Here is a 72,089-nt window from a genome sequence, read left to right on the forward strand (position 1 = left end):
GGATCACACCTTACAGGATCACACCTTAAAGGTTAGCACCTTACAGGATAACAACTTACAGGATCACACCTTACAGGATCACACCTTACAGGATCACACCTTACAGGATCACACCTTACAGGATCACACCTTAAAGGTTAGCACCTTACAGGATAACAACTTACTAAACAAACACACCGTACAGGATCACACCTTACAGGATCACACCGTACAGGATCACACCTTACAGGATCACACCTTACAGGATAACACCTTACAGGATCACACCGTACAGGATCACACCGTACAGGATCACACCGTACAGGATCACACCGTACAGGATCACACCATACAGGATCACACCGTACAGGATCACACCGTACAGGATCACACCGTACAGGATAACACCTTACAGGATAACACCTTACAGGATCACACCGTACAGGATCACACCTTACAGGATCACACCTTACAGCACATATGTACAGATCACACCTTACAGGATAACACCATCAGGCCCGATCAAGAAGGATAACACCTTACTAAACAAACACCCTGGGATGATCTTGATTTACAGGATAACACCTTAGAACAGGATCACACCGCAGCACACCGGCAGATAACACCTAAACAGGATCTTTTACACCTTACGCACCACAGGATAACATTTCACACCACAATGCAAAGGTGACACCTTACAGGCAGTAGGATAACTTCATTTCAATATTTATTGGCACAGCAGGATCACATCACAGTCACAAAATTAACTTTCAGATACCCATCAAAAATGGCAAAACGGAAGGTGGATACTGAGAACCTTACAGGTTTCAAACAAGGTGGGAGTCGGATAACATATGTTCACGAAGGTAGCTGGAAAACCTGTGTGTCAGGATTCTGTGTGGATCAAAGTGTGGGATCACACTGAAAGACATAATCTGAGACAGGATAACATTATGAAACGAAACACACCTTACAGGACAAAAACAAGAATATGGACATGGAACAAAGGCTACAAAAGGCAGAGGAATTAAAACGAGGCCTCAAATCTCGACAGGCTCTGTTCAAAAAGCCAAATCACAAGGCCAGGCTGCTGTCAAGGCACAGTTTTATTTTGGCAGAAGAGATCGCTAAACAGCCAGGCCATTTACGGAGGGGATTTCATCAAAAACTGCATGATTAAAGTTTGATCACACTTAAGTTAACACCAGAAAAAAAGGCAACACTTTTTAAATGTGAGTCACAGCAGAAACACCATTGCCAGAGAGTAGACCAGTTGTCCATCAATCTAAAAGAGCAGCTTGTGAAAAAGGAAAAGATTTTATTGCATATTCCTTGGCTGTGGATGAGAGCACCGACATTTCTGACATTGCCCAGTTGTCAATTTTCATCCAGGATCACACCGGAGTGGACTCCAACCTACAAGCGTGACAGATCACAGTTTTTACAGGATTACACCTACCTTGCATGGCTTACAATAACACACGGGGCATGATTCACATGAAGAGGTGTCAAGATGTGTAAATGAGATGGAGCTGCCTTGGGAAAACTCAGGTGGGTTTGACAACCGACAGGATCACCTCACACCGTACAGGATCACACCTGTGGACACAGGAGCGGACTGGTGGCGAAGATACGGGAAAAGATGCAAGAGGAAAACGCGACAGGTGAGCTGACAGCTTATCATTGTATCATACACCAGGAAGCGTTGTGCAGGATAAAGCCTTGAAAATGGAGCATGTCAATGAGCATCATCACGCGCACAGTTAACTTTATCAGAGCCAAAGGTTTGAATCACCGCCAGTTCAAGGCATTTCTGACGGAGTTAGAAACGGAGATCACATGGTGATTTGCCTTATCACACAGAGGTGCGATGGCTAAGCCAGGGAAAGGATGCTTCAAAGATGTTTAACACCGAGCTTCAGTGAGGAGATTTGTCTGTTCTTGGACAGCAAAGGGAAACACACAGGATCACAACTCCGAGACGAAATGTTTCTGTGTGAAATGGCTTTTCTGTGTGACATTACAGGAGTCATCTGAATGCAATAAACTTGCAGCTGCAGGGTCAGGATCGTACAGGATCATCTCTGATATGTACAGTACAGTGAAGGCATTTAAAACCAAACTGACTCTGTGGGAGACGCAGATGCGGAAAGAAAATTTGAGCCACTTTCCCAGCTGCCAGACCATGAAAGAGAATCTCTACCAGTGCAGGATCACAGCACACAGTTGGCTGATAAAATAGGTATGCTTGCCGCTGACTTTCGACACCGATTTGATGACTTTGAAGCACAAAAGCAGGTTAAACTGCCAGGATCAACCCATTTGCTGATTGACGTGGAAAGATCACACCAAACCTCCAAATGGAGTTGATTGACCTCCAATGCAATGATGCACTGAGGGCAAAATATGCAGGCAGTGGGTGCTGCGGAGTTCAGGCCCGTTTCCTCCCGGCACAGGATGCCCCAGCACGCATCCAGGCTGCACAAACGTTGTCTATGTTTGGCAGCACATACCTGTGTGAACAACTGTTTTCTTTGATGAACCTGAACAAAACATCACACAGAAGTCACACCTTACTGCTGAACACCTCCACTCAATTCTGAGGATTTCTTCAGCTCAGAGCCTTACCTACAGGATAACATTGATGAACTTGTGGAAAAGATGGGACACCACAGGATATCACCCTCAACCTCAAACGTGAACCACAGGATAAAGTACAGGAACATTACTGTGCAATCACATATTTAGAGTTTTTACTCAGTTCAAGTTTAAAAGTTAAAATGTAATATTTGTTTTCACTGCATGTTACTTCTCCTTAAACAAAGTGTTGTTTTTGATTAATAGATTTTTGCACTTTATTTTTTGTATTTCAATCCAATTATATTTTAAAAATATTTCAGTTGAGTGGATGATAGAAAATTGCTATTATTGTTTTTTCTTTGAAGTAAATTTAGCCCACTTTTGCTAAAATAGAAAATATAGTCTACTGATGGTGCCTTGAATACCGGTTTCTTTCATTTAATGTTCATGTTATGGGGATATTTATATAAAGGAAATTTGTCTTTTGTGTCTGTTGAAAATTAAAGATTACTGACAGAGCCATAAGAAAATATTGCTTTATTTATCTGATCATATTGTAATATATTTGTTAGGTTTTCAGTAGGTTCAATTAGGTTCACTAGACTATATGCGTCATTTAAAAAATTTTCAATGAACATTCGAACAGTCCGGCCCTCGTCTTGTAGCTGATTTTTTTATTTGGCCCTCCGTCCATTTGACTTTGACACCCCTGCCTTACAGGATCACACCTTACAGGATCACACCTTAAAGGTTAGCACCTTACAGGATAACAACTTACTAAACAAACACACCGTACAGGATCACACCTTACAGGATCACACCTTACAGGATAACACCTTACAGGATCACACCGTACAGGATAACACCTTACAGGATCACACCTTACAGGATCACACCTTACAGGATCACACCGTACAGGATCACACCTTACAGGATAACACCTTACAGGATCACACCTTACAGGATAACACCTTACAGGATCACACCTTACAGGATAACACCTTACAGGATCACACCTTACAGGATCACACCGTACAGGATCACACCTTACAGGATCACACCTTACAGGATCACACCGTACAGGATCACACCTTACAGGATCACACCTTACAGGATCACACCGTACAGGATCACACCTTACAGGATCACACCGTACAGGATCACACCTTACAGGATCACACCGTACAGGATAACACCTTACAGGATCACACCGTACAGGATCACACCGTACAGGATCACACCGTACAGGATCACACCGTACAGGATAACACCTTACAGGATAACACCGTACAGGATAACACCTTACAGGATCACACCGTACAGGATAACACCTTACAGGATCACACCTTACAGGATCACACCGTACAGGATCACACCTTACAGGATCACACCGTACAGGATCACACCTTACAGGATCACACCTTACAGGATCACACCTTACAGGATAACACCTTACAGGATCACACCTTACAGGATAACACCTTACAGGATCACACCTTACAGGATCACACCTTACAGGATCACACCGTACAGGATAACACCTTACAGGATCACACCTTACAGGATCACACCGTACAGGATAACACCTTACAGGATCACACCGTACAGGATAACACCTTACAGGATCACACCGTACAGGATAACACCTTACAGGATCACACCTTACAGGATCACACCGATACAGGATAACACCTTACAGGATACAGGATCACACCTTACAGGATCACACCTTACAGGATCACACCGTACAGGATCACACCTTACAGGATAACACCGTACAGGATAACACCTTACAGGATCACACCTTACAGGATCACACCTTACAGGATAACACCTTACAGGATAACACCGTACAGGATCACACCGTACAGGATCACACCTTACAGGATCACACCGTACAGGATCACACCTTACAGGATCACACCTTACAGGATCACACCTTACAGGATAACACCTTACAGGATCACACCGTACAGGATAACACCTTACAGGATCACACCGTACAGGATAACACCGTACAGGATCACACCTTACAGGATCACACCTTACAGGATCACACCTTACAGGATCACACCTTACAGGATCACACCTTACAGGATCACACCGTACAGGATCACACTGTACAGGATCACACCTTACAGGATCACACCGTACAGGATCACACCGTACAGGATCACACCTTACAGGATCACACTGTACAGGATCACACCTTACAGGATCACACCTTACAGGATAACACCTTACAGGATCACACCTTACAGGATCACACCTTACAGGATAACACCTTACAGGATAACACCTTACAGGATCACACCTTACAGGATAACACCTTACAGGATCACACCTTACAGGATAACGTCTTCCTTAATAAACACACTTTACAAGATAAGACCTTAATAAAAATAAAAAAACTTACAAGATAACATCTTTGTAATGGCTATTGTCCTCTTCGTCTGAGGAGGAGTAAGGATCGGAGGCTCAGCACAGACGGGGAACTCTGGCGGCTCAGGGCAGACGGGAAACTCTGGCGGCTCAGGGCAGACGGGAAACTCTGGCGGCTCAGGGCAGACGGGAAACTCTGGCGGCTCAGGGCAGACGGGAAACTCTGGCGGCTCAGGGGCAGACAGACGGAAACTCTGGCGGCTCAGGGCAGACGGGAAACTCTGGCGGCTCAGGGCAGACGGGAAACTCTGGCGGCTCAGGGCAGACGGGAAACTCTGGCGGCTCAGGGCAGACGGGAAACTCTGGCGGCTCAGGGCAGACGGGAAACTCTGGCGGCTCAGGGCAGACGGGAACTCTGGCGGCTCAGGGCAGACGGGAAACTCTGGCGGCTCAGGGCAGACGGAAACTCTGGCGGCTCAGGGCAGACGGGAAACTCTGGCGGCTCAGGGCAGACGGGAAACTCTGGCGGCTCAGGGCAGACGGGAAACTCTGGCGGCTCAGGGCAGACGGGAAACTCTGGCGGCTCAGGGCAGATGGGAAACTCTGGCGGCTCAGGGCAGACGGGAAACTCTGGCGGCTCAGGGCAGACGGGAAACTCTGGCGGCTCAGGGCAGACGGAAACTCTGGCGGCTCAGGGCAGACGGGAAACTCTGGCGGCTCAGGGCAGACGGGAAACTCTGGCGGCTCAGGGCAGACGGGAAACTCTGGCGGCTCAGGGCAGACGGGAAACTCTGGCGGCTCAGGGCAGACGGGAGACTCTGGCGGCTCAGGGCAGACGGGAGACTCTGGCGGCTCAGGGCAGACGGGAGACTCTGGCGGCTCAGGGCAGACGGGAGACTCTGGCGGCTCAGGGCAGACGGGAGACGGCTCAGGGCAGACGGGAAACTCAGGGCAGACGGAAACTCTGGCGGCTCAGGGCAGACGGGAGAGGAGGAAGTCTCTGGCAGCGCTGGACAGGCGGGAGCAGCTGTAGGGAGAAGACGGAGAGACAGCCTGGTGCGGGCGGCTGCCACCGGAGGGCTGGTGCGTGGAGATGGCACCAGATAGACCGGACCGTGAAGGCGCACTGGAGGTCTCGAGCACCGAGCCTGCCCGACCTTACCTGGTTGAATGCTCCCCGTAGCCAGGCCAGTTCGGCGAGGTGGAATAGACCGCACTGGGCTGTGCAGGCGAACCGGGGACACCATGCGTAAAGCTGGTGCCATGTACGCCGGCCCGAGGAGACGCACTGGAGACCAGATGCATAGAGCCGGCTTCATGGCACCTGACACGATGCCCACTCTAGCCCGGCCGATACGAGGAGCTGGAATGTACCGCACCGGGCTATGCACACGCTCCGGGGACAACGTGCTCCTCACGGCATAACACGATGCCTGCACGGTCACTCTCGCTCTCCGGTAAGCACGGGAAGTTGGCGCAGGTCTCCTACCTGCCTTCGCCACACTCCCCGTGTGCCTCCCCCAAGAAATGTTTGGGGCTGCCTCTCGGGGTTCCAGCCGTGCTGCCTTGCTGCCTCCTCATACCACCACCTCTCAGCTTTTGCTGCCTCCAGCTCAGCCTTGGGGCGGCGATATTCTCCAGCCTGTGCCCAGGGTCCCTTGCCGTCCAGAATCTCCTCCCAAGTCCAGGAGTCCTGCAATCGCTGCTGCTGCCCGTTACCACGCTGCTTGGTCCTTTGGTGGTGGGTGTTTCTGTAACGGCTATCGTCCTCTTCGTCTGAGGAGGAGTAAGGCTCGGACCAAAACGCAGCGTGGTAAGTGTCCATATTGATTTATTCAAAAGCACAACTGAACACTGGAACAAAATAATAAACGTGAAATATACAAAACAGAAACAGTACCGTGTGGCCCAAACACTCACACGGAAACAAACACCCCCAAACCAAAAGTGAAACCCAGGCTACCTAAGTATGATTCTCAATCAGAGACAACTAACGACACCTGCCTCTGATTCAAATCAAATCCAATCTAATTTTATTTGTCACACATTGTTAGCAGATGTTAATGTGAGTGTAGCGAAATGCTTGAGAACCATACTAGGCTGAACACAAAAACGAACATAGAAAAACAAACATAGACTGCCCACCCCAACTCACGCCCTGACCATACTAAAACAAAGAATAAAATAACAGAACTATGGTCAGGGTACAGAGTTCAACAAAGACAAAGAGAGATGGAGAAAGACAGGGCAGCCACCGGGGGCTACTCTGGCTGCCTTCCTTCCTACTCACACAGGTGACTTTGAAATAAAATTACACCTCTTATGAAAATCATCTGAAATTTTGGAAATGTGGACAGTTTTATTTCTTCTTCCATGTACACCAAGACCAACTAAGCAACTTACAGGTGTAGGATCTTAATTTGACCAGTTTTTCACAGCAGGAAAATGACCCTGCAGTGACAGGAAACGTGAATCATCGTGTAGATTATAATTAATGGACATTTTTGTAGGGGTTGATAAATGTTTCGTTAGGGCAAATCAAGTCTGACATTTTAAAGTGGAAATAAACTTTAGAAGCCTTTTAAAACCTCAAATACACTGATCAAATTAAGCTCCTATGTTTGTAGTTAGCAGGATTGCTCAATTCGACTTCACATATCACCTCAGAATCTGAGAGAAAATACACCAGCTGTTATTCACACCTGAATAGATGTATTTGGCAGGTGTATAGCTGCTTACTGTATTTAACAACCTTCTACTTACAGTTTGTCAGTGGCTGTGGTTTGTCAGTGGCTGTGGTTTGTCAGTGGTTGTGGTTTGTCAGTGGTTGTGGTGTCAGTGGTTGTGGTTTGTCAGTGGTTGTGGTGTCAGTGGTTGTGGTTTGTCAGTGGTTGTGGCTTGTCAGTAGCTGTGGCTGTGGTTTGTCAGTGGTTGTGGTGTCAGTGGTTGTGGTTTGTCTGTAGCTGTGGTTGTGGTTTGTCAGTGACTGTGGTTTGTCAGTGGTTGTGGTGTCTGTGGTTGTGGTTTGTCAGTGACTGTGGTGTCAGTGGTTGTGGTTTGTCTGTAGCTGTGGTTGTGGTTTGTCAGTGGTTGTGGTTTGTCAGTGGCTGTGGTTTGTCAGTGGTTGTGGTTTGTCAGTGGCTGTGGTTTGTCAGTAGCTGTGGTTTGTCAGTGGTTGTGGTTTGTCAGAAGATGTGGTTTGTCAGTAGCTGTGGTTGTGGTTTGTCTGTAGCTGTGGTTGTGGTTTGTCAGTGACTGTGGTTTGTCAGTGGCTGTGGTTGTGGTTTGTCTGTAGCTGTGGTTGTGGTTTGTCAGTAGCTGTGGTTGTGGTTTGTCAGTATCTGTGGTTGTGGTTTGTCAGTAGCTGTGGTTGTGGTTTGTCAGTGGTGTGGTTTGTCAGTGGCTGTGGTTTGTCAGTAGCTGTGGTTGTGGTTTGTCAGTGGTTGTGGTTTGTCAGTGGCTGTGGTTGTGGTTTGTCAGTAGCTGTGGTTGTGGTTTGTCAGTGGTTGTGGTTTGTCAGTAGCTGTGATTGTGGTTTGTCAGTGGTTGTGGTTTGTCAGTAGCTGTGGTTGTGGTTTGTCAGTGGCTGTGGTTTGTCAGTAGCTGTGGTTGTGGTTTGTCAGTAGCTGTGGTTGTGGTTTGTCAGTGGTTGTGGTTTGTCAGTAGCTGTGGTTGTGGTTTGTCAGTGGTTGTGGTTTGTCAGTAGCTGTGGTTTGTCAGTGGTTGTGGTGTCAGTAGCTGTGGTTTGTCAGTGGTTGTGGTGTCAGTAGCTGTGGTTTGTCAGTAGCTGTGGTTGTGGTGTCAGTGGTTGTGGTGTCAGTGGTTGTGGTTTGTCAGTGGCTGTGGTTTGTCAGTGGTTGTGGTTTGTCAGTGGTTGTGGTTTGTCAGTGGCTGTGGTTTGTCAGTGGTTGTGGTTTGTCAGTGGTTGTGGTTTGTCTGTGGTTGTGGTTTGTCAGTGGTTGTGGTTTGTCAGTGGTTGTGGTGTCAGTAGCTGTGGTTTGTCTGTAGCTGTGGTTGTGGTTTGTCAGTGGCTGTGGTTTGTCAGTAGCTGTGGCTGTGGTTTGTCAGTGGCTGTGGTTTGTCAGTGGCTGTGGTTTGTCAGTGGCTGTGGTTTGTCAGTGGCTGTGGTTTGTCAGTAGCTGTGGTTGTGGTTTGTCAGTGGTTGTGTTGTCAGTGGTTGTGGTGTCAGTGGTTGTGGTTTGTCAGTGGTTGTGGTGTCAGTAGCTGTGGTTTGTCAGTAGCTGTGGTTGTGGTGTCAGTGGTTGTGGTGTCAGTGGTTGTGGTTTGTCAGTGGCTGTGGTTTGTCAGTGGTTGTGGTTTGTCAGTGGCTGTGGTTTGTCAGTGGCTGTGGTTTGTCAGTGGTTGTGGTTTGTCAGTGGTTGTGGTTTGTCAGTGGTTGTGGTTTGTCAGTGGTTGTGGTGTCAGTAGCTGTGGTTTGTCTGTAGCTGTGGTTTGTCTGTAGCTGTGGTTGTGGTTTGTCAGTGGCTGTGGTTTGTCAGTAGCTGTGGCTGTGGTTTGTCAGTGGCTGTGGTTTGTCAGTGGCTGTGGTTTGTCAGTGGTTGTGGTTTGTCAGTGGCTGTGGTTTGTCAGTGGCTGTGGTTTGTCAGTAGCTGTGGTTGTGGTTTGTCAGTGGTTGTGGTGTCAGTGGTTGTGGTGTCAGTGGTTGTGGTTTGTCAGTGGCTGTGGTTTGTCAGTGGCTGTGGTTTGTCAGTAGCTGTGGTTGTGGTTTGTCAGTGGCTGTGGTTTGTCAGTGGCTGTGGTTTGTCAGTGGCTGTGGTTTGTCAGTGGCTGTGGTTTGTCAGTAGCTGTGGTTTGTCAGTGGCTGTGGTTTGTCAGTAGCTGTGGTTGTGGTTTGTCTGTAGCTGTGGTTTGTCAGTGGCTGTGGTTTGTCAGTGGCTGTGGTTTGTCAGTAGCTGTGGTTTGTCAGTAGCTGTGGTTGTGGTTTGTCAGTAGCTGTGGTTTGTCAGTAGCTGTGGTTGTGGTTTGTCAGTGGTTGTGGTTTGTCAGTAGCTGTGGTTGTGGTTTGTCAGTAGCTGTGGTTTGTCAGTAGCTGTGGTTTGTCAGTGGCTGTGGTTTGTCAGTAGCTGTGGTTTGTCAGTGGTTGTGGTTTGTCAGTGGTTGTGGTTTGTCAGTGGTTGTGGTTTGTCAGTAGCTGTGGTTTGTCAGTGGTTGTGGTTTGTCAGTGGTTGTGGTTTGTCAGTGGTTGTGGTTTGTCAGTGGCTGTGGTTTGTCAGTGGTTGTGGTTTGTCAGTGGTTGTGGTTTGTCAGTGGTTGTGGTTTGTCAGTAGCTGTGGCTGTGGTTTGTCAGTGGCTGTGGTTTGTCAGTGGTTGTGGTGTCAGTAGCTGTGGTTTGTCTGTAGCTGTGGTTGTGGTTTGTCAGTGGCTGTGGTTTGTCAGTAGCTGTGGCTGTGGTTTGTCAGTGGCTGTGGTTTGTCAGTGGCTGTGGTTTGTCAGTGGTTGTGGTTTGTCAGTGGTTGTGGTGTCAGTGGCTGTGGTTTGTCAGTGGTTGTGGTGTCAGTGGCTGTGGTTTGTCAGTGGTTGTGGTGTCAGTGGCTGTGGTTTGTCAGTGGCTGTGGTTTGTGTGTTCTTACTTCCTGAAAAACACACCAAGAGATTGAGCTTTAACAGCCAATGCCTTCTGCTATAAAACAACCATTCCTCAAGCCTCCTGCATGCTAGAGGTGTTGAATATCAATTATCAGTTTTTATCACTAAAAAGCATCTCACTGTTAAGAATGGAAATTAGATGAGATGATTAAATTCATGTTTTGTTTAACCTTGATTTAACCAGGTAAGTACATGAAGAATGTGTCCTTATTTATTCATAATGTCCCCCTGGTATAAGGAGGAAGTGCAGAGCAATACACTACTATAAAAGTCACAAATATATAATGTACCGGTCCTGTTTGGCTCAGATGGTAAAAGTGTAGTGCTGGAAACACTACGGTCATGGGTTCAGTTCCCACAGGGATCATATATGCATCCACTCTACATTAAACGCTGTTCATTTTTCATCTGTTCATATTTTCATATATGTCTATAACTGTTTTGCAATGTAGTCCAGTTGCATTAGACAATAAAAAGCACCCCGTCAGAGAAAACAACCAAAGCAGCATTCATTATCTGGCAGGAGGCAGGCGGGATCACAGCCAGGGTCAGTCATGTTGCTCCAGACCTGCTTAGGTTGAAATGAGTATGTCTGTATTCCATCAGCATAGCATAGCATGGCAAACTAGCATAGAATAGCATGGCAAATAGCATAGCATGGCAAACTCCTATCGCTGAGACTGAGGTGTGTCCCCCTAAATGACACCCTATTCCCTATATACAGTATAGTGCACTACTTTTAACCAGGGCCCTGGGCAAAAGTCTTGCACTATATATAGGGAATAGGGTGCCATTTGGGACTAACATCTCTCCACTCCTCTGTCCATTCTCCTGCCTTCAGCTAGAGCAGCCAGCCTCTTGGAACATTTATAGAGGTTTTGAGTGTAGGGTCGTGCAATGTATGACCTCCCTGTAGTGGAAAAGAGTGCGTCATCATTATGCATTCTTACAGAGACACCTCATCAGAGGTCACATCACTCTTCCTGTTTTATTTTTATTTCACCCTTATTTAACCAGGTAGGCCAGTTGAGAACAAGTTCTCATTTACAACTGCGACCTGGCCAAGATAAAGCATAGTAGTGCAACAAAAAACAACAACACAGAGTTACACATGGGATAAACAAACGTACAATCAAAAACACAATAGAAAAATATATGTACAGTGTGTGCAAATGTAGTAAGGAGATAAATAGGCCAATAGTGGCGAAGTAATTACAATTTAGAAATTAACACTGGAGTGATAGATGAGCAGATGAGGATGTGCAGGTAGAAATACTGGTGTGCAAAAGAGCAGAAAAACAAATATGGGATGAGGTCGGTAGATAGTTGGATGGGCTATTTACAGATGGGCTATTTAAAGATGTGCTATTTACAGCTGCAGCGATCTGTAGGATGCTCTGACAGTTGATGCTTAAAGTTAGTGAGGGAGATATAAGTCTTCAGTGATTTTTGCAATTCGGTCCAGTCATTGGAAAGGAAAGGCGGCCAAAGGAGGTGTTGGCTTTGGGCATGACCAGTAAAATATAGCTGCTGGAGCGAGTGCTACGGGTGGGTGTTGCTATGGTGACCAGTAAGCTGAGATAAGGCAGAACTTTACCTAGCAAAGACTTATAGATGACCTGGAGCCAGTGGGTTTGGAGACGAATATGTAGCGAGGACCAGCCAACGAGAGCATACAGGTTGCAGTGGTGGGTGGTATATGAGGCTTTGGAGTAGAGTGTTGGAGGCTATTTTGTAAATGACATCACCAAAGTCGAGGATCGGTAGGATAGTCAGTTTTACGAGGGTATGTTTGGCAGCATGAGTGAAGGATGCTTGGTTGCAAAATAGGAAGCCGATTCTAGATTTAATTAGGGATTGGAGATACTTACTATGAGTCTGGGTTTACAATCTAGCCAGACACCTAGGTATTTATAGTTGTCCACATATTCTAAGTCAGAACCCTCCAGAGTAGTGATGCTAGTCTGGAGGGTGGGGGCAGCGATCTGTTGAAGAGCATGCATTACGTTTTACTTGCATTTAAGAGCAGTTGGAGGCCACGGGAAAAGTGTTGTGTGGCATTGAAGCTCGTTTGGAGGTTTGTTAACACAGTGTCCAAAGAAGGGCCATACAGAATGGTGTCATCTGCGTAGAAGTGGATCAAAGAATCACCCGCAGAAAGAGCAACATCATTGATACAGAGAAAAGAGTCGGCCCGAGAATTGAACCCTGTGGCACCCCTATAGACTGCCAGAGGTCCGGACAATAGGTCCTCCGATTTGACACACTGAACTTTATCTATGAAGTAGTTTGTGAACCAGACGAGGCAATCATTAGAGAAACCAAGGCTGTTGAGTCTGCTGATAAGAATACGGTGGTTGACAGAGTCAAAAGCCTGGGCCAGGTCGATGAAGACGGCTGCACAATACTGTCTTTTATCGATGGCGGTTATGATATTGTTTAGGACCTTGAGCGTGGCTGAGGTGCACCCATGACCAGCTCGGAAATCGGATTGCATAGTGGAGAAGGTACGGTGGGATTCGAAATGGTCGGTGATCTGTTTGTTCAATTGGCTTTTGAAGACTTTAGAAAGGCAGGGTGATATAGGTCTGTAACAGTTTGGGTCTAGAGTGTCTCCCCCTTTGAAGAGGGGGATGATCGCGGCCGCTTTCCAATCTTTAGGAATCTCAGACGATACGAAAGAGGGGTTGAACAGGCTAGCATTAGGGGTTGCAACAATGGCGGCGGATTGTTGAAGAGAGCATTCAGATTTTGCAGCTCTATCGGAGCATCAGCTGTCTGGATTTGGGTGAAGGAGAAGCGGGGGGGGGGGGCTTGCTGCGAGGGGTGCCGGGCAGTTGACCGTGGTAGGGGTAGCCAGCATGGCCAGCCGTAGAGAAATGCTTATTGAAATTCTCGATTATCGTGGATTTATTGGTGGTGACAGTATTTCCTAGCCTCAGTGCAGTGGGCAGCTGGGAGGAGGTGTTCTTATTCTCCATGGACTTTACAGTGTCCCAAAGCGTTTTGGAATTAGTACTGCAGGATGCAAATTTCTGTTTGAAAAAGCTAGCCTTTGCTTTCCTAACTGTCTGTGTATATTGGTTCCTGACTTCCTTGAAAAGTTGCATATCGCGGGGACTATACGATGCTAGTGCAGTACGCCACTGAATCAGAAATGAAAATCATGTATATATGGTGGATAGTGCACTCTGATTCTTTTCTTGAACACAGAGAGACCACTGCTTTAGGAGAACACCTCCTGAACACAGAGAGACCACTGCTTTAGGAGAACACCTCCAGAACACAGAGAGACCACTGCTTTAGGAGAACACCTCCTGAACACAGAGAGACCACTGCTTTAGGAGAACACCTCCTGAACACAGAGAGACCACTGCTGTCAGATCAGACAAGATGGCACTGAAAAACATGGCTGACGTTTCTCCCAACCAATTGTGCTGTTTTGTTAGCTTTTTTTTGTGTTCGGTGTAACTTATTTTTTTACGTATTGTGTACATAATGTTGCTGCTATCGTCTCTTTTGATAAAAACTTCTGGACATCAGAACAGTGACAACTCACGAGGACTGGAAAAAGCGTTTTCTTTTAACGAGTCCGAAGAGAAGGATATCCTGCTTTCACTGGAACAGGCCCAGATCCACACCTTTCACTGGAACAGGCCCAGATCCACACCCTTCACTGGAACAGGCCCAGATCCACACCTTTCACTGGAACAGGCCCAGATCCACACCTTTCACTGGAACAGGCCCAGATCCACACCTTTCACTGGAACAGGCCCAGATCCACACCTTTCACTGGAACAGGCCCAGATGCACACCCTTCACTGGAACAGGCCCAGATGCACACCCTTCACTGGAACAGGCCCAGATCCACACCTTTCACTGGAACAGGCCCAGATCCACACCCTTCACTGGAACAGGCCCAGATCCACACCCTTCACTGGAACAGGCCCAGATTTCACTGGAACAGGCCCAGATCCACACCTTTCACTGGAACAGGCCCAGATCCACACCTTTCACTGGAACAGGCCCAGATCCACACCCTTCACTGGAACAGGCCCAGATCCACACCCTTCACTGGAACAGGCCCAGATCCACACCTTTCACTGGAACAGGCCCAGATCCACACCTTTTCAGTGAAGAAAAGAAGCAGGAAAAAAGGCTGCAGATCGGACATCCTTCTGAAGATCCGTAGGCGAACAAGTAAACTCCCACTGCCATCTGTTCTTCTTGCTAACGTGCAATCATTGGATGATAAAATTTATGACCTACGAGTAAGATTATCCTACCAACGGGACAATAAAAACTGTAACATCTTATATTTCACCGAGACGTTACTGAGCAAAGATACAGACAATATAGAGCTGGAGGGATGTTCCCTGCACCGGCAGAACAGAGATGCTACCTCTGGTACGACGAGGGGTGGGGGTGTGTGTCTATTTGTCAATAACTGCTGGTGCACGATGTCTAATATTAAAGAATTCTTGAGGTATTGCTTGCCTGAGGTAGAGGACCTTATGATAAGCTGTAGACCTCACTATGACATTTACATTTACATTTAAGTCATTTAGCAGATGCTCTTATCCAGAGCGACTTACGACTTATCTACCAAGAGAGTTCTCATCTATATTATTCTTAGCTGTCTATTTACCATCACAGAATGAAGCTGGTAGTAAGACTGCTCTCAACCAGCTCTATAAGGCGATAAGCAAACAAGACAATGCTCATCCAGAAGCAACGCTCCTAGTGGCCGGGGACTTTAATGCAGGCAAACATAAATCAGTTTTACCAAATTTTAGCAGCATGTCACATGTGCAACCAGAGAAAAAAAAAACTCTAGACCACCTATACTCCACACACAGAGATGCATGCAAAGCTCTCCCTCGCCCTCCATTTGGGAAATCTGACCATAATTCTATCCTCCGGATTCCAGTTTACAAGCAAAAACTAAAGCAGAAAGTACCAGTGAACCGCTCAATATGGAAGTGGTCAGATGACGCAGATGCTAAGCTACAGGATTGGGCAAGACGGATTACCAGGACGTGTACTCAAAGCATGCGCTGACCAACTGGCAAGTGTCTTCACTGACATTTTCAACCTCTCCCTGACCGAGACTGTAATAACTACATGTTTAAAGCAGACCACCATAGTCCCTGTGCCCAAGGAAGCGAAGGTAACCTGCCTAAATGATTACCGCCCGGTGGCACTCACGTCGGTGGCCATGTAGTGCTTTGAAAGGCTGGTCATGGCTCACATCAACAGCATCCTCCCAGACACCCTAGACCCACTCCAATTCACATGCCGCCCAAACAGATCCACAGGTGAGGCAATCTCAATCGCACTCCACACCACTTTCTCACCTGGACAAAAGGAACACCTATGTGAGAATGCTGTTCATTGACTATAGCTCAGCGTTCAACACCATAATGCCCACGAAGCTCATCACTAAGCTAAGGACTCTGGGACTAAACACCTCCCTCTGCAACTGGATCCTGGACTTCCTGACGGGCCGCACCCAGGTGGTAAGAGTAGGCAACAACACATCTGCCACACTGATCCTCCACACTGGGGCCCCTCAGGGGTGTGTACTTAGTCCCCTCCTGTATTCCCTGTTCACCCACGACTGCGTGGCCAAAAACGACTCCAACACCATCACTAAGTTTGCTGACGACACAACAGTGGTAGGCCTGATCACGACAACGATGAGGGGCCTATAGGGAGGAGGTCAGAGAACTGTCAGTGTGGTGCCAGGACAACAACCTCTCCCTCAATATGAGCAAGACTAAGGAGCTGATCGTGGACTACAGGAAAAGGCGGCCCGAACAGGCCCCTATTATTATCGACAGGGCTGTAGTGAGGAAGGTCAAGAGTTTCAAGTTCCTTGGTGTTCACATCACCAACAAACTATCATGGTCCAAACACACCAAGACAGTTGTGAAGAGGGCACGACAACACCTTTTCCCCATCAGGAGACTGAAAATATTTGGCATGGATCCCCAGATCCTCAAAAAGTTAAACAGCTGCACCATTGAGAGCATCCTGACCGGTTGCATCACCGCCTGGTATGGAAACTGCTCTGCATCTGACCGTAAGGCGCTACAGAGGGTAGTGCAAACAGCCCAGTACATCACTGGGGCCAAGCTTCCTGCCATCCAGGACCTATATAATAGGCGGTGTCAGAGGAAAGTCTAAAATTGTCAGAGACTCCAGTCACCCAAGTTGTAGACTGTTTTCTCTGCTACCGCACGGCAAGCGGTACCGGAGCGCCAAGTCTAGGACCAAGAGGCTCCTCAACAGCTTCTACCCCCAAGCCATATGACTGCTGAACAATTAATAAAATCGCAAACGGACAATTTACATGGACCCCCTCCCTTTTTGTACACTGCTGCTACTCGCTGTTTATTTATGTATAGTCACTTCACGCCCCCTACAGTACATGTAAAAATGACCTCAACTAACCTGTACCCCAGCACACTGACTCGGTACCGGTGCCCTCTGTAAATAACCTCATTATTGTTATTGTTACTTTTCATTAAAGTCAACATGGTAAATATTTTCTTAAATCTTCTCGATCTGCGCTGTTGGTTAACGGCCTTCTTAGGGAAGTGGGACACCAGCAAACAACATCCGGTGAAATTGGAGGGCGCACAATTCAAATAAATAATCGGAATATTAAACATTCATGAACACACAAGTATCTTGTACACAAGTAAAGCTTAAATTCTTGTTAATCTAACTGAGTTGTCCGATTTCAAATCAAATGTTATTTGTCACATACACATGGATAGCAGATGTTAATGCCAGTGTAGCTAAATGCTTGTGCTTCTAGTTCCGACAGTGCAGTAATATCTAACAGGTAATCTAACCTAACAATTTCACAACAACTACCTTATACACGTGTGTAAAGGAATGAATAAGAATATGTACATAAAAATACATGAATGAGTGATGGCTGAACGGCATAGGCAAGATGCAGTAGATGGTATAGAGTACAGTATATACATATGAGAAATGTAGGGTATGTAAACATTATATAAAGTGGCATTGTTTAAACTGGCTAGTGATACATTTTTCATTATTAAAGTGGCTGGAGTTGAGTCAGTGTGTTGGCAGCAGCCACTCAATGTTAGTGGTGATGGCCTTGAGATAGAAGCTGTTTTTCAGTCTCTCTGTCCCTGCTTTGATGCACCTGTACTGACCTCGCCTTCTGGATGATAGCGGGGTGAACAGAAAGTGGCTCGGGTGGTTGTTGTCCTTGATGATCTTTATGGCCTTCCTGTGACATCGGGTGGTGTAGGTGTCCTGGAGGGCAGGTAGTTTGCCCCCGGTGATGCGTTGTGCAGACCTCACTACCCTCTGGAGAGCCTTACGGTTGTGGGTGGAGCAGTTGCCGTACCAGGCAGTGATACAGCCCGACAATTGTGCATCTGTAAAAGTTTGAGTGTTTTTGGTGACAAGCTGAATTTCTTCAGCCTCCGGAGGTTGAAGAGGCACCGCTGCGCAATCTTCACCACGCTGTCTGTGTGGGTGGACCAATTAATTTTGTCCGTGATGCGTTTTGCCGAGGAACTTAAAACTTTCCACCTTCTCCACTACTGTTCCATCAATGTGGATAGGGGGCTGCTCCCTCTGCTGTTTCCTGAAGTCCACGATCGTCTCCTTTGTTTTGTTGACGTTGAGTGTGAGGTTATTTTCCTGACACCACACTCCGAGGATCCTCACTTCCTCCCTGTAGGCCATGTCATCCTTGTTGGTAATCAAGCCTACCACTGTAGTGTCGTCTGAAAACTTGATGATTGAGTTGGAGGCGTGCATGGCCACACAGTCATGGGTGAACAGGGAGTACCGGAGAGGGCGGAGAACGCACCCTTGTGGGGCCCCGGTGTTGAGGCTCAGCGGGGTGGAGATGTTGTTACCTACCCTCACCACCTGGGGGCGGCCCGTCAGGAAGTCCAGGACCCAGTTACACAGGGTGGGGTCGAGATGACGAGTTTGGAGGGTACTATGGTGTTAAATGCTGAGCTGTAGTCGATGAACAGCATTCTTACAGGTATTTCTCTTGTCCAGATGGGATAGGGCAGTGTGCAGTGTGATTGCGATTGCGTCGTCTGTGGACCTATTGGGGCGGTAAACAAATTGGAGTGGGTCTAGGTTGTCAGGTAGGGTGGAGGTGATATGGTCCTTGACTTGTCTCTCAAGGCACTTCATGATGACGGATGTGAGTGCTACGGGGCGATAGTCATTTAGCTCAGTTACCTTCACTTTCTTGGGAACAGGAACAATGGTGGCCCTCTTGAAGATTGTGGGAACAGCAGACTGGGGATAAGGATGCTGGGGATGTCGTCTGGACTGGCAGCCTTTCGAGGGTTAACACGTTTAAATGTTTTACTCATGTTGGCTGCAGTGAAGGGTAGCCCACAGGTTTTGGTAGCGGGCCGTGTCAGTGGCACTGTGTTGTCCTCAAAGAGAGCAAAGAAGTTGTTTAGTTTGTCTGGGAGCAAGACATGGTGGTCCACGAAGGGGCTGGTTTTCCTTTTGTATTCTTTGATTGACTGTAGACCCTGCCACATACCTCTCGTGTCTGAGACGTTGAATTGCGACTCTACTTTGTCTCTATACTGACGCTTAGCTTGTTTGATTGCCTTGCGGAGGGAATAGCTACACTGTATTTGGTCATGTTTCCGGTCACCTTTCCCTGATTAAAAGCAGTGGTTTGCGCTTTCAGTTTTGCGCGAATGATGCCATCAATCCATGGTTTATGGTTGGGGAATGTTTTAATAGAGGCTGTGGGTCCAACATCACCTTGCTAATAAACTCGCTCACCGAATCAGCGAATTCATCAATGTTATTGTCCAACGCTATGCGGAACATATCCCAGTCCAAGTGATCAAAGCAATCTTGAAGCGTGGAATCCGATTGTTCGGACCAGCGTTGAACAGACCTGAGCACAGGCAGTTCCTGTTTTAGTTTCTGTCTATAGGCTGGGAGCAACAAAATAGAGTCGTGGTCAGATTTTCCGAAAGAAGGGCGGGGGAGGGCTTTATATATCACAGAAGTTGATCCAGGGTTTTGCCAGCCCGGGTCGCGCATTTGATATGCTGATAATATTTAGTAAGCCTTGTTTTCAGATTAGCCTTGTTAAAATCCCCAGCAACAATAAATGCAGCCTCAGGATATTTACATAGAGTCAAATTAAGTTCTTTCAGGGCCGTCGATGTGTCTGATTGGGGTGTACATGACTGTAATTATGATCGAAGATAATTATCTTGGTAGATAATGCGGTCGGCATTTGATTGTAAGGAATTCTAGGTGAGGTGAACAAAAGGACTTGAGTTCCTGTATGTTCTTATGATCACACCATGTCTTGTTAATTTACAATAGGCTTTACGCCGAAAGCATACCATGCGATTATCTGAGGACAGCGCCTGTCACGAACCGGCTCAAAGCCCGTAACAAAGGGAGACAACGTGGAGATAAGGAGTAGCAAAACATATATTTATTAACTAAATAACTAAGTATAATATACAATGGTGTGTGTAATCAGTAATCAGTAGTGTAAGTGAGTGTTTTGCATGCATGAATGTGATAAAGCAGGGTGTTGAAAGGTGCCAAAGCAAACAAACAAAAGGCCACCAAGAACCACAACACAATCTACAAAGGTGTCTGCATGGAGAGAGTCCCCTCCATGAATGTGGAAGAGGTCTATTTATCCTGGGAGACACCTGGCCCAGGTGTTTCCCATGTAGCTGACGACCCTCCCAACTCCGCCCACCGGCATCCTAATAAGGGAACAAGAACAAAGACAGAATACGGCAGACAGAGTGGGAGGGTCGTCACATTCCCCCATAAAACCGGGACCAGCAAGGACCCCGGAACAACATACCAGCCTCCCGCGTCCCAAATTGACACAGGCCTCCCCCCAAATTGACACAGGCCTCCCGCGTCCCAAATTGACACAGGCCTCCCGCGTCCCAAATTGACGAGGGGTTATGTGTTCACATCTCCACCTGCACCAACCAACCTCCTCCTCCCCAGACCTCAGCAACCTTTGTGCATAGGAAGCAATATTTTAAGAGGAAAGAAGAACACAAGACCAGGAGGGAACAGACAGGAAAGATAGAACATGACAACCCGAAACAATGGTCAGTCACGTAAACATTCAGGAACATGGCACAAAAGACCAACAGCTACAAACTCCAACGAAAAGAACATCAGGGTCCTTCTTAATTTTTACAACTCCCAACGATTCATAGTCACTTCCAACGATTCATAGTCACTTCCAACGATTCATAGATTTCACGTGCCCTACTCGTCAGTGGCACCTGCCAATAGCCTTTTAACAGGTCAAATTTGCTCACAAACTTAGCTGCACCGACTTGATCAACACAGTCCTCCATCCGAGGAAGAGGAAATGAATCTGGCTTTGTGACACTGTTTACCTTACGGTAGTCCGTACAAAAAACGGTTTGTTCCATCCGGTTTACTGACCAAGATACAGGGAGAAACCCAACTGGAGAAAGAAGGCTCTGCTATCTTACTCTCCAGCATGTACTTGACCTCAGCATCCAGACAACGTAATTTCTCTGAAGAAACTCTATAGAACCGCTGACGAATGGGGTCAGCACCTCCAATGTCAATATCATGTTCTATTAAGTTTGTACGTGTAGGTGTATCAGAAAACAAACCTGGAAATCTCTGAATCAGACCAACCATTTCTTTCCGCCCATCAACAGGTAGGTGAGTGAGAAGACCGTCTAAAATATCCAGTGTTTCTGAATTTTTCAATCTACCCTGCAATATACAATCGTCAGGACCAGGAACATCTTCCTCCTCATGCACAGATCTAGCACGACAAGAACCCAAGGAAACAACGGTAGCCAAAAGAACAGGTTTTACCGTCCTCTGTAGAATCCCACTGTTCAGTCTCAGAGGAAGGTGCATAATAGGTTTTTAACAGATTTACATGGCACAGCTGGTGTGCTTTCCTCCGTTCTGGAGTGGCAACTAGATAATTTTGCTCAGTGTACTGGCGCACCACTGTATATGGACCTTGAAACTTGGCTTGAAAAGGAGAACCAACAATTGGCAGCAGAGCAAGAACCTGGTCACCTGGACTAAAGTGACGAGGCTCAGTTCGGCGATCAAATATGCCCTTCATCCTCTCCTGTGAAGATGATAACTTCTCTTTAGCCATTTCACCAGCGGCGTACAGCCGTCGCCGGAAATCACACACATACGATAACAGGGACTGAGGAGGCTCGGGAGACTTCCAGTCATCCTGGAGAACAGATAAAAGTCCACGCACCCTATGTCCAAACACAAGGTCATTTGGACTGAAACCTGTGCTCTCCTGTGAAACTTCCCTAGCGGCTAACAGTAACCAAGGCAACCCCTCCTCCCAATCCTTATCCATCTCAGTACAATAAGCTCTCAACAAAGACTTAAGTGTTTGATGGAAACGTTCCAGTGCTCCTTGACTTTGCGCGTGATAGGCGCTAGACAAATTGTGTTTAATATGGAGCTGTTGAAGAACCTGACCAAACAGATTAGAGGTAAAATTAGATCCTTGATCACTCTGAATGACCTTAGGGATTCCAAACAATGAGAGAAACTGAGTCAAAGCTTTTAACACCGATTTAGTCGTGATAGATCGGAGAGGATAGGCAGCAAGAAACCTAGTGGTCTGACACATCACAGTGAACAGGTAACTGCTACCCTTTTTAGAACGAGGCAGAGGACCCACACAGTCAATAATCAGATACTCAAAAGGTTGGCTGAGTACAGGAATAGGAAACAATGGTACTGGTTTAATAGCTTGATTAGGCTTACCAGTTAATTGACAGGTGTGACAAGTTTTGATAAAATCAGAAACATCCCTCTTTAATCTAGGCCAAAAGAAATGTCTTAATATGCGATTGTAGGTTTTCCTCACCCCCATATGTCCAGCAACGTCGCTGTGAGAAGTTTCCAACACCAACTCACGAAGCTTAACTGGTACAACAACCTGACTAATTGCCTCCCCCAGAAAAACACTATCATGAGACACCCACTTTCTCATCAGGACATCCTCTTGGAGAAAATAGCCATGGGCGACATCTCCCAACTGTTCTATTGGCACAATTTGATCACGCAACTCTTCCAACGTGGGGTCATCCGTTGCGCATTGATTAGATCTGAGCGGGTTACAGATAACGGGATAACAGGGAAAACAGTGACATACTTTGTATTATTATCATTAGTCGGCGCAGTGACCAGTTCGCCACGGCTCATAGAACGTGTCACTGCACACGCAGAGAACACCTCTGGGAAACTCTGTACACTCTCATCAGGAATCCCAACAAATGACGGCTTAGTGGAAACCACTAGAGATGGAAACACGACAGGCCATACACGCTCACCAGCCAAGTTATTCCCAAGGATAACATCGATACCCTCAATAGGCAACGAAGGACGCACACCCACAACAACTTCACCCTGCACCAGCCCACAATCCAACATCAGTTTATGCAATGGAACTGACAGAGTGTTCAAACCTATTCCCCTAATTAGAACACTATTCCCGAATCAGTCTCAGCAGAAAAGGGTAACACAGACTCCAACACAAATGATTCAGAGGCACCTGTGTCTCTCAGGATCTTCACTGGCACTAGGTCTTTACTTCCTAACATAGACACAAAACCTTCCGTAATGAAAGGTAAATAGTCTGGATCAATATGGACTTTCACATTCTCCTGGGCCTGAGGAAATGAGTCATGAATGAACTGATGTGGAACAGGTGCAGCTAACGCAGTAGGCTTAGATTTAGCGTAAGCACCCTTTGACCTGAGAAGTGGACATTCGTTTTTCCAATGACCTGAACCTTGACAGTAGTGACACTCCTGCCCAAAGTCAGCTTTACCATGGGAGTCAGGTTCAACCCTAGTTGAATAGAACTCTGCCGGAGAACCAAGGTATCTCGGTGAGCGAAGCCCAAATCTATCCGAACGCCCCCACTCTTTCCGAATACGGGGCTCTGCAAAGACACTTTTGTGAGTCAACACATACTCGTCCGCCAAAACCGCAGCTTCAGCAACATTCTTTACTTTCTGTTCATTAATATACGTGGTAATACGATCAGGAATTGTGTCCTTAAATTGCTCTAACATAATCAGATCACACAGCCCTTGGAAAGTCACAACTGCAGAGGCGGAACACCAGCGATTAAACTGTAAAGATAACTGTCGCGCAAACTCAACATGAGTCTGGTTATCATCCCTTTTTAAAGTTCTAAATCGTTGGCGGTAAGCCTCAGGGACCAATTCATAAATCTGTAACACAGCTGTTTTAACTTTATCATAACTGGCACTGTTGTGTACACTAAGATCTGAATATGCTTCCTGCGCTTTACCAGTCAGCACACACTGCAACATTAAAGTGCGGTCAGAATCAGGCCAACTCCTAGCGTCAGCAACCCGCTCAAACAACGAAAAGAATGTCTCGGGGTCCCTTTCATTAAACCGAGGCAATAACCGTAAGTTCCCAACAATATCAAATGTCTCTGGGGCAGGACCAAAAGCGGAACTACCCCTAGGTAAATCTGGGTCACCTTCCCAAAACAAACTCTCCCCTGAGATCTTTCCTTCCCTAACCAACTCTATACGTTCTTGTTGCAACTTGATTTTAGCACGCTCCATTTCTTGTTTAAATGCCAATTCCTTTTCATATTTTACACGATCATGCTCTAGCTTCTCACGATCATGCTCCCGATCATGCTCTCTCTTCTCACGATCATGCTCCAGCTGTAACAAAAGCAGTTCTTTCTGCTGTTCAAAAATAAGGCTACTAGGACTAACCGATGGAATGGCCATTGTAACGTTATGGGGGGACGACAAATCCTCAGCAGAGGATTGGCCCGGTGGTAACTTCAAGAATACCACTCTCCATCAGATTGGCCTTCAATATCAACCTAATAGAATTCTTTAGACGTTTATCACTAATCTCAACCTTGTAGTGTTCCGCGACCTTTAACAGCTGTTCTTTCGTACCTAAATCTAACAATTCCTCTGATGGAGAGCGAATGAACTTATCTACATAAGACTCCATAATCACACAAAAAAAAATTCTGGCTCTTCCCTTCTGCTGAGCACACCAGACCACAACCCGAGAATTGACAATCACCCTGAGCACCACAGAAGAGAGATGAGATACGGAGCTTCCCCAAAACCTACAATAACTCAACCCCCCCCCCGAGACAACTGCTCAGTCCACAGACACCACACAAAAATAACAAACATTAACCATGCCCAACATATTCCAAAAAATGAAACACGTCGCTAAACCTATCAGGGGAAAAAGGCTATAGCTCCGGGTAGCAAGTTCCACTACCCTACCCAAATCTCCCACCGAGGTACACAGCAGATTACTCACCTCAGACTGACGTCCCAACAGAAAGTAGAACAAGAGTTCAGGCTAGGCAGGGCCTGGAAACTAACCATTAAAGTCTCTCCAACACAGCACACAAACCAAACAACAAAGGCAACCAATACTGGGCCGATCACACTCAAACACCATATTCAAACCAAACACGTACCTCCACGGTCTCCCAAACCAATAGTTCAAAGATCCCGGATGAGCCCCCACTTGTCACGAACCGGCTCAAAGCCCGTAACAAAGGGAGACAACGTGGAGATAAGGAGTAGCAAAACATATATTTATTAACTAAATAACTAAGTATAATATACAATGGTGTGTGTAATCAGTAATCAGTAGTGTAAGTGAGTGTTTTGCATGCATGAATGTGATAAAGCAGGGTGTTGAAAGGTGCCAAAGCAAACAAACAAAAGGCCACCAAGAACCACAACACAATCTACAAAGGTGTCTGCATGGAGAGAGTCCCCTCCATGAATGTGGAAGAGGTCTATTTATCCTGGGAGACACCTGGCCCAGGTGTTTCCCATGTAGCTGACGACCCTCCCAACTCCGCCCACCGGCATCCTAATAAGGAAACAAGAACAAAGACAGAATACGGCAGACAGAGTGGGAGGGTCGTGGATAAAATCCTTCTTTATATTCCAAAATGTCTGTTTAGTTGGCGCCACCGATTTCAGCAATCCACTCATTCAACATGCAGACAAAGGAATCCAAAAAGCTACTACTAAACTTCATCCAAACAAGTCAAACAATGTTTCTATTTAATCCTCAGGTACTCTAAAATGTCAATAAACTATTATATTTCATACAGAAAGTAGTATGTTCAATAGGAAAGGAAATATTAGTAAGAGCGTGCGCTCTCCCTCGCGCGCCCGAAAGACTGATATTGTTCCGGTACTCTTCTCACCAAACCTCACCCCTCCCTCAAAAAACAAGCCTGAAACCTTGAATAAAGACTGTTGACATCTAGTGGAAGCCATAGGAATTGCATTCTGGGAGACGGATTTACATAGGAACAATAGGTTTCCATTATAAGAGTCTGGGACCTAAAAAAACAACATTATGGTTGGATTTTAACCTGCCATTTCAATTACGTTATAGTCTCAGGCATTATTTTAATAGTTTTAGAAACGTCAAAGTGTTTTCTATCCAATGCTATCAATTATATGCATATCCTGGCTTCTGGCCCCGAGTACTTTGGGCATGTCAGTCAGGCAGAAATTCAGGAAACTAGACCCTATCCCAGAGAAGATTTATTAAGGGCTTTGTAAGTAAGCATTTCATGGTAAAGTCTACACTTGTTGTATATCGGCGCATGTGACAAATAAAGTTTGATTTGATTTTAGGAGAACGATGGCTGATGACCAACTGATGTAAAGAGCTGCCAAACGTATTGACTATTTAACTATTGACTTAATGAATCTCATTTTCCCATAGTCTTTTGCTGAGCACCTCTCCTTCCCCATCTTAATGAATCTCATTTTCCCATAGTCTTTTGCTGAGCACCTCTCCTTCCCCATCAATCTCTCTCTATCCTTGATTCATCGCTGCGTGTTGAAAGACAGTGATAATTACCGTTGATTATGATGAGGTACAAAACGGCAATTTCCTCCTCACCTGTGAAATTCTTATTTATGTAAACTCACAGATTTTTCTGGGCAGGGCACATCAGAATCAGAATGAATCAGCTGTGTTCTAGAATCCACACTTGCTACTAGCTAGTTTCTAGAATGACTCATTCTATAATGTTTTTTTGGCCATCATTTCTAAATGATATGTTAGTGTGGACAGTAGATATTGACATATAGTAACATCCAAAGCCATATATTTACATATAGATATGGCTCTGGGTACACAGTTTGAACTTATAAGCGAATGTAGAGGACATTCAAAGTCAAGTTCAATCAAAAACGTGATTTACCTGTGTTATATAATATACTCGGTGGCCAGTTCATTAGGTACAACACCCCGTTCACAGAAATGGTTTGCTCCTACAGACAGTGAGTCACTTGGCTGTGGCTTGCTATGTAAAGCAGGCAGACAGGCATCGAGGCATTCAGTTACTGCTTGATTGAACGTTAGAGTGGGCAAAACAAGTGACCTAACCCCTTTTGAGCTTGGCATGGTCATCAGCGCCAGGTGCGCCGATTCCAGTGTCTCAGAAATGGCCGAGCTCCTGGGCTTTTCACGCACGACAGTGTGTAAGGTTAACAGAGAATGACGCAACAAACAAAAAACATCCATTCATCGGCAGTCCTTTGGGCAATAACAGCTCATTGATGAGAGGTTGAAGGAGAATGGAAAGAGTTGTGCAAGCTAACATTCCAAAAAAACAGGAAAATAAAGGCAGAGTACAACAGTGGTGTGCAGAACAGCATCTCGGGAACATTGGACCTTTAACAAAACGGTGGCTACATCCCAAACGGCACCTTCTTCCCTAGATAGTGCACTACTTTTGACCAGGGCCCATAGGTCGCTGGTCAAAAGTAGTGCACTATGTAGTGAATAGTTGTGTCATTTGGGACTCAACCTGTGTCTCATTATTTCTGTATTATAGCACCGTGTCACTGTGTCCCTCTGTCCAGTTGGGTCGGGCTGTCTGGACAGATTCTATTTTATTTTATAGCACTGTGTCTCTCTCTGTCCAGTTGGGTCGGGCTGTCTGGACAGATTCTATTTTATTTTATAGCACTGTGTCTCTCTCTGTCCAGTTGGGTCGGGCTGTCTGGACAGATTCTATTTTATTTTATAGCACTGTGTCTCTCTGTCCAGTTGGGTCGGGCTGTATGGACAGATTCTATTCTATTTTATAGCACTGTCTCTCTCTGTCCAGTTGGGTCGGGCTGTCTGGACAGATTCTATTTTATTTTATAGCACTGTCTCTCTCTGTCCAGTTGGGTCGGGCTGTCTAGACTGATTCTATTTTATTTTATAGCACTGTGTCTCTCTCTGTCCAGTTGGGTCGGGCTGTCTAGACTGATTCTATTTTATTTTATAGCACTGTGTCTCTCTCTGTCCAGTTGGGTCGGGCTGTCTAGACTGATTCTATTTTATTTTTGCTTTATAGCACCGTGTCACTTTGTATCTCTCTGTCCGGTTGTGTCGGGCTGTCTGGACAGGATCTATTTCTCCCGAGGTATGACCTTAGTGACCAGGGATGATAATAGCCATTGATTGGCCAGTAATGCAGCGATTGCAGACCTTTAAGTTCCTTAACACCAGTAAAGTAATTAACTTTCCAAAATGCAAAGCTCGACAAAACTACACAATTATCTACCTTTCCATCTGACAGGTACTGTGAGCCGTACCACAGGTGATGCACACGCACACGCACACACACACCTTTTCCTGTTGGGATGTTAACATTAGACCCTGCTTACTGTGCACGGCCTAATATTACATCATCAGGCCGCATCACATATTCACTGTGTATATTCTCATTACCAAGTCAGTGTCTGTCCTGAGATTGGAAAGTTGGGGGTTCGATCCCTGGTCGAGACATTCCAAATACTCAAAAAAATAGACCCGATGCCTCTCTCACTCAGCATTAAAAGAGATGGATTTGAGGTAAGGGTGTGTATTTCTACAGTACATCAAGCTGCCCAATGCAACAAAACAAAAAACAGGAGATCGGCTCCTGGGCAGTTCTGGCTCTGACAAGGCTTACTTACTTACTTATATTCCCAGTACAACACTTTCTAGAATACGATTTGCTACCCATCTTGTAAAAGTACAATGAATGTCACCCTCTCTCCCAGCTTATGCCCAACCAAGAATAGAATAATAGACATGACATAGATTCATAGATTCAACAAATACGACACAAGATGAGTGTATTGGTTTTGTTTTCCATGTCTGCATTAGCACTAGGTACACTGTGACCTAAAAGGGATATACTTAAAAGTTAATATGAACTCCACAACCCTATAAAAGAACAGCTTGGATGAAATCGTACAGCGAGTGGCCTGTGTTAGCCTCTGGCCTGGATTCAAATAGTAGTTGAAATAATTTGAAATACTTTAGCTGTGCTTGGCTCAGCTTGCCTATTGCAACGGAACCAATAGAAAACCAATTAAAATGTAAACCCCACCAATCTGGCACGCCAGGCAAGTCAAAGCTCAAAGTATTTGAATGATTTTTAAATACTTTTTGAACCCAGGTCTGGTTGGCCCCTTCCAGAGCCGATGTGATTATAGGGATTTAGCTAACCTTCTCTCCCTCCCCCGTCTTACCCTCACTCACCCCTCCCCCTCCCATCTTACCCTACCTCACCCTCCCATCGCCCTCACTCACCCCTCCTCCTCCCTCCCTCACCCGTCCTACCCCCCTTTTGTCCTCACTCACCCCTCCTCACCCGTCCTACCCTACCTTTGTCCTCACTCACCCCTCCTCCTCCCTCCCTCACCCGTCCTACCCTCCTTTTGTCCTCACTCACCCCTCCCCTCCCTCCCTCACCCGTCCTACCCTCCTTTTGTCCTCACTCACCCCTCCCCTCCCTCCCTCACCCGTCCTACCCTCCCTTTGTCCTCACTCACCCCTCCCTCCCTCACCCGTCCTACCCTACCTTTGTCCTCACTCACCCCTCCCCTCCCTGCCTCACCCGTCCTACCCTCCCTTTGTCCTCACTCACCCCCCCCCCTCCCTCCCTCCCTCACCCGTCCTACCCTAGCTTTGTCCTCACTCACCCCTCCCCTCCCTCCCTCCCTCCCTCACCCGTCCTACCCTCCTTTTGTCCTCACTCACCCCTCCCCTCCCTCACCCGTCCTACCCTCCCTTTGTCCTCACTCACCCCTCCCCTCCCTCACCCGTCCTACCCTCCCCTCCCTCCCTCACCCGTCCTACCCTAGCTTTGTCCTCACTCACCCCTCCCCTCCCTCCCTCCCTCCCTCACCCCTCCCCTAGCTTTGTCCTCACTCACCCCTCCCCTCCCTCCCTCCCTCCCTCCCTCACCCGTCCTACCCTAGCTTTGTCCTCACTCACCCCTCCCCTCCCTGCCCGTTCCTCTGACCCCCTTCTGGCTCTACGGAGCAGGGAGGACTTACAAAAGGTCCTTGTTCTCTCTCTCCATAGCTGCAGACAGAAACAGACTGGTTCAAACACAACTCTGCTGTACATATATCTACACAGGGAGCTGCTTTCACATGGACATAAAAGCATTAGAGACTTCGTAGAAAATATAATTTGTTTGTATTTACATTTTGTTGGACTTTTGTTTATTTGTGTGTGTAGGTGTTGTAGGATCTGGGATAAACATGCCGATTAGGACAGTGATTACGCATGCTAAGAAACATCCAGGGGTAAGTTGATTTGAATCTGGTTCAATCTGTGACACATTTAGAAATCAGGGGTGGAAATGGGGGGGGGGGCTCGATACCCCCCAGTCAGGGAAATCATTTTGACCTGATGCTTTGAATTAGAGGAATTTATATTGGTAGGTTCCATGTCCATCCCTGGTTTCAACGTTCGGGTTCTTGACTACGTTTTTTCCCTGTGAGCCCCATGTTTACAAGAAGAATAAACAAAGAAGGCTCTGTGGGAGCATTACCCTTGTATTGTGCATTATACTGCTCTTTCATTCAATATAAATACCATGAAACAAGTCTGAAATCCAGTTGAACTTGTCGGAAATCACAGTCCATAAATATTGGAAAAGGGAACAAAGTAATCCAGACATCGCTCATGGTTTCATAATCATAGAGAATGTCAACGTAGGGCAGAATCTCTCAAAGTAACTATAAGGACTTCTGTTACTGTCATTTTTGTCTACTTGTGTAAAATGTCATTAGAGTAACAGTACTTCTACTGGAGTAGGATGTTTCAGTGAGTGAAAAGGGGAGTTTGTGAGTGAGAGACTGAGTGAGGGAGGGAAAGAGGGAGTGAGTGTGAATGGGTGAGTGAGTGTCAGCCGGTCCCATGGACAAGTAATAGTGAAATGAGGGTTTGAAGTCTGGCAACTTTATCGTTTATGCTCTTAATTTTGTATTGCATTTTTATTCATCAAAACATTTAAATTGCTTTGAATATTTTATTTATTTAAATGTTTTTAGTTTTTTTTTACTAATCTTTCATTATTTTTTTACATGCAGATGTGCATTGTTACAACTCCTAAAATAAATGCGCTTAGTTCCTACTTTACGTACATTTCCTATCTTCCTTTTGAAATGTAACGCAGGGAAAATATGTAAAAAATTGTTCAGGTAACCTTTATATTAAAAGTAACTCAATTACTTTTACTCTGAGTACTTTTAAAATGAGCTACTTTTGACTTTTACTTGAGTAGTTGTTTTTCTCCACTATTACCTATATTTCAGTACTATTTCCCTGCTGACCCTCATTATGTGAGGTAGATTATGCCATTAATGCCCAATGACTGATCTTTATGCATTTGCAGCCTAGGAATGGGTTTGCACATACCAAAGTGTCACCTGATTGGTTTTAATACCCTTCATAACATATTATTAAATACTTGTAGCTTATAGTTTGTTTGCATACAAAGATAAAACAAACTACTTCAATTAAAAGGGTCAGTACATATATTCACCAAATGCTGAAAAGCCCCAACGATGGCGCTTTATTTTTAGTGTCACTACAGAGCTGCCGGTGACCCAAATTCTTAGATCGACGGGTTTGACTTGGCAGTCTACCAACACATGGATAAGTGCAACAACAATATAGAACCAAGCCCACAGAATAAGCACACTCGGTCTCTAGTTGCCTGTTGGTCAAAGGGAGAGAGAGGGGGGAGACGAGAGGGAGGGGAGAGAGAGAGAGAGAGAGAGCGACAGAGAGAGAGAGAGGAGAGAGAGAGAGAGAGCGACAGAGAGAGAGAGAGAGAGAGAGAGAGAGAGAGAGAGAGCAGACAGAGAGACAGAGAGAGAGAGAGAGAGAGACAGAGAGCAGACAGTTCTCTGGCACTGTTTGAAAAGCTTAGAAATGAATCCTTCCTTGTTCCTGGAGGCAGTGGCATGTCCAAGGTGGGGCTCAGACCCAGTTTAGAGGGGCCAGGCCATTTTATAACCATAATCGATGGCCAAGGTGGGGCTCAGACCCAGTTTAGATGGGCCAGGCCATTTTAAACCATAATCGATGCGATGTGGATGTTTTCTATATAATTATGATGGTTCAACACATTCAATGCTTGTATTAGCAGACTTCAGTAAATTCCCTTGAAAGTGCCATCCAGAGTTGGAATTATACCGTAACATTCGGAAGTGTCTCTTTTTTTATTTTATGGGACCTCCTTTGCATTAAATGTTTTTATCTGCTTCATAGTAAAAATGATTTAAATGTAAAAAAAAAAAAAGTATAATATGATTTCTCATTCGTGTCTATCAATGTTTCATAATTGTCCTTCAATTTGTAAAAGGCTGAATCTATTTAACCAGAGCAAGTATCTGAGAGTGAGGCAAACAGCCCCCATCTGTTGCTGTCCGACCCAAAACAATATGACATGTCATGCTCTTTTTGACCAGACAGCATCAGATACACAGGCTACACATACAAAGTCAGAGGGGTGCTGTTGCGCTTGTTCGCATGCTGTTCGCATGCTTTCTCCGGCGAGAGATTGATGAGTCCTGCTGTCGGTGCATCTTGGTCAAAATGATCAATATATTCAGAGACGACCTATCAGATCTCAGAATTTCTGGGAGGGAGGGGGGGCAGTGGGGTGGCCAATCAGATTTCAGGATGGGCCGTGGGCCACTCCCCTGGATACGTCACTGCCTGGAGGTACAGATCTATAGATAGGTGAATCCTTTAACTTTCACCATACTAACCCATTCAGATCTACGATTACTTCAAGGAAGGTAGAAAGGAAGGATGCATTCCTGGAGTATTCAAACAGGGCCACAAACCCAGTACTATTCCCCTATCGGTCTGCACAAAAAAAAGGTGCAATCTAGAACCTAAAAGGGTTCTTTGGTTGTCCCCGTAAGAAAACCCTTTGAAGAACCCTTTTTGGTTTCAGCTAGAATGTTTTTAGGTTCTGTGTAGAACCCTTTCCACCGAGGGTTCTAGATGGAAACCCAAAGGGTTCACCGATGGAACCTTTCTTTCTAAGAGAGTGTCTGTCTTCCGCCCAGAAAACTTGCTCGCCTAGACTTAATATACTGAAACACTGTCAGAGGCTGGATTACATTTAAATAGTGCACACGTTCTGGTCAACTAGTCCCCTACTCTATCAAAAGGGCTTAGAGTCAGATTTACCTCAGCAATGTTTTAAAAAATAAAATAATAATTGAACCTTTATTTAACTAGGCAAGTCAGCCTACCCCGGCCAAACTCGGACGACGCTCAGCCAATTTTGTGCCGCCCTATGGGACTCCCCAATCACGGCCGGATGTGATTCAACCTGGATTCAAACCAGGAACTGTAGTGACGCCTCTTGCACCGAGATGTAATGCCTTATACCGCTGTGCCACTCGGGATCCCCAAAATGGTTGACTGAATAGTCACCTGATATTGCCACTTACCTACCTGAGAAAGCAATGCATTCACCAGTTTATTATTAGACTTTCATGATCAATGTATATTATTAGCCTTTCATGATCAATTTATATTATTAGTGTCACGACTCCGACCGAAGGACACTCCCCTTCCCGTTCGGGTGGCGCTCGGCGGTCGTCGTCGCCGGCCTACTAGCTGCTACTGATTATTTCCTCCCCCTCCTTATGTGTTGATTGAGTGCACCTGTTTTGAATTAGGTAGTAGGCTTTATTAGTCAGCCGGCCCGCAGAGTTCCTTGTGCGGGATTAATTATTGTGACCATCTGTTTTAGTGCACTTGTGTGCACGTCTATAGGTTTTGTGTTTTTCCCATTTTGTGGGTTTTCCCTGGACCGTTTAAGTCCCGCTGTTTGGGGGCATTTGTTTGCTCATTACGCCCTGTGTGTTCGTGAGGGTTTGCTTATGTTCGCCGTTTGTTCGGTGCATTAAAATAGCACTCACCTGAACTCTCTGCTTCCTGCGCTTGACTCCTCACCACTACACTCAGATCGTTACAGAATCCCGCACCTCTGAGGAATGGAGTCAGCAGGAGCAACAGCCACTCCCCTCCCATCGATGGAAGAGAGGGTTCTACATCACACCACCGTTCTCCATCGGATCGGAACGGCGATGGATCTGGTGATGGAGAGAATGGACCGATGGGAGAGAAGCGGTCTCCTCTCTCTCCACCTTTGGCCCCTCCTCCTCAGGACTCCCCATCTCCCGACTCCAGCACCCTCCGTCTTACGCTCCCGAGGGTCTATGATGGAGCGGCAGCAGGGTGCCAGGGGTTCTTACTCCAGCTAGAACTGTACCTGGCCACCGTCAGACCTACTCCCTCGGGAGCGGAGAGGGTGAATGTCCTCATCTCCTGCCTCACGGGTCGTGCTCTGGAGTGGGCAAATGCAGTTTGGAATGGCCCAGACTCAGCTAAGGAGCAGTACCCCGAGTTTTCTCGCCGCTTCCGCGCCGTGTTTGACCATCCTCCAGATGGCCGAGCGGCGGGAGAACGACTATTCCATCTTCGGCAGGAGAAAGGAGCGCCCAGGATTACGCGTTGGAGTTCCGTACCTTGGCAGCAGGATCCGGGTGGAACGACAGGGCCCTTATCAACCACTACAGGTGTAGTCTCCGGGAGGACGTCCGCAGGGAGCTAGCGTGTCGGGACACCGCTCTTTCATTGGATGAGCTAATTGACATGTCCATCCGACTGGACAATCTGCTGGCTGCCCGCGGGCGTTCGGAGAGGGTCCTGTGTGTTCCACCACCCAGCACCTCCACTCCTGTTCCGATGGAGTTGGGAGGGGCTTTGCCGAGGGGTACCGGAGGAGGAGGCTCCCTCTGCACCAACTGTGGTCGGAGAGGACACACGGCCGATCGGTGCTGGGGGGTCCGTCTGGGAGTCGAGATGGTAGGCGGAACATTTCTCGATCACCCCAGGTGAGTCCGCACCAAACTCACCCAGAACCCCCTGTTGGTCACATGTTTGTCTTGATTTTTTTTCTTAAATTTTTTCCCTCTTCCCAGCATAGGGCGCTAGTCGATTCAGGCGCAGCTGGGAACTTTATGGATCGCGGACTTGCTATTAAATTAGGTGTTCCGCTTGTGCCGATAGATTCTCCCTTTCCCGTGCACTCCCTAGATAGCCGGCCATTAGGGTCAGGGATGGTCAGGAGACCACGATCCCACTGGACATGGTAACGCAGGGGAATCATAGGGAGCGTATCAGTCTCTATATTATTGATTCGCCTGCGTTTCCAGTGGTGTTAGGGATTCCCTGGCTGGCCCGGCACAATCCTAACATTTTGTGGAAACAGGGGGTTCTCCAGGGGTGGTCAGAGGAGTGTTCTGGAAGGTGTCTGGTAGTTTCCGTCGGTGCCACCTCGGTGGAAAGTCCAGACCAGGGTCCCACAGTGTGCATTCCCCCCGAGTATGCCGATTTGGCAATCGCTTTTAGTAAAAAGAAGGCGACTAAATTACCACCACATCGACCGGGACGGGATTGTGCGATAGATCTCCAGGGTAACGCTGCGCTTCCCAAGAGTCACGTGTACCCATTGTCCCAAGAGGAGACGTTGGCTATGGAGACATATATCACGGAGTCTCTGGGACAGGGGTACATTCGGTCCTCCATTTCACCCGTCTCCTCGAGTTTCTTTTTGTGAAGAAGAAGGAGGGAGGATTGCGTCCGTGTATTGATTATAGAGGTCTAAATGCCATCACAGTGGGGTTCAGCTACCCACTACCTCTCATTGCTACGGCAGTGGAATCCTTTCAGGGAGCGCAGTTCTTCACAAAATTGGATCTCAGGAGCGCGTATAGCCTGGTGCGTATTCGGAAGGGAGGCAGTGGAAAACCGCATTTAGTACCACATCGGGCCACTATGAGTACTGCGTCATGCCGTATGGGTTAAAAAATGCTCCAGCCATTTTCAATCCTTTGTAGACGATATTCTCAGGGACCTGCACGGGCAGGGAGTGGTTGTTTATATCGATGACATTCTGATCTACTCAGCCACTCACGCCGTGCATGTGTCTCTGGTACGCAAGGTGCTTGGTAGACTGCTGGAGCATGACCTATATGTCAAGGCTGAGAAGTGTGTGTTCTCCAAACGAGCCGTCTCCTTTCTGGGTTATCGCATTTCCACCTCGGGGGTGGAGATGGAGGGTGACCGCAGTAAGGCCGTGCGTAATTGGCCGACTCCAACCACGGTAAAAGAGGTGCAGCGGTTTTTGGGTTTTGCCAACTACTACCGGAGGTTTATCCGGGGTTTTGGCCAGGTAGCGGCTCCAATTACCTCACTGCTAAAGGGGGGCCCGGTGCGGTTGCTATGGTCAGCAGGCGGACAGAGCTTTCAACAGGTTGAGGGCGCTGTTCACGGATGCACCCGTGTTGGCGCATCCGGACCCCTCTCTAGCATTCATAGTGGAGGTGGACGCGTCCGAGGCTGGGGTGGGTGCCGTGCTATCACAGCGCTGGTGCGCCACCAAAACTCCGCCCCTGCGCTTTCTTCTCGAGTAAGCTCAGCCCAGCAGAGCGTAACTATGATGTGGGGGACCGGGAGTTGTTAGCGGTGGTCAGGGCTCTGAAAGTGTGGAGACACTGGCTTGAGGGGGCTAAGCACCCCTTTCTCATCTGGACCGACCACCAAAATCTGGAGTATATTCGGGCAGCTAGGAGACTGAACCCCCGGCAGGCAAGGTGGGCCATGTTTTTCACTCGATTCCGGTTCACTTTATCATATAGACCGGGCTCCCAGAACGTGAAGGCGGACGCACTGTCCCGCCTTTACGACACGGAGGATAGGTCCACCGAACCTACTCCCATCCTTCCGGCCTCAAAGCTGATGGCACCGGTGGTATGGGAGGTGGACTCGGACATCGAGCGGGCGTTACGGGCTGAACCCGCGCCTCCTCAGTGTCCGGCGGGGCGGAGGTGCGTGCCGCTTGGTGTTCGGGACCAACTGATTCGGTGGGCTCACGTCCTACCCTCCTCGGGTCACCCTGGGGTGAGGAGGACAGTGGGGAGCCTTCGGGGGAGGTATTGGTGGCCTACCTTGGCTAGGGACGTTAAGGTTTATGTCTCCTCCTGTTCGGTATGCGCCCAGAGTAAGGCACCTAGGCACCTTCCTAGAGGGAAGTTACAACCCCTCCCGTTCCACAACGGCCATGGTCACATCTATCCGTAGATTTCCTGACCGACCTTCCCCGTCTCAGGGCAACACCACGGTTCTGGTGATTGTGGATCGGTTCTCTAAGTCCTGCCGTCTCCTCCCGTTGCCCGGTATCCCAACAGCCCTACAGACTGCGGAGGCATTATTCACCCACGTCTTCCGGCACTACGGGGTGCCGGAGGACATCGTCTCTGATCGGGGTCCCCAGTTCACGTCCCGGGTATGGAGGGCGTTCATGGAGCGTCTGGGGTCTCGGTCAGCCTGACCTCCGTTTATCACCCGAAAGTAATGGGCAGGTGGAGAGAGTAAACCAGGAGGTGGGTAGGTTTCTGCGGTCGTACTGCCAGGACCGGCCAGGGAGTGGGCGAGATACATCCCCTGGGCTGAAATGGCCCAGAATTCACTACGCCACTCCTCTACTAATGTGTCCCCCTTTCAGTGTGTGTTGGGGTACCAGCCGGTCCTGGCACCGTGGCATCCGAGCCAGACCGAGGCTCCTGCGGTGGAGGAATGGGTGCAGCGCTCCAAAGAGACCTGGAGGGCCGTCCAGGAATCCCTTCAACAGGCTAGTGGACGGCAGAAAAGGAGTGCTGACCGCCACCGCAGTGAGGCCCCGTGTTTGTACCAGGGGACAGGGTCTGGCTCTCGACCCGAAACCTACCCCTCCGCGTGCCCTGCCGGAAGCTTGGGCCGCAGTGTGTAGGGCCGTTCAAAGTCCTGAGGAGAATAAACGAGGTGTGTTATCGATTACAACTCCCTTCCTATTATCGTATTAACCCCTCGTTTCATGTGTCTCTCCTCAGGCCGGTGGTAGCTGGTCCCCTACAGGACGATGGGGTACTGGAGGTCCCTCCTCCCCCTCTGGACATCGAGGGGTCCCCGGCATATACGATACGGGCCATTCTGGACTCGAGACGCCGGGTGAGGGGCCTGCAGTACCTCGTGGACTGGGAGGGGTACGGTCCGGAGGAGAGGTGCTGGGTACCCACCAGGGACATTTTGGATCCGTCAATGTTGAGCGCCTCGTCCTCCGGGTCGACCTCGAGGCCGGTGTCGGCGCGCTGCCGGAGCCACGCGTCAAGGGGGGGGTACTGTCACGACTCCGACCGAAGGACACTCCCCTTCCCGTTCGGGTGGCGCTCGGCGGTCGTCGTCGCCGGCCTACTAGCTGCTACTGATTATTTCCTCCCCCTCCTTATGTGTTGATTGAGTGCACCTGTTTTGAATTAGGTAGTAGGCTTTATTAGTCAGCCGGCCCGCAGAGTTCCTTGTGCGGGATTAATTATTGTGACCATCTGTTTTAGTGCACTTGTGTGCACGTCTATAGGTTTTGTGTTTTTCCCATTTTGTGGGTTTTCCCTGGACCGTTTAAGTCCCGCTGTTTGGGGGCATTTGTTTGCTCATTACGCCCTGTGTGTTCGTGAGGGTTTGCTTATGTTCGCCGTTTGTTCGGTGCATTAAAATAGCACTCACCTGAACTCTCTGCTTCCTGCGCTTGACTCCTCACCACTACACTCAGATCGTTACAATTAGGCTATCATGATCAATGTATATTATTAGCCTTTCATGATCAATGTATATTATTAGCCTTTCATGATCAATTTATATTATTAGCCTTTCATGATCAATGTATATTATTAGCCTTTCATGATCAATTTTATTAGCCTTTCATGATCAATGTATATTATTAGCCTTTCATGATCAATGTATATTATTAGCCTTTCATGATCAATGTATATTATTAGCCTTTCATGATCAATTTATTTGTTTTGAAGCCTATTGACAATTCATTTATTCACAGAAAAACACAACTCACAACAAAGTCTAACTAATGGAAGCTGATACATAGATAATAGCAAATGGAATGGAAAAACCCAGAGGCCTAAAATCATGTCTAAATAGGGCCACACGTCCAATTGATTACTTAATGGGTGGGTTATACTGTAGGGAAGGGGTTCCCAAACCTTTTTCACTCAGGCCCCCCTTCCAGCATTGGGGAACATCCCACACTTGGTGCTGCCACCTGTAGCCTGTCATGTTATGATTTGACAGCAGAGGGAAGAAATACAAATCTGGACATCTAATTAAAATAACTAGATCGATCTCTCTCTCCCTCTCTCCCTCTCTCCCTCCCCTGCTTTAATGGTTTAAATTGATGTTTCAACATCCAATCTATTCTTAACGTCGTCGTCCTGGAAGTCTGCAGGGTCTTATTCTGTCACTCAGACTGACAAGCAGCCAGGCAGGGAGCGGAGAGAAACTGTGTGTGTGGGTGCGAGAAAGAGGTTGGCACAGCACAGGGAACCATGCAGTGAGCGAGCTAGTGAGGGATCCATTTCTCTCTTACCATGCCAGTGTCCTTGCCGGCTCAACCCAGGCTGACAGCCTCAGCTCCTCACACGGCCATCTGACTCATTCATATGGAGGAGGACAGAGACGGGAGAGGAATAACAACCACACAAAGTGTGTGTTTGTGTGTATACCATATTTCCGCCACAAAATATATATATATATATATATATACACACACACACACACACACACATTACGTTGCAAACGTTTGGGGTCATTTAGAAATGTCCTTGTTTTTGAAAGAAAAGCAAATGTTTTGTCCATTAAATAACATCAAATTGATAAGAAATGGAGTATAGACATTGTTAATGTTGTAAATGGCTATTGTAGCTGGAAACGGATGATTTCTTTATGGAATATCTACATAGGTGTACAGAGTGTGCACATTGTGTTAGATAATCCAAGGCTTATCACTTTAAAAGGCTAATTGATCATTAGAAAACCCTTTTGTAATTACGGTAGCACAACTGAAAACTGTTGTTCTGATTAAAGAAGCAATAAAAACTGGCCTTCCTTAGACTAGGTGAGTATCTGGAGCATCAGCATTTGTGGGTTCGATTACAGGCTCAGAAATGAAGGTTTTTCCATGCGAGAAATTGACAAAATGGGAACGGTAGTGTATATATGTGTGACATGCAGCTCAATAATACACACATACTTTCACATATGGCTTTAACACCAATGTACGCTTCCTTCCTCTCCCTCCTTCTCAGCTCATCCCTCAGTTCTTCTTCTTGGTACTGGGCATGACTGGGGCTTCCTGCTATCTGATCCGTCTGGCCAAGGGACCCCATGTCAGGTAGAACCTACACTACTGCCTTCACAGTGTTTAGTTGTCATTTTCCGTCTGGATTTTATTAGTCTGTGTCTGTAACGACTAAAACGTTACCTGTGAATTGACACTTGTTTAGTTTTTTTGCTTGAATGAGAAAGTAAACTAACATATCATCATCATTACGTTGAGATCAACACTGTGGTCATTCCTATTTTGGGACACTGTACCTTTTGTTCTGTTAAACGTTGTTATTAATTGGACACATGATAGAGAGCAGAGACATTCTCTAGACTCTAGAGAGGGCCTTTGTTTGAGTTTGACTGTGCAGAACTGGGACAACCACACTTAGTTACTGAATAAATAGAGGAAGTCTGCCAATAACTGTCCGTCTTAACTCAGAGAATTATAGAGGCCTCTAGTTCCCAAAAAGCAGGGTTGGGGAGTAGCAGATTACATGTAATCTGTTACATGTAAGGGATTACAAACGATAACTGCAATCCATTACCAGCAAAAATATTGTAATCAGATTACAGATACTTTTGAAAAACTAGGTGATTACTTTGAGGATTACTTTTAAATTCAGAAAGGAGGTTTGCAAAAAAAATTAAAAATCTTTGACACTTGTGTTTTCTCAATGACATTCAAATCAGCATTGAAAAAAGGCGCAAGTTTTAAGTTTGTTCCCCCTCAGTGAGTCTGACCACAAGTCAGAGACCACTATGATGACACACCAAATGTGTTTGATGGATCATGGGAAAAGAGCAGCAATAGGCTTTTACAGGCTACAGTCCAAGCCATGTCTTCCAATGGTGAGACTGCTGTCAGCATCCAAAGATTATACAACTTGAATAAACGCTTGGAGGAAAGGATGACAGCAGTGGTGTCGTCTACGGCGATACGGATATCACTTTATATCTACATAGCGCATTGATGTGAATCACACTGCTGCTGTCTCGTTTAGTTATTTACGCTTTATGGATTGTGGTTGTTGAGGATGGCTGTTCACAAATCTAAATTTGAACCCAATAATGGTTGAATTCAAGAAGTTTAAGATGCTTATCAATCATTGTTTTTCAAACCAGTGGACAGCCAGTGAAAAATGCGTTCTTCCAACAGCTGCATAGTGTGGATCCCAGCCTATAGAATAACAGCTGCATAGTGAGGATCCCAGCCTATGGAATAACAGCTGCATAGTGTGGATCCCAGCCTATAGAATAACAGCTGCATAGTGAGGATCCCAGCCTATAGAATAACAGCTGCATAGTGTGGATCCCAGCCTATAGAATAACAGCTTCATAGTGTGGATCCCAGCCTATAGAATAACAGCTGCATAGTGTGGATCCCAGCCTATGGAATAACAGCTGCATAGTGTGGATCCCAGCCTATAGAATAACAGCTGCATAGTGCAGATCCCAGCCTATAGAATAACAGCTGCATAGTGAGGATCCCAGCCTATAGAATAACAGCTGCATAGTGAGGATCCCAGCCTATAGAATAACAGCTGCATAGTGTGGATCCCAGCATATAGAATAACAGCTGTATAGTGTGGATCCCAGCCTATAGAATAACAGCTGCATAGTGTGGATCCCAGCCTATAGAATAACAGCTGCATAGTGAGGATCCCAGCCTGTGGAATAACAGCTGCATAGTGTGGATCCCAGCCTATAGAATAACAGCTGCATAGTGCAGATCCCAGCCTATAGAATAACAGCTGCATAGTGAGGATCCCAGCCTATAGAATAACAGCTGCATAGTGAGGATCCCAGCCTATAGAATAACAGCTGCATAGTGTGGATCCCAGCATATAGAATAACAGCTGTATAGTGTGGATCCCAGCCTATAGAATAACAGCTATAGTGCGGAGATAGAATAACAGCTGCATAGTGCAGATCCCAGCCTATAGAATAACAGCTGCATAGTGTGGATCCCAGCCTAGAATAACAGCTGCATAGTGAGGATCCCAGCCTGTGGAATAACAGCTGCATAGTGCGGATCCCAGCCTATAGAATAACAGCTGCATAGTGCAGATCCCAGCCTATAGAATAACAGCTGCATAGTGAGGATCCCAGCCTATAGAATAACAGCTCCCAGCCTATAGAATAACAGCTGCATAGTGAGGATCCCAGCCTATAGAATAACAGCTGCATAGTGAGGATCCCAGCCTGTGGAATAACAGCTGCATAGTGTGGATCCCAGCCTATAGAATAACAGCTGCATAGTGCAGATCCCAGCCTATAGAATAACAGCTGCATAGTGTGGATCCCAGCCTATAGAATAACAGCTGCATAGTGAGGATCCCAGCCTGTGGAATAACAGCTGCATAGTGTGGATCCCAGCCTATAGAATAACAGCTGCATAGTGTGGATCCCAGCCTATAGAATAACAGCTGCATAGTGCAGATCCCAGCCTATAGAATAACAGCTGCATAGTGTGGATCCCAGCCTATAGAATAACAGCTGCATAGTGTGGATCAACCTATAGAATAACAGCTGCATAGTGTGGATCCCAGCCTATAGAATAACAGCTGCATAGTGTGGATCCCAGCCTATAGAATAACAGCTGCATAGTGTGGATCCCAGCCCAGCTGCATAGTGTGGATCAACCTATAGAATAACAGCTGCATAGTGCGGATCCCAGCCTATAGAATAACAGCTGCATAGTGCAGATCCCAGCCTATAGAATAACAGCTGCATAGTGTGGATCCCAGCCTATAGAATAACAGCTGCATAGTGTGGATCCCAGCCTATAGAATAACAGCTGTATAGTGTGGATCCCAGCCTATAGAATAACAGCTGTATAGTGTGGATCCCAGCCAGAATAACAGCTGTATAGTGTGATCCCAGGAATAACAGCTGCATAGTGAGGATCAACCTATAGAATAACAGCTGCATAGTGTGGATCCCAGCCTATAGAATAACAGCTGCATAGTGTGGATCAGCCTATAGAATAACAGCTGCATAGTGTGGATCCCAGCCTATAGAATAACAGCTGCATAGTGCGGATCCCAGCCTATAGAATAACAGCTGCATAGTGTGGATCCCAGCCTATAGAATAACAGCTGTATAGTGTGGATCCCAGCCTATAGAATAACAGCTGCATAGTGAGGATCCCAGCCTATAGAATAACAGCTGCATAGTGAGGATCCCAGCCTATAGAATAACAGCTGCATAGTGTGGATCCCAGCCTATAGAATAACAGCTGCATAGTGTGGATCCCAGCCTATAGAATAACAGCTGCATAGTGTGGATCCCAGCCTATAGAATAACAGCTGTATAGTGTGGATCCCAGCCTGTGGAATAACAGCTGCATAGTGTGGATCCCAGCCTGTGGAATAACAGCTGTATAGTGAGGATCCCAGCCTGTGGAATAACAGCTGTATAGTGTGGATCCCAGCCTATAGAATAACAGCTGCATAGCGCGGATCCCAGCATGTGGAATAACAGCTGCATAGTGAGGATCCCAGCCTATAGAATAACAGCTGCATAGTGTGGATCCCAGCCTATAGAATAACAGCTGCATAGTGTGGATCCCAGCCTATAGAATAACAGCTGCATAGTGTGGATCCCAGCCTATAGAATAACAGCTGCATAGTGCGGATCCCAGCCTATGGAATAACAGCTGTATAGTGAGGATCCCAGCCTATAGAATAACAGCTGCATAGTGAGGATCCCAGCCTATAGAATAACAGCTGCATAGTGTGGATCCCAGCCTATAGAATAACAGCTGCATAGTGTGGATCCCAGCCTATAGAACAACAGCTGCATAGTGAGGATCCCAGCCTATGGAATAACATCTGCATAGTGCGGATCCCAGCCTATAGAATAACAGCTGTATAGTGTGGATCCCAGCCTATAGAATAACAGCTGCATAGTGTGGATCCCAGCCTATAGAATAACAGCTGTATAGTGTGGATCCCAGCCTATAGAATAACAGCTGCATAGTGTGGATCCCAGCCTATAGAATAACAGCTGTATAGTGTGGATCCCAGCCTATAGAATAACAGCTGCATAGTGCGGATCCCAGCCTATAGAATAAAAGTGGGGCTTTTATTGCTCAATCTAATTCATCCTGATAAAATAAATAAATCCATAGGCCAAATGAAAACGTGTTCAAACTTCTGAATACCCCTTTAAGTCTATCTGTAGTTGAAGCTCTTGATTACCCCTTTAAGTCTATCTGTAGTTGCTACATCTATTTTTGGACTTAGAAATGTGTACACACACACACACACACACACACACACACGATTCTTGAAGAATATAACTTATAAATGCCTCATGAGCTTAGTTCAAATGTCACACTCCATGAGAACGCAAAAGAGAAGCTTTTTTTACTCCCAATGTTTGTAAACTTTGTAAATGCAAACAAACACTGTATAGCCTCAAAACATGGTTAAAAACAATAATTTCACCTTTATTGAATACAGGTCTATAACAGCTTGGGTACTAAAGTGTCTCCCCCTTTGAAGAGGGGGATGACCACGGCAGCTTTCCAATCTTTGGGGATCTCAGAGGAAATTAAAGAGAGGTTGAACAGGCTAGTAATAGAGGTTGCAACAATTTCTGCAGATCATTTTAGAAAGAGATGGTCCAGATTGTCTAGCCCAAATGATTTGTTGGGATCCGGATTTTGCAGCTCTTTCAGAACATCAGCTGTCTGGACTTGGGTGAAGGAGAAGTGGTTGGGCAAGTTGCTGCAGGGGGTGCTGAGATGTTGGCCGGGGTAGGGGTAGCCAGGTAGAAAGCATGACCAGCCGTGGAAAAATGCTTATTGAAATTATCGATCATCTTAGATTTATCGGTGGTGACAGAGTTTCCTAGCCTCAGTGCAGTGGGCAGCTGGGAGGAGGTGCTCTTATTCTCCATGGGCTTTACAGTGTCCCAAAACCTTTTGGAATTGTGCTACAGGAAGCACATTTCTGTCCGAAAAAGCTAGCCTTAGCTTTCCTAATTGACTGAGTAGCCTACCTGGTTAAATAAAGGGGAGAAAAAAGAGGGGGGAAAATGGAGGACTTCCACCATTTTGATTTAGTCAACTGGCTGGGACTTCCAACTTCATTGACTGATCCCTCCTGGTGACCCTGTTGGAGTCATGTCAAACCGGGTCATCGGGAGGGATCAGCCAATCGTGAAGAAGGAAATGTACTTCTTCAAAATGGACATCGCTTCAAAAGGCGCTAACCCGTGCTTTCACAACGCTATAAAAATGGCACAGCTATACAGACGAGTCCTCTATCGATGTCTATTGCCTTAACCTCACCTCATAATCATATTTCTCTCCCCCCCCGCCTATCCTCCTTTCTTCTTCCAGCTGGAACAGAAAGAACAATCCTGAGCCTTGGAACACATACGGTCCAAACTATCAGTACAAGGTGAATATCTCCTCTCCTCCTCTCAGTACAAGGTGAATATCTCCTCTCCTCCTCTCAGTACAAGGTGAATATCTCCTCTCCTCCTCTCTGTACAAGGTGAATATCCTCCCTCCTCCTCTCTGTACAAGGTGAATATCCTCCCCTCCTCTCAGTACAAGGTGAATATCTCCTCTCCTCCTCTCAGTACAAGAATAATATCCTCCCCTCCTCTCAGAGAATGTGAATATCCTCTCAGAGAATGTGAATATCCTCTCAAAGAGTGTGAATATCCTCCCCTCCTCTCAGTACAAGGTGAATATCCTCCCCTCCTCTCAGTACAAGGTGAATATCCTCCCCTCCTCTCAGTACAAGGTCAATATCCTCCCCTCCTCTCAGTACAAGGTGAATATCCTCCCCTCCTCTCAGTACAAGGTGAATATCCTCCCCTCCTCTCAGTACAAGGTGAATATCCTCCCCTCCTCTCAGTACAAGGTGAATATCCTCCCCTCCTCTCAGTACAAGGTCAATATCCTCACCTCCTCTCAGTACAAGGTCAATATCCTCACCTCTCAGTACAAGGTGAATATTCTCACCTCCTCTCAGTACAAGGTCAATATCCTCACCTCCTCTCAGTACAAGGTCAATATCCTCACCTCCTCTCAGTACAAGGTCAATATCCTCACCTCCTCTCAGTACAAGGTCAATATCCTCACCTCCTCTCAGTACAAGGTCAATATCCTCACCTCCTCTCAGTACAAGGTCAATATCCTCACCTCCTCTCAGTATAAGGTGAATATCCTCACCTCCTCTCAGTACAAGGTCAATATCCTCACCTCCTCTCAGTACAAGGTCAATATCCTCACTTCCTCTCAGTATAAGGTGAATATCCTCCCCTCCTCTCAGTACAAGGTCAATATCCTCACCTCCTCTCAGTACAAGGTCAATATCCTCACCTCCTCTCAGTACAAGGTGAATATTCTCACCTCTCAGTACAAGGTGAATATTCTCACCTCCTATCAGAGAAGATGAATATCCTCACCTCTTCACACCCACAGAATCACTACACCTCAGGACTGTGTCCCAAAAAGCACCTTATTCACGACATAGTGCACCTAAAAAAATTGTTCACTGCTGGTAGTGCACTATATAGGGAATAGTGTACCATTCTGGTCACAGACCTAGACTGTGGCACTCCACCGCTGAACTCATTACGTTCACTACACGGCCAAACCAATCCAGGCTGACACGGCTGAAACCAATCCAGCCTGACACGGCTGAAACCAATCCAGAAGTGACACGGCCGAAACCAATCCAGAAGTGACACGGCCAAACCAATCCAGGTTGACACGGCTGAAACCAATCCAGAGTGACACGGCCAAACCAATCCAGGTTGACACGGCTGAAACCAATCCAGGTTGACACGGCTGAAACCAATCCAGACTGACACGGCTGAAACTAATCCAGAGTGACACGGCTGAAACCAATCCAGAAGTGACACGGCCAAACTAATCCAGAGTGACACGGCCAAAACAATCCAGAGTGACACGGCCAAACCAATCCAGAGTGACACGGCCAAACCAATCCAGACTGACACGGCTGAAACCAATCCAGACTGACACGGCTGAAACCAATCCAGAGTGACACGGCTGAAACCAATCCAGAGTGACACGGCCAAACCAATCCAGACTGACACGGCTGAAACCAAACCAGACTGACACGGCTGAAACCAATCCAGAGTGACACGGCCAAACCAATCCAGACTGACACGGCTGAAACCAAACCAGACTGACACGGCTGAAACCAATCCAGAGTGACACGGCCAAACCAATCCAGACTGACACGGCTGAAACCAATCCAGGCTGACACGGCTGAAACCAATCCAGGCTGACACGGCTGAAACCAATCCAGGCTGACACGGCTGAAACCAATCCAGGCTGACACCAATCCAAGCTGACACCAATCCAGGCTGACACCAATCCAGGCTGACACCAATCCAGGCTGACACCAATCCAGGCTGACACCAATCCAGGCTGACACCAATCCAGGCTGACACCAATCCAGGCTGACACCAATCCAGGCTGACACGGCTGACACCAATCCAGGCTGACACCAATCCAGGCTGACACCAATCCAGGCTGACACCAATCCAGGCTGACACCAATCCAGGCTGACACCAATCCAGGCTGACACCAATCCAGGCTGACACCAATCCAGGCTGACACGGCTGAAACCAATCCAGAGTGACACGGCTGAAACCAATCCAGCCTGACAACATCTTTCCATCTTTCCATTTGTCCTCATAAAGCGGTTTTGAAGGCTCCCTATTCTCTAACTTACTTTCCTCTCATAACAAATCGAAGCATTTATATTCTCCAACACAATAGACTTTGTGGTGCTATTTTCCTGAATCCACGTACACATACGTTAAACAAGGAGCATCACCTCAGACAGCTAATGATCATATTAAACAAGAGAAACACAAACTGCATGAATCCCCACAGGAGGGTCTGACTGGCTGGGTGTTATTCCAACAGAAACTGTGTGTGGGTTTTTCAAGGCTGTAGTTAAAGTGTGTGTGTGTGTGTGTGTGTGTGTGTGGCAGCCGTAGTGAACGTCATGCTGGATGAAAGGTCACAACACTCCCCATGTTTAATTCTCTACAACAGGCACAGGTCACACATCAACATTCCACTGGATTCCCCGACAATAACAGGAATGAGGAGAGGATGAGGGGGGAGGATGAGGGGAGGATGAGCGGAGGAGAGGATGAGGATGAGGGGAGGAGAGGATGAGGGGAGGATGAGGATGAGGGGAGGAGAGGATGAGGGGGGAGGGAGGAGGAAGGGTGGAGATGAGGGGCTGACAGCTGACCAATCAAGGAAAACATGGAGACAGAAAATAATCAGTGGAGACGCAAAACCATGTAATCCCTCTGTGTGTATAGTCCTGCACTGTCCAGGAAACACACACACACACACACAACACTGTCCAGGAAACACACACACACACACACCACTGTCCATGAAACACACACACACACACCACTGTCCAGGAAACACACACACAACACTGTCCAGGAAACACACACACACACACTGTCCAGGAAACACACACAGCACTGTCCATGAAACACACACACACACACACAGCACTGTCCATGAAACACACACACACACAGTGTCTGCATGTGCTTTCCTAAAGACAGGCTGATTAATTTAAGTGAATTAAATGTATTCTCTCCTTCCGCAGTTGGTGGCCGTCAACACGGACTACAAGGCTCTAAAGAAGGAGGGCCCTGACTTCTAAAGGTCCTTCAGGCAACTCCAGGGGCACCACGTTTGGCAGGACCTCCTGTCATCCTAGTGGCAGGGTGGGGCCAGCCTGAGCCTCGCTCGGTCGGGTTCTCAGTCTGTCTCCTCCGCTGCCTCTTAACCAGCTACATCACTATAGTGAAAAAAAAACTTTTCTTACACAACCCGGAAGTCATACATCCGTCTCCAAACACCTGTGTTATATAACCGTCTCCTCTTCACACACTACAACACTGTTCATTAAAGCCATCTTTTCACAATGCACAACCCTCAAGTGACGGAACAGCCTCTTTCAACACACCACACTAGTGTTGTATACATCTCTGTACATGCAATGTCACCTTCTCTGTAAAACGTACAACCCTCTCCAACCCTAAAGTGATGGAACAGCCTCTTTCAACACACCACACTAGTGTTGTATACATCTCTGTACATGCAATGTCACCTTCTCTGTAAAACGTACAACCCTCTCCAACCCTAAAGTGACAGAACAGCCTCTTTCAACACACCACACTACTGTTGTATACATCTCTGTACATGCAATGTCACCTTCTCTGTAAAACGTACAACCCTCTCCAACCCTAAAGTGATGGAACAGCCTCTTTCAACACACCACACTAGTGTTGTCTCTGTACATGCAATGTCACCTTCTCTGTAAAATGTACAACCCTCTCCAACCCTAAAGTGATGGAAGCTTGAAAACAAATGCATTAAAAGATGACATGGAAGCAGTGTTATTGGTTGATTTCAGGTATTGTTGGTGTGTATAGTGCAGGGTGTATGGGTTGATTTCAGGTATTGTTGGTGTGTATAGTGTAGGGTGTATGGGTTGATTTCAGGTATTGTTGGTGTGTATAGTGTAGGGTGTATGGGTTGATTTCAGGTATTGTTGGTGTATATAGTGTAGGGTGTATGGGTTGATTTCAGGTATTGTTGGTGTGTATAGTGCAGGGTGTATGGGTTGCATCTGCACTCGGTCCGCAGGTAGTATTACATTTCATTACATTTCATTATAGTACAACGGTTTGATTTGTCTAATCTTAGCAATTTTTTTTTCTTAGCAATTTTTCTTCTTAGCTAGCTACATAGCCGTCTTTGTATTATAGATAATTGCGTAATTATCGTATTTCGTCGTCCTAACGCAGTCTACACCGCCCTGCAGCTAGCTAGCTAGCTAACGTCTACCGTTAGCTAGTCCACCGTCTACCGATTAGCAGCACAACTTACACTCAACTGAACGACTTGATTAGTGTAGTGTTAGCTAGCTACATAGTTGTCTTTGCTGTCTTCGTATCCAAGATAATTGTGTAGTTTAGAGTGTGTAGTTTTAGAGTGATTATCTTAATTTACCGAGGTTAGCTAGCCAGCTATTTGTCGTCCTTAACGTAACAGAACTTCCGCACTCAACAATCCGGTCGCATTTCGCTTCGCTCCACAGGTAGTATCACATTTTTCATTTCATTACAGTACAATGGCTTGATTTGTTTGATCGTAGCTAGCTACATAGCTAGCTACATAGCCGTCTTTATATCAAAGATAATTGTGTAGTCTTGAGCGATTTCCTAGGTTAGCTAGCCAGCTATTGTCGTTCTTTTAACGCAACGTAACGTAAATCAACACTGCTAGCTAGCCAGCTAGCCCCGAATAGCAGCACAGTAGCACAGTAGAAACCATTACACTCAACGGAACGACTTGATTAGTGTAGTGTCAACAACGCAGACACTGCCAGCTAGCCTACATAGTCAACAACGCAGCCTCTGCCAGCTAGCCTACTTCAGCAGTACTGTATCATTTTAATCATTTTAGTCAATAAGATTCTTGCTACGTAAGCTTAACTTTCTGAACACTCGAGACGTGTAGTCCACTTGTCATTCCAATCTCCTTTGCATTAGCGTAGCCTCTTGTGTAGCCTGTCAACTATGTGTCTGTCTATCCCTGTTCTCTCCTCTCTGCACAGACCATACAAACGCTCCACACCGCGTGGCCGCGGCCACCTAATCTGGTGGTCCCAGCGCGCACGACCCACGTGGAGTTCCAGGTCTCCGGTAGCCTCTGGAACTGCCGATCTGCGGCCAACAAGGCAGAGTTCATCTCAGCCTATGCCTCCCTCAGTCCCTCGACTTCTTGGCACTGACGGAAACATGGATCACCACAGACAACACTGCTACTCCTACTGCTCTCTCTTCGTCTGCCCACGTGTTCTCGCACACCCCGAGCTTCTGGTCAGCGGGGTGGTGGCACCGGGATCCTCATCTCTCCCAAGTGGTCATTCTCTCTTTCTCCCTTACCCATCTGTCTATCGCCTCCTTTGAATTCCATGCTGTCACAGTTACCAGCCCTTTCAAGCTTAACATCCTTATCATTTATCGCCCTCCAGGTTCCCTCGGAGAGTTCATCAATGAGCTTGATGCCTTGATAAGCTCCTTTCCTGAGGACGGCTCACCTCTCACAGTTCTGGGCGACTTTAACCTCCCCACGTCTACCTTTGACTCATTCCTCTCTGCCTCCTTCTTTCCACTCCTCTCCTCTTTTGACCTCACCCTCTCACCTTCCCCCTACTCACAAGGCAGGAAATACGCTCAACCTCATCTTTACTAGATGCTGTTCTTCCACTAACCTCATTGCAACTCCCCTCCAAGTCTCCGACCACTACCTTGTATCCTTCTCCCTCTCGCTCTCATCCAACACTTCCCACACTGCCCCTACTCGGATGGTATCGCGCCGTCCCAACCTTCGCTCTCTCTCCCCGCTACTCTCTCCTCTTCCATCCTATCATCTCTTCCCTCTGCTCAAACCTTCTCCAACCTATCTCCTGATTCTGCCTCCTCAACCCTCCTCTCCTCCCTTTCTGCATCCTTTGACTCTCTATGTCCCCTATCCTCCAGGCCGGCTCGGTCCTCCTCTCCCGCTCCGTGGCTCAACGACTCATTGCGAGCTCACAGAACAGGGCTCCGGGCAGCCGAGCGGAAATGGAGGAAAACTCGCCTCCCTGCGGACCTGACATCCTTTCACTCCCTCCTCTCTACATTTTCCTCTTCTCTCTCTGCTGCTAAAGCCACTTTCTACCACTCTAAATTCCAAGCATCTGCCTCTAACCCTAGGAAGCTCTTTGCAACCTTCTCCTCCCTCCTGAATCCTCCTCCCCCTCCCCCCTCCTCCCTCTCTGCAGATGACTTCGTCAACCATTTTGAAAAGAAGGTCGACGACATCCGATCCTCGTTTGCTAAGTCAAACGACACCGCTGGTTCTGCTCACACTGCCCTACCCTGTGCTCTGACCTCTTTCTCCCCCCTCTCTCCAGATGAAATCTCGAGTCTTGTGACGGCCGGCCGCCCAACAACCTGCCCGCTTGACCCTATCCCCTCCTCTCTTCTCCAGACCATTTCCGGAGACCTTCTCCCTTACCTCACCTCGCTCATCAACTCATCCCTGACCGCTGGCTACGTCCCTTCCGTCTTCAAGAGAGCGAGAGTTGCACCCCTTCTGAAAAAACCTACACTCAATCCCTCCGATGTCAACAACTACAGACCAGTATCCCTTCTTTCTTTTCTCTCCAAAACTCTTGAACGTGCCGTCCTTGGCCAGCTCTCCCGCTATCTCTCTCAGAATGACCTTCTTGATCCAAATCAGTCAGGTTTCAAGACTAGTCATTCAACTGAGACTGCTCTTCTCTGTATCACGGAGGCGCTCCGCACTGCTAAAGCTAACTCTCTCTCCTCTGCTCTCATCCTTCTAGACCTATCGGCTGCCTTCGATACTGTGAACCATCAGATCCTCCTCTCCACCCTCTCCGAGTTGGGCATCTCCGGCGCGGCCCACGCTTGGATTGCGTCCTACCTGACAGGTCGCTCCTACCAGGTGGCGTGGCGAGAATCCGTCTCCACACCACGTGCTCTCACCACTGGTGTCCCCCAGGGCTCTGTTCTAGGCCCTCTCCTATTCTCGCTATACACCAAGTCACTTGGCTCTGTCATAACCTCACATGGTCTCTCCTATCATTGCTATGCAGACGACACACAATTAATCTTCTCCTTTCCCCCTTCTGATGATCAGGTGGCGAATCGCATCTCTGCATGTCTGGCAGACATATCAGTGTGGATGACGGATCACCACCTCAAGCTGAACCTCGGCAAGACGGAGCTGCTCTTCCTCCCGGGAAGGACTGCCCGTTCCATGATCTCGCCATCACGGTTGACAACTCCATTGTGTCCTCCTCCCAGAGCGCTAAGAACCTTGGCGTGATCCTGGACAACACCCTGTCGTTCTCAACTAACATCAAGGCGGTGGCCCGTTCCTGTAGGTTCATGCTCTACAACATCCGCAGAGTACGACCCTGCCTCACACAGGAAGCGGCGCAGGTCCTAATCCAGGCACTCGTCATCTCCCGTCTGGATTACTGCAACTCGCTGTTGGCTGGGCTCCCTGCCTGTGCCATTAAACCCCTACAACTCATCCAGAACGCCGCAGCCCGTCTGGTGTTCAACCTTCCCAAGTTCTCTCACGTCACCCCGCTCCTCCGCTCTCTCCACTGGCTTCCAGTTGAAGCTCGCATCCGCTACAAGACCATGGTGCTTGCCTACGGAGCTGTGAGGGGAACGGCACCTCAGTACCTCCAGGCTCTGATCAGGCCCTACACCCAAACAAGGGCACTGCGTTCATCCACCTCTGGCCTGCTCGCCTCCCTACCACTGAGGAAGTACAGTTCCCGCTCAGCCCAGTCAAAACTGTTCGCTGCTCTGGCCCCCCAATGGTGGAACAAACTCCCTCACGACGCCAGGACAGCGGAGTCAATCACCACCTTCCGGAGACACCTGAAACCCCACCTCTTTAAGGAATACCTAGGATAGGATAAAGTAATCCCTCTCAACCCCCCTTAAAAGATTTAGATGCACTACTGTTCCACTGGATGTCATAAGGTGAATGCACCAATTTGTAAGTCGCTCTGGATAAGAGCGTCTGCTAAATGACTTAAATGTAAATGTATTGTTGGTGTGTATAGTGCAGGGTGTATGGGTTGATTTCAGGTATTGTTGGTGTATATAGTGTAGGGTGTATGGGTTGATTTCAGGAGTGGAACAGAGTGTGAATTCATTCGATTAGAACATACTGTAAAAATCAGAAATCATGAAAGCAATGATTTTTTAAAAATTGTATTATTATATAAACAGCTCAACTTTACCCCCCCCCCAAAAAAAAAGAAACATATCCCCAGTGAATATACTTGTCTTCTTTGGAGTCACCGAACGTCACAATGTAACACCTGGGCCAAAGCGAAGCAGTGATCTAAACGACAGCAGTGACATACAGCTGTTGAGCACTAAAATAGTAACTAGTGCTGAGGCAGATCAGTTGTTGTCATGTTGTGTTGCTATGCTGTTGTCTTAGGGCTCTAAGTAGTGTTGAGGCAGATCAGTTGTTGTCATGTTGTGTTGCTGCCTTGCTTTGCTGTGGTCTTAGGGCTCTAAGTAGTGTTGCTAGGCTGTGGTCTTAGGGCTCTAAGTAGTGTTGCTATGCTGTGGTCTTAGGGCTCTAAGTAGTGTTGCTATGCTGTAGTCTTAGGGCTCTAAGTAGTTTTGCTAAGCTGTGGTCTTAGGGCTCTAAGTAGTGTTGCTATGCTGTGGTCTTAGGGCTCTAAGTAGTGTTGCTATGCTGTGGTCTTAGGGCTCTAAGTAGTGTTGTTATGCTGTGGTCTTAGGGCTCTAAGTAGTGTTGCTATGCTGTGGTCTTAGGGCTCTAAGTAGTGTTGCTATGCTATGGTCTTAGGGCTCTAAGTAGTGTTGCTAAGCTGTGGTCTTAGGGCTCTAAGTAGTGTTGCTAAGCTGTGGTCTTAGGGCTCTAAGTAGTGTTGCTATGCTGTGGTCTTAGGGCTCTAAGTAGTGTTGCTATGCTGTGGTCTTAGGGCTCTAAGTAGTGTTGCTATGCTGTGGTCTTAGGGCTCTAAGTAGTGTTGCTATGCTGTGGTCTTAGGGCTCTAAGTAGTGTTGCTATGCTGTGGTCTTAGGGCTCTAAGTAGTGTTGCTATGCTGTGGTCTTAGGGCTCTAAGTAGTGTTGCTATGCTGTGGTCTTAGGGCTCTAAGTAGTGTTGCTATGCTGTGGTCTTAGGGCTCTAAGTAGTGTTGCTATGCTGTGGTCTTAGGGCTCTAAGTAGTGTTGCTATGCTGTGGTCTTAGGGCTCTAACTAGTGTTGCTATGCTGTGGTCTTAGGGCTCTAACTAGTGTTGCTATGCTGTGGTCTTAGGGCTCTAAGTAGTGTTAATATGCTGTGGTCTTAGGGCTCTAAGTAGTGTTGCTATGCTGTTGTCTTAGGGCTCTAAATAGTGTTGCTGCCTTGCTATGCTGTGGTCTTAGGGCTCTAAGTAGTGTTACTATGCTGTGGTCTTAGGGCTCTAAATAGTGTTGCTGCCTTGCTATGCTGTGGTCTTAGGGCTCTAAGTAGTGTTACTATGCTGTCGTCTTAGGGCTCTAACTAGTGTTGCTATGCTGTGGTCTTAGGGCTCTAAGCAGTGTTGCTATGCTGTTGTCTTAGGGCTCTAAATAGTGTTGCTGCCTTGCTATGCTGTGGTCTTAGGGCTCTAAGTAGTGTTACTATGCTGTAGTCTTAGGGCTCTAAGTAGTGTTGCTATGCTGTTGTCTTAGGGCTTTAAATAGTGTTGCTGCCTTGCTATGCTGTGGTCTTAGGGCTCTAAGTAGTGTTACTATGCTGTGGTCTTAGGGCTCTAACTAGTGTTGCTATGCTGTGGTCTTAGGGCTCTAAGTAGTGTTGCTATGCTGTGGTCTTAGGGCTCTAAGTAGTGTTGCTATGCTGTGGTCTTAGGGTTCTAAGTAGTGTTGCTATGATGTTGTCTTAGGGCTCTAAGTAGTGTTGCTATAATGTTGTCTTAGGGCTCTAAGTAGTGTTGCTATGCTGTGGTCTTAGGGCTCTAAGTAGTGTTGCTATGCTGTGGTCTTAGGGCTCTAAGTAGTGTTGCTATGCTGTGGTCTTAGGGCTCTAACTAGTGTTGCTATGCTGTGGTCTTAGGGCTCTAAGTAGTGTTGCTATGCTGTGGTCTTAGGGCTCTAAGTAGTGTTGCTATGCTGTTGTCTTAGGGCTCTAAATAGTGTTGCTGCCTTGCTATGCTGTGGTCTTAGGGCTCTAAGTAGTGTTGCTATGCTGTTGTCTTAGGGCTTTAAATAGTGTTGCTGCCTTGCTATGCTGTGGTCTTAGGGCTCTAAGTAGTGTTACTATGCTGTGGTCTTAGGGCTCTAACTAGTGTTGCTATGCTGTGGTCTTAGGGCTCTAAGTAGTGTTGCTATGCTGTGGTCTTAGGGCTCTAAGTAGTGTTGCTATGCTGTGGTCTTAGGGCTCTAAGTAGTGTTGCTATGCTGTGGTCTTAGGGCTCTAAGTAGTGTTGCTATGCTGTGGTCTTAGGGCTCTAAGTAGTGCTGCGGTGTCTCTCTTGTCATGATGTGTATTTTGTCCTTTAATCACAGCCCTCGTACCCTGCAGGAGGCCTTTTGCCTTCTGGTAGGCAGTCATTGGAAATAAGAATATGTTCTTAACTGACTTGCCTAGTAAAATAAAAGGGTAAATAAAAAATTTAACAAAAAGATCAAATCAGTTCAAATATAATATGAATGTGTCTTTAAACCAGACTGATCCAGCACGGTGTCTTTAAACCAGACTGATCCAGTCTATAGATAGGACTGTGAATTACATTTAATTCCAGAAAGCAAATAAAAACATACCCTACATCCACAAGATATGCATGTGAAGTATAAACATGGAAGCATTCATGAAAACACATATTATATTTAAATATACCAGACGGCTGTTTCTATTTCTCCTCCACCGTCTAGTTAAATATACCAGACGGCTGTTTCTATTTCTCCTCCACCATCTAGTTAAATATACCAGACGGCTGTTCCTATTCCTCCTCCACCGTCTAGTGAAATATACCAGACGGCTGTTCCTATTTCTCCTCCACCGTCTAGTTAAATATACCAGACGGCTGTTCCTATTTCTCCTCCACCGTCTAGTTAAATATACCAGACGGCTGTTTCTATTTCTCCTCCACCGTCTAGTTAAATATACCAGACGGCTGTTCCTATTCCTCCTCCACCGTCTAGTGAAATATACCAGACGGCTGTTTCTATTTCTCCTCCACCGTCTAGTTAAATATACCAGACGGCTGTTCCTATTCCTCCTCCACCGTCTAGTTAAATATACCAGACGGCTGTTCCTATTTCTCCTCCACCGTCTAGTTAAATATACCAGACGGCTGTTCTATGTCTAGTTGAATATACCAGACGGCTGTTCCTATTTCTCCTCCACCATCTAGTTAAATATACCAGACGGCTGTTCCTATTTCTCCTCCACTATCTAGTTAAATATACCAGACGGCTGTTCCCATTTCTCCTCCACCGTCTAGTTAAATATACCAGACGGCTGTTCCTATTCCTCCTCCACCGTCTAGTGAAATATACCAGACGGCTGTTCCTATTTCTCCTCCACCGTCTAGTTAAATATACCAGACGGCTGTTCCTATTTCTCCTCCACCGTCTAGTTAAATATACCAGACGGCTGTTTCTATTTCTCCTCCACCGTCTAGTTAAATATACCAGACGGCTGTTCCTATTCCTCCTCCACCGTCTAGTGAAATATACCAGACGGCTGTTTCTATTTCTCCTCCACCGTCTAGTTAAATATACCAGACGGCTGTTCCTATTCCTCCTCCACCGTCTAGTTAAATATACCAGACGGCTGTTCCTATTCCTCCTCCACCGTCTAGTTAAATATACCAGACGGCTGTTCTATGTCTAGTTGAATATACCAGACGGCTGTTCCTATTTCTCCTCCACCATCTAGTTAAATATACCAGACGGCTGTTCCTATTTCTCCTCCACTATCTAGTTAAATATACCAGACGGCTGTTCCTATTTCTCCTCCACCATCTAGTTAAATATACCAGACGGCTGTTCCTATTTCTCCTCCACTATCTAGTTAAATATACCAGACGGCTGTTCCTATTCCTCCTCCACCATCTAGTTAAATATACCAGACGGCTGTTCCTATTTCTCCTCCACCGTCTAGTTAAATATACCAGACGGCTGTTCCTATTTCTCCTCCACCGTCTAGTTAAATATACCAGACGGCTGTTCCTATTTCTCCTCCACCGTCTAGTTAAATATACCAGACGGCTGTTCCTATTTCTCCTCCACCGTCTAGTGAAATATACCAGACGGCTGTTCCTATTTCTCCTCCACCGTCTAGTTAAATATACCAGACGGCTGTTCCTATTTCTCCTCCACCGTCTAGTTAAATATACCAGACGGCTGTTCCTATTTCTCCTCCACCGTCTAGTTAAATATACCAGACGGCTGTTCCTATTTCTCCTCCACCGTCTAGTTAAATATACCAGACGGCTGTTCCTATTTCTCCTCCACCGTCTAGTTAAATATACCAGACGGCTGTTCCTATTTCTCCTCCACCGTCTAGTTAAATATACCAGACGGCTGTTCCCATTTCTCCTCCACCGTCTAGTTAAATATACCAGACGGCTGTTCCTATTTCTCCTCCACTATCTAGTCAAATTGAAAGAGTGCATCCCCGCTTTTGTAAATAATACAACAAATACACCCAATCATAGGTCAATCTACACCCCAAATTCACTGTAATCGTTTCTATGGCAAGTCATTCAGTCCTCATGATAGAATATAATACAGTCCATTCCGGCTCCTCAGACTATATAAACACAAAATGCCCAGCAGAGAAGACATGGCAGGGGGTCCTGGATAAAATATTGCCCACTTTATAGTGTGGTGTACTGCTGTAGCCTCTCCTGTGCGGGGCACGGTGTGTGTGAGACAGTGATAATGACCTGGTGTGAAGACTCAGACTGTCTGATGACCTGTCAGAGTGTTGCACAACCCAGATCTAATTGTAAATACCAACGTTTAGGGAAAAGGCCTGAATAGCATGTTCAGGGACATGTTGATCTTTCCTCAGTTCCCATTGGCTAACGTGATTTTGAGGCAACCGTTCACATTTGGACACACTTTTTTTCCCAATTTGCACAAGTCTCCTCTCGGTTGACCTTTTTCCAAACGTGTGAGATCAACACCAGTCCCGAACGCCATCCTTTCCTTCCCTGAGCAGCCAGAGAGAGCAGGATGGAAATATGGGATAGGTCTATTTTTAGATAAAGATTCATTTTAAAATGTGAGAGACAAGTAGTTAATAGGTACCAAAACAGTGTTGTAGGTTAGTACAAAGTGAGGGAGAGCAGAGGCGAGAAGAGGCCAAGGAAAGGGGGGAGGGGAAGGAAGGAGGAGGCGAGAAGACGCCAGGAAAAGGAATGGGAGACAGGATAGGACAGGAAAAGAGAGGATATGCCCAGGGCAGGTGTATATACACGTATCTAGCAGAGATACGTCTCCTTTTCATAACACATTCTATAATTTATACTATCAAGCAGATGCTTTCACCTCCCTACTACTCAGGTGGTGGCAGTTGGTTTGTGGGCATTACTACCAGCCTACACACCAAACCCAGAATTTTCCCTGGTAAGGCCATAATTTAGCAGTTATGACTAAGGCCCAGTTTCTCCTGGTACTGTAGCCTACTGCTCTGAATGGACCCTGGACTACACTGCGGTCACAATGTGGTTGAATTATTCTGTTCAAACTTGCATATATGAGATAGTTCTCCTGCTTATTGCTCCCTAAATGTTCCACAAGCATGTTGGAGTCACTGGATGGATGGCAATAGATCAATGAGAAGAAGAGGAGGAAGATTTCTGCTGCCACGGCACTTCTGTTAGACAGTATCTTCACATCGCAGGCAGGGTGGCGGATGGGAGGGCTGTTTCGTGAGACGAGGTGAAAACGGTTTGCAGGAGCCGTTGGTTGCCACCAGAGGTTGGGTGTGAAAATCTGTTTACCGAGATTGTGTGTGGGGATCACTCACACACACACACACACACACACACACACACACCTCTGCCAGTTGTGTGAGAAAGCTGAAGTACAGCAAGCATGTCTGAGCTGGGGCTGTAAGCCTGGGAATTGATGAGCTGAATAGTTCCTTACTCTCCCCAGTGTGTGATCCACACACCCACTGTAGCGGTGACAGACAGCTATAACGCAAGCGACGAACACACCACGTCGGTTTTATTGAGATAATTACTGCATAAGCACAGAGTTGTGTTTACATAAGACTTCAAAAACAGCATTCAATCCGGGCGGGCGATTCACAGGCGAGCGATTCACTGGCGAGCGATTCACAGGCGAGCGATTCACTGGCGGTTGTCGTCGTTCCATCCTCGACTTTCACTTACGTTAACACTGTCTCGTTTTACGCAATTATGACGACGCTGCTCTAATAAATACATGAATCCAATTAATTGGCAACACTGTCATTTATCCCCCTCTCATTAAACACCAGTGATTTATTGTCAAGTCAGCAGACAGAGGAGTGGTGATGAGAGGAGGGGCTGTGTCAGTAATGACAATAGCAGCAGAGAGAGGAGGGGCTATGTCAGTAATGACAATAGCAGCAGAGAGAGGAGGGGCTGTGTCAGTAATGACAATAGCAGCAGAGAGAGGAGGGGCTATGTCAGTAATGACAATAGCAGCAGAGAGAGGAGGGGCTGTGTCAGTAATGACAATAGCAGCAGAGAGAGGAGGGGCTGTGTCAGTAATGACAATAGCAGCAGAGAGGAGGGGCTGTGTCAGTAATTACAATAGCAGCAGAGAGAGGGGCTGTGTCAGTAATGACAATAGCAGCAGAGAGAGGAGGGGCTGTGTCAGTAATGACAATAGCAGCAGAGAGAGGAGCTGTGTCAGTAATGACAATAGCAGCAGAGAGAGGGGCTGTGTCAGTAATGACAATAGCAGCAGAGAGAGGGGCTGTGTCAGTAATGACAATAGCAGCAGAGAGAGGGCTGTGTCAGTAATGACAATAGCAGCAGAGAGAGGGGCTGTGTCAGTAATGACAATAGCAGCAGAGAGAGGGGCTATGTCAGTAATGACAATAGCAGCAGAGAGAGGGGCTGTGTCAGTAATGACAATAGCAGCAGAGAGAGGAGGGGCTGTGTCAGTAATGACAATAGCAGCAGAGAGAGGGGCTATGTCAGTAATGACAATAGCAGCAGAGAGAGGGGCTGTGTCAGTAATGACAATAGCAGCAGAGAGATGAGCTGTGTCAGTAATGACAATAGCAGCAGAGAGAGGAGGGGCTGTGTCAGTAATGACAATAGCAGCAGAGAGAGCTGAAGGGACTGAGGGTTTACATGTGCTGCTGTTCTACACAAGCTGTTACAGAGAGACAGTACCACTTAGTAAGCTGCTACAGAGACAGACAGTACCACTTAGTAAGCTGCTACAGAGAGACAGACAGTACGACTTAGTAAGCTGCTACAGAGACAGACAGTACCACTCAGTAAGCTGCTACAGAGACAGACAGTACCACTCAGTAAGCTGTTACAGAGAGACAGACAGTACCACTCAGTAAGCTGTTACAGAGAGACAGACAGTACCACTTAGTAAGCTGTTACAGAGAGACAGACAGTACCACTTAGTAAGCTGTTACAGAGAGACAGACAGTACCACTTAGTAAGCTGTTACAGAGAGACAGACAGTACCACTTAGTAAGCTGTTACAGAGAGACAGACAGTACCACTTAGTAAGCTGTTACAGAGAGACAGACAGTACCACTTAGTAAGCTGTTACAGAGAGACAGACAGTACCACTTAGTAAGCTGTTACAGAGACAGACAGACAGTACCACTTAGTAAGCTGCTACAGAGACAGACAGTACCACTTAGTAAGCTGTTACAGAGACAGACAGTACCACTTAGTAAGCTGCTAGAGACAGACAGTACCACTTAGTAAGCTGCTACAGAGTGAGACAGTACCACTTAGTAAGCTGCTACAGAGACAGACAGTACCACTTAGTAAGCTGCTACAGAGACAGACAGTACCACTTAGTAAGCTGCTACAGAGACAGACAGTACCACTTAGTAAGCTGCTACAGAGACAGACAGACAGTACCACTTAGTAAGCTGCTACAGAGAGACAGACAGTACCACTTAGTAAGCTGTTACAGAGAGACAGACAGTACCACTTAGTAAGCTGTTACAGAGAGACAGACAGTACCACTTAGTAAGCTGTTACAGAGAGACAGACAGTACCACTTAGTAAGCTGTTACAGAGAGACAGACAGTACCACTTAGTAAGCTGTTACAGAGAGACAGACAGTACCACTTAGTAAGCTGTTACAGAGACAGACAGACAGTACCACTTAGTAAGCTGCTACAGAGACAGACAGTACCACTTAGTAAGCTGTTACAGAGACAGACAGTACCACTTAGTAAGCTGCTACAGAGTGAGACAGTACCACTTAGTAAGCTGCTACAGAGACAGACAGTACCACTTAGTAAGCTGCTACAGAGACAGACAGTACCACTTAGTAAGCTGCTACAGAGACAGACAGACAGTACCACTCAGTAAGCTGCTACAGAGAGACAGACAGTACCACTCAGTAAGCTGTTACAGAGAGACAGACAGTACCACTTAGTAAGCTGCTACAGAGAGACAGACAGTACCACTTAGTAAGCTGTTACAGAGAGACAGACAGTACCACTTAGTAAGCTGCAACAGAGAGACAGACAGTACCACTTAGTAAGCTGCTACAGAGAGACAGACAGTACCACTTAGTAAGCTGTTACAGAGACAGACAGTACCACTTAGTAAGCTGTTACAGAGAGACAGACAGTACCACTTAGTAAGCTGTTACAGAGAGACAGACAGTACCACTTAGTAAGCTGTTACAGAGACAGACAGACAGTACCACTTAGTAAGCTGCTACAGAGACAGACAGTACCACTTAGTAAGCTGTTACAGAGAGACAGACAGTACCACTTAGTAAGCTGTTACAGAGAGACAGACAGTACCACTTAGTAAGCTGCAACAGAGAGACAGACAGTACCACTTAGTAAGCTGCTACAGAGACAGACAGACAGTACCACTTAGTAAGCTGCTACAGAGAGACAGACAGTACCACTTAGTAAGCTGCTACAGAGAGACAGACAGTACCACTTAGTAAGCTGTTACAGAGAGACAGACAGTACCACTTAGTAAGCTGCAACAGAGAGACAGACAGTACCACTTAGTAAGCTGCTACAGAGAGACAGACAGTACCACTTAGTAAGCTGTTACAGAGAGACAGACAGTACCACTTAGTAAGCTGTTACAGAGAGACAGACAGTACCACTTAGTAAGCTGTTACAGAGACAGACAGACAGTACCACTTAGTAAGCTGCTACAGAGACAGACAGTACCACTTAGTAAGCTGTTACAGAGAGACAGACAGTACCACTTAGTAAGCTGTTACAGAGAGACAGACAGTACCACTTAGTAAGCTGCAACAGAGAGACAGACAGTACCACTTAGTAAGCTGCTACAGAGACAGACAGACAGTACCACTTAGTAAGCTGCTACAGAGAGACAGACAGTACCACTCAGTAAGCTGTTACAGAGAGACAGACAGTACCACTTAGTAAGCTGCTACAGAGAGACAGACAGTACCACTTAGTAAGCTGTTACAGAGAGACAGACAGTACCACTTAGTAAGCTGCAACAGAGAGACAGACAGTACCACTTAGTAAGCTGCTACAGAGACAGACAGTACCACTTAGTAAGCTGCTACAGAGACAGACAGTACCACTTAGTAAGCTGCTACAGAGAGACAGTACCACTTAGACAGACAGTACCACTTAGTAAGCTGCTACAGAGACAGACAGTACCACTTAGTAAGCTGTTACAGAGACAGACAGTACCACTTAGTAAGCTGCTACAGAGACAGACAGTACCACTTAGTAAGCTGCTACAGAGACAGACAGTACCACTCAGTAAGCTGCTACAGAGACAGACAGTACCACTCAGTAAGCTGTTACAGAGAGACAGACAGTACCACTTAGTAAGCTGTTACAGAGAGACAGACAGTACCACTTAGTAAGCTGTTACAGAGAGACAGACAGTACCACTTAGTAAGCTGTTACAGAGAGACAGACAGTACCACTTAGTAAGCTGTTACAGAGAGACAGACAGTACCACTTAGTAAGCTGTTACAGAGAGACAGACAGTACCACTCAGTAAGCTGTTACAGAGAGACAGACAGTACCACTTAGTAAGCTGTTACAGAGAGACAGACAGTACCACTCAATAAGCTGCTACAGAGAGACAGACAGTACCACTCAATAAGCTGTTACAGAGAGACAGACAGTACCACTTAGTATGCTGCTACAGAGAGAGACAGTACCACTTAGTAAGCTGTTACAGAGAGACAGACAGTACCACTTAGTATGCTGCTACAGAGAGAGACAGTACCACTTAGTAAGCTGTTACAGAGAGACAGACAGTACAACTTAGTAAGCTGCTACAGAGTGAGACAGTACCACTTAGTAAGCTGCTACAGAGTGAGAGAGTACCACTTAGTAAGCTGTTACAGAGACAGACAGTACCACTTAGTAAGCTGCTACAGAGACAGACAGTACCACTTAGTAAGCTGCTACAGAGACAGACAGTACCACTTAGTAAGCTGCTACAGAGAGACAGACAGTACCACTTAGTAAGCTGTTACAGAGAGACAGACAGTACCACTTAGTAAGCTGTTACAGAGACAGACAGTACCACTTAGTAAGCTGCTACAGAGACAGACAGTACCACTTAGTAAGCTGCTACAGAGAGACAGACAGTACCACTTAGTAAGCTGTTACAGAGACAGACAGTACCACTTAGTAAGCTGCTACAGAGACAGACAGTACCACTTAGTAAGCTGCTACAGAGACAGACAGTACCACTTAGTAAGCTGCTACAGAGAGACAGACAGGACCACTTAGTAAGCTGTTACAGAGACAGACAGTACCACTTAGTAAGCTGCTACAGAGACAGACAGTACCACTTAGTAAGCTGTTACAGAGACAGACAGTACCACTTAGTAAGCTGCTACAGAGACAGACAGTACCACTTAGTAAGCTGCTACAGAGACAGACAGTACCACTCAGTAAGCTGCTACAGAGAGACAGACAGTACCACTCAATAAGCTGTTACAGAGAGACAGACAGTACCACTAAGTAAGCTGTTACAGAGAGAGACAGTACCACTAAGTAAGCTGTTACAGAGAGACAGACAGTACCACTTAGTAAGCTGTTACAGAGAGACAGACAGTACCACTTAGTAAGCTGTTACAGAGAGACAGACAGTACCACTCAGTAAGCTGCTACAGAGACAGACAGTACCACTCAGTAAGCTGCTACAGAGAGACAGACAGTACCACTCAATAAGCTGCTACAGAGAGACAGACAGTACCACTCAATAAGCTGTTACAGAGAGACAGACAGTACCACTTAGTAAGCTGCTAGAGACAGACAGTACCACTTAGTAAGCTGTTACAGAGAGACAGACAGTACCACTTAGTATGCTGCTACAGAGAGAGACAGTACCACTTAGTAAGCTGTTACAGAGAGACAGACAGTACCACTTAGTAAGCTGTTACAGAGACAGACAGTACCACTTAGTAAGCTGCTACAGAGACAGACAGTACCACTTTGTAAGCTGCTACAGAGACAGACAGTACCACTTAGTAAGCTGCTACAGAGAGACAGACAGTACCACTTAGTAAGCTGTTACAGAGACAGACAGTACCACTTAGTAAGCTGCTACAGAGACAGACAGTACCACTTAGTAAGCTGCTACAGAGACAGACAGTACCACTTAGTAAGCTGCTACAGAGAGACAGACAGTACCACTTAGTAAGCTGCTACAGAGACAGACAGTACCACTTAGTAAGCTGCTACAGAGAGACAGACAGTACCACTTAGTAAGCTGTTAGAGAGACAGACAGTACCACTTAGTAAGCTGCTACAGAGACAGACAGTACCACTTAGTAAGCTGCTACAGAGACAGACAGTACCACTTAGTAAGCTGCTACAGAGAGACAGTACCACTTAGACAGACAGTACCACTTAGTAAGCTGCTACAGAGACAGACAGTACCACTTAGTAAGCTGTTACAGAGACAGACAGTACCACTTAGTAAGCTGCTACAGAGACAGACAGTACCACTCAGTAAGCTGCTACAGAGACAGACAGTACCACTCAGTAAGCTGCTACAGAGACAGACAGTACCACTCAGTAAGCTGTTACAGAGAGACAGACAGTACCACTTAGTAAGCTGTTACAGAGAGACAGACAGTACCACTTAGTAAGCTGTTACAGAGAGACAGACAGTACCACTTAGTAAGCTGTTACAGAGAGACAGACAGTACCACTTAGTAAGCTGTTACAGAGAGACAGACAGTACCACTTAGTAAGCTGTTACAGAGAGACAGACAGTACCACTTAGTAAGCTGTTACAGAGAGACAGACAGTACCACTTAGTAAGCTGTTACAGAGAGACAGACAGTACCACTCAGTAAGCTGTTACAGAGAGACAGACAGTACCACTTAGTAAGCTGTTACAGAGAGACAGACAGTACCACTCAGTAAGCTGCTACAGAGAGACAGACAGTACCACTCAATAAGCTGCTACAGAGAGACAGACAGTACCACTCAATAAGCTGCTACAGAGAGACAGACAGTACCACTTAGTAAGCTGCTACAGAGAGACAGACAGTACCACTTAGTATGCTGCTACAGAGAGAGACAGTACCACTTAGTAAGCTGTTACAGAGAGACAGACAGTACAACTTAGTAAGCTGCTACAGAGTGAGACAGTACCACTTAGTAGCTGCTACAGAGTGAGACAGTACCACTTAGTAAGCTGTTACAGAGACAGACAGTACCACTTAGTAAGCTGCTACAGAGAGACAGACAGTACCACTTAGTAAGCTGTTACAGAGACAGACAGTACCACTTAGTAAGCTGTTACAGAGAGACAGACAGTACCACTTAGTAAGCTGTTACAGAGAGACAGACAGTACCACTTAGTAAGCTGTTACAGAGACAGACAGACAGTACCACTTAGTAAGCTGCTACAGAGACAGACAGTACCACTTAGTAAGCTGTTACAGAGAGACAGACAGTACCACTTAGTAAGCTGTTACAGAGAGACAGACAGTACCACTTAGTAAGCTGCAACAGAGAGACAGACAGTACCACTTAGTAAGCTGCTACAGAGACAGACAGACAGTACCACTTAGTAAGCTGCTACAGAGAGACAGACAGTACCACTCAGTAAGCTGTTACAGAGAGACAGACAGTACCACTTAGTAAGCTGCTACAGAGAGACAGACAGTACCACTTAGTAAGCTGTTACAGAGAGACAGACAGTACCACTTAGTAAGCTGCAACAGAGAGACAGACAGTACCACTTAGTAAGCTGCTACAGAGAGACAGACAGTACCACTTAGTAAGCTGCTACAGAGACAGACAGTACCACTTAGTAAGCTGCTACAGAGACAGACAGTACCACTTAGTAAGCTGCTACAGAGAGACAGTACCACTTAGACAGACAGTACCACTTAGTAAGCTGCTACAGAGACAGACAGTACCACTTAGTAAGCTGTTACAGAGACAGACAGTACCACTTAGTAAGCTGCTACAGAGACAGACAGTACCACTTAGTAAGCTGCTACAGAGACAGACAGTACCACTCAGTAAGCTGTTACAGAGAGACAGACAGTACCACTCAGTAAGCTGTTACAGAGAGACAGACAGTACCACTTAGTAAGCTGTTACAGAGAGACAGACAGTACCACTTAGTAAGCTGTTACAGAGAGACAGACAGTACCACTTAGTAAGCTGTTACAGAGAGACAGACAGTACCACTTAGTAAGCTGTTACAGAGAGACAGACAGTACCACTTAGTAAGCTGTTACAGAGAGACAGACAGTACCACTTAGTAAGCTGTTACAGAGAGACAGACAGTACCACTTAGTAAGCTGTTACAGAGAGACAGACAGTACCACTCAGTAAGCTGTTACAGAGAGACAGACAGTACCACTTAGTAAGCTGTTACAGAGAGACAGACAGTACCACTCAGTAAGCTGCTACAGAGAGACAGACAGTACCACTCAATAAGCTGCTACAGAGAGACAGACAGTACCACTCAATAAGCTGCTACAGAGAGACAGACAGTACCACTTAGTAAGCTGCTACAGAGAGACAGACAGTACCACTTAGTATGCTGCTACAGAGAGAGACAGTACCACTTAGTAAGCTGTTACAGAGAGACAGACAGTACAACTTAGTAAGCTGCTACAGAGTGAGACAGTACCACTTAGTAAGCTGCTACAGAGTGAGACAGTACCACTTAGTAAGCTGTTACAGAGACAGACAGTACCACTTAGTAAGCTGCTACAGAGAGACAGACAGTACCACTTAGTAAGCTGTTACAGAGACAGACAGTACCACTTAGTAAGCTGTTACAGAGAGACAGACAGTACCACTTAGTAAGCTGTTACAGAGAGACAGACAGTACCACTTAGTAAGCTGTTACAGAGACAGACAGACAGTACCACTTAGTAAGCTGCTACAGAGACAGACAGTACCACTTAGTAAGCTGTTACAGAGAGACAGACAGTACCACTTAGTAAGCTGTTACAGAGAGACAGACAGTACCACTTAGTAAGCTGCAACAGAGAGACAGACAGTACCACTTAGTAAGCTGCTACAGAGACAGACAGACAGTACCACTTAGTAAGCTGCTACAGAGAGACAGACAGTACCACTTAGTAAGCTGCAACAGAGAGACAGACAGTACCACTTAGTAAGCTGCAACAGAGAGACAGACAGTACCACTTAGTAAGCTGCTACAGAGAGACAGACAGTACCACTTAGTAAGCTGTTACAGAGACAGACAGTACCACTTAGTAAGCTGTTACAGAGAGACAGACAGTACCACTTAGTAAGCTGTTACAGAGAGACAGACAGTACCACTTAGTAAGCTGTTACAGAGACAGACAGACAGTACCACTTAGTAAGCTGCTACAGAGACAGACAGTACCACTTAGTAAGCTGTTACAGAGAGACAGACAGTACCACTTAGTAAGCTGTTACAGAGAGACAGACAGTACCACTTAGTAAGCTGCAACAGAGAGACAGACAGTACCACTTAGTAAGCTGCTACAGAGACAGACAGACAGTACCACTTAGTAAGCTGCTACAGAGAGACAGACAGTACCACTCAGTAAGCTGTTACAGAGAGACAGACAGTACCACTTAGTAAGCTGCTACAGAGAGACAGACAGTACCACTTAGTAAGCTGTTACAGAGAGACAGACAGTACCACTTAGTAAGCTGCTACAGAGACAGACAGTACCACTTAGTAAGCTGTTACAGAGACAGACAGTACCACTTAGTAAGCTGCTACAGAGACAGACAGTACCACTTAGTAAGCTGCTACAGAGACAGACAGTACCACTCAGTAAGCTGCTACAGAGACAGACAGTACCACTCAGTAAGCTGTTACAGAGAGACAGACAGTACCACTTAGTAAGCTGTTACAGAGAGACAGACAGTACCACTTAGTAAGCTGTTACAGAGAGACAGACAGTACCACTTAGTAAGCTGTTACAGAGAGACAGACAGTACCACTCAGTAAGCTGTTACAGAGAGACAGACAGTACCACTTAGTAAGCTGTTACAGAGAGACAGACAGTACCACTCAATAAGCTGCTACAGAGAGACAGACAGTACCACTCAATAAGCTGTTACAGAGAGACAGACAGTACCACTTAGTATGCTGCTACAGAGAGAGACAGTACCACTTAGTAAGCTGTTACAGAGAGACAGACAGTACCACTTAGTATGCTGCTACAGAGAGAGACAGTACCACTTAGTAAGCTGTTACAGAGAGACAGACAGTACAACTTAGTAAGCTGCTACAGAGTGAGACAGTACCACTTAGTAAGCTGCTACAGAGTGAGAGAGTACCACTTAGTAAGCTGTTACAGAGACAGACAGTACCACTTAGTAAGCTGCTACAGAGACAGACAGTACCACTTAGTAGCTGCTACAGAGACAGACAGTACCACTTAGTAAGCTGCTACAGAGAGACAGACAGTACCACTTAGTAAGCTGTTACAGAGAGACAGACAGTACCACTTAGTAAGCTGTTACAGAGACAGACAGTACCACTTAGTAAGCTGCTACAGAGACAGACAGTACCACTTAGTAAGCTGCTACAGAGACAGACAGTACCACTTAGTAAGCTGCTACAGAGAGACAGACAGGACCACTTAGTAAGCTGTTACAGAGACAGACAGTACCACTTAGTAAGCTGCTACAGAGACAGACAGTACCACTTAGTAAGCTGTTACAGAGACAGACAGTACCACTTAGTAAGCTGCTACAGAGACAGACAGTACCACTTAGTAAGCTGCTACAGAGACAGACAGTACCACTCAGTAAGCTGCTACAGAGAGACAGACAGTACCACTCAATAAGCTGTTACAGAGAGACAGACAGTACCACTAAGTAAGCTGTTACAGAGAGAGACAGTACCACTAAGTAAGCTGTTACAGAGAGACAGACAGTACCACTTAGTAAGCTGTTACAGAGAGACAGACAGTACCACTTAGTAAGCTGTTACAGAGAGACAGACAGTACCACTCAATAAGCTGTTACAGAGAGACAGACAGTACCACTTAGTAAGCTGCTAGAGACAGACAGTACCACTTAGTAAGCTGTTACAGAGAGACAGACAGTACCACTTAGTATGCTGCTACAGAGAGAGACAGTACCACTTAGTAAGCTGTTACAGAGAGACAGACAGTACCACTTAGTAAGCTGCTACAGAGTGAGACAGTACCACTTAGTAAGCTGCTACAGAGTGAGACAGTACCACTTAGTAAGCTGTTACAGAGACAGACAGTACCACTTAGTAAGCTGCTACAGAGACAGACAGTACCACTTAGTAAGCTGCTACAGAGACAGACAGTACCACTTAGTAAGCTGCTACAGAGAGACAGACAGTACCACTTAGTAAGCTGCTACAGAGACAGACAGTACCACTTAGTAAGCTGCTACAGAGAGACAGACAGTACCACTTAGTAAGCTGTTACAGAGAGACAGACAGTACCACTTAGTAAGCTGCTACAGAGACAGACAGTACCACTTAGTAAGCTGCTACAGAGACAGACAGTACCACTTAGTAAGCTGCTACAGAGAGACAGTACCACTTAGACAGACAGTACCACTTAGTAAGCTGCTACAGAGACAGACAGTACCACTTAGTAAGCTGTTACAGAGACAGACAGTACCACTTAGTAAGCTGCTACAGAGACAGACAGTACCACTTAGTAAGCTGCTACAGAGACAGACAGTACCACTCAGTAAGCTGCTACAGAGACAGACAGTACCACTCAGTAAGCTGTTACAGAGAGACAGACAGTACCACTTAGTAAGCTGTTACAGAGAGACAGACAGTACCACTTAGTAAGCTGTTACAGAGACAGACAGTACCACTTAGTAAGCTGTTACAGAGAGACAGACAGTACCACTTAGTAAGCTGTTACAGAGAGACAGACAGTACCACTTAGTAAGCTGTTACAGAGAGACAGACAGTACCACTTAGTAAGCTGTTACAGAGAGACAGACAGTACCACTTAGTAAGCTGTTACAGAGAGACAGACAGTACCACTCAGTAAGCTGTTACAGAGAGACAGACAGTACCACTTAGTAAGCTGTTACAGAGAGACAGACAGTACCACTCAGTAAGCTGCTACAGAGAGACAGACAGTACCACTCAATAAGCTGCTACAGAGAGACAGACAGTACCACTCAATAAGCTGCTACAGAGAGACAGACAGTACCACTTAGTAAGCTGCTACAGAGAGACAGACAGTACCACTTAGTATGCTGCTACAGAGAGAGACAGTACCACTTAGTAAGCTGTTACAGAGAGACAGACAGTACAACTTAGTAAGCTGCTACAGAGTGAGACAGTACCACTTAGTAAGCTGCTACAGAGTGAGACAGTACCACTTAGTAAGCTGTTACAGAGACAGACAGTACCACTTAGTAAGCTGCTACAGAGACAGACAGTACCACTTAGTAAGCTGCTACAGAGACAGACAGTACCACTTAGTAAGCTGCTACAGAGAGACAGACAGTACCACTTAGTAAGCTGCTACAGAGACAGACAGTACCACTTAGTAAGCTGCTACAGAGACAGACAGTACCACTTAGTAAGCTGCTACAGAGAGACAGAC

At 46.5% G+C, this 72,089-nt stretch overlaps 1 protein-coding gene across 1 annotated transcript; it reads left to right on the plus strand.

Annotated features, from left to right (window-relative positions):
• The first annotated feature begins 30,010 nt into the window (after positions 1 to 30,010).
• Positions 30,011 to 49,626, plus strand: LOC135560260 (cytochrome c oxidase subunit NDUFA4-like). Its single transcript, XM_065002051.1, has 4 exons — positions 30,011 to 30,251; positions 40,176 to 40,261; positions 45,548 to 45,608; positions 48,837 to 49,626. The coding sequence occupies exons 1-4, from the start codon at positions 30,207 to 30,209 to the stop codon at positions 48,891 to 48,893; spliced, it is 249 nt and encodes an 82-aa protein (XP_064858123.1). The 5' UTR covers positions 30,011 to 30,206; the 3' UTR covers positions 48,894 to 49,626.
• Positions 49,627 to 72,089: the final 22,463 nt, after the last annotated feature.

The sequence above is a fragment of the Oncorhynchus nerka genome, linkage group LG15 (assembly GCF_034236695.1).
Source record: "Oncorhynchus nerka isolate Pitt River linkage group LG15, Oner_Uvic_2.0, whole genome shotgun sequence".
NCBI classification, from domain to species: domain Eukaryota; kingdom Metazoa; phylum Chordata; class Actinopteri; order Salmoniformes; family Salmonidae; genus Oncorhynchus; species Oncorhynchus nerka.

Coding starts and splice junctions, on each gene's coding strand:
- LOC135560260 (XM_065002051.1), top strand. CDS start 30,207: ATGCCGATTAGGACAGTGATTACGCATGCTAAGAAACATCCAGGG. Junction 30,252..40,175: donor ATGCTAAGAAACATCCAGGG/GTAAGTTGATTT, acceptor CCTCCTTCTCAG/CTCATCCCTCAGTTCTTCTT. Junction 45,609..48,836: donor GTCCAAACTATCAGTACAAG/GTGAATATCTCC, acceptor CTCCTTCCGCAG/TTGGTGGCCGTCAACACGGA.